Here is a 70442-nt window from a genome sequence, read left to right as displayed (position 1 = left end):
TGAAAGCTTTGACACAAACTCTGTCCGCCACCACAATAATTAGTCCTGAAACAGTTCTCTTGCGGGTCTCTGAGCCTATGTAGGGATCCCATTGCTCTCGCTTAGCAGGGATATCACACGTGGACTGTGCTGACAGAGGGTGCCGGGGCTGAGAGGGGGTCTGATAACGTGGCATACCCCTGACATACGTTGTCAGCAGCTCTGCCATCGCCAGCGAGAGCGAGGGGGAGGACTGGAATTCTCCCGTTCAATTGGGCGAATTTGATACCTTCTCGTTCTTGTGTCCTCGTGGCTCGGCCACTTGACATTTCTAAACATTCTCAAGCAAGTTCACTGGAAAACTATCCCATGTCAGGAGCTGGTGATGTCAAGGCTAATAACAGTCCTGGGGTCAAATCCTGCTGATCCTTCAGGCAAGGACCTCAAGATTTGGCTCCAAGTCAACAACAAGGTCTGTCACGTCAACGATGGCTTATTATGAATCCCAGCGCAAGCCTTTCCCAAACAAAGTGCTTTCGTTTGGTTTTCCATGCAGGAAAAGGTTAGCAGTTTCCAAAGGCGGGTTCTCCCTTCCTTGTGTGGAGCAGAGAGCAAAACTGGTGAGCTTGGAACGGGCAACAGCACTTTGCCTTAGAGCAGGAGACAGGGATAGTGATAAATCTTCATCTGGGAAATTCTTTCCTTCCCCTCTGGAACGGTACAAGCTGATTGTTTTCATCTCTAGAGATTCTGTTGTTTTTTGTGGTTTTTTTTCTCTCTGTCCCTTTCCATCATGTGGATGTAACAATACCACTGGGCTGCCTTTGTTAACGTCACAATGGACCTCAGAAAGTGGGAGCGAGCCATATTGGGAAAGGCACGGCTGGATGTCAGGGAAGGAGATAGCAGGGATCCTACTGGCTTACACTCGTGCTGCACTGAAAAAAAGGAATTGTACATTGACATTCCCTTTGCTATTACTTTATAATCCTGGCACTGTGTTGAGAATGATGCCACTGGAATGGTGTCCAAAATGATAATTATAACCACTTCCTATTTTTAATTTCCTCTTAATAAGGGACACAGTGGTCATCATCCTAACAATAATGATTCTGCTCTGCCCTTCCAGATGTCAGAACATTATAAAGCATGGATTAACAAACACTGATGTCTCTCTACAGGCCATTCTTCTGAACTGAAAACTCCTGTGCAACCCAGCCCAAACACACATCAGCAGGTACAGACCTAAGCACTACAGAAAATGCTGCACCTGCTTTGCTGCTGGCCTCATTTTACAAGGGAGTGTTTGAATTATGGAGAAATAAGGTGACTCGCTCCAAGTCCCTTGGTGAGTCAGTGTCAGAGAACAGATTCAGCTGTTCACATCTCCCCATTTTTCACTGTCAAATGGACTTTTTTTTTTTTTGCTATATTTTAGAAGGCATTTGACATGAGGTTCCTAAATATGTATGCTGATGTTCCGAATTGCTGAGTCCTCACTATTGGCCCTCCAGGCAGTACCTAAACAAGATATCCATGGGGAAAGCTGTCTTTTCTTGAATATCAGGAACCACTAATAGTTATTCTTCTTTATAGACTCATCTGTGTTTTTGCAGGTGGACTCAAGCTCTGCACACCCATCCTATGCACACATAATTAGCACAAGACAATGACCACAGTAGATAGCCCTGCTCTTAACAACATGACTATTTCACACACTGTTTCCCTCTTAAAAACCTGCCTGATGATAGGAAATGCTTTGACTGGGAGGGTTTGAACTAGGATTGTCAAAAGTCTTAGCTAAGGGAAAGTTGGATCATGTGGTTGGCTGTGTGACCCTGCTTCTGAACAGCTCTTGACTCCAGAGACATTGGGTTTCTCATTTTGCAAAGCGCTCGTCTCCCGCTGGCTTCTAGGAAGTTTCTGTGGGATCTCTCTCCATTCAAGGTCAGATTTCACGTATCTCCTGAGATTCTAGAACAAGGGTTCTGCACTAGAGGAGCAGAAAGGAGAAGGCTATATGAGGTTAGGAACATCTGAGCAAAACAGCCTTTATGGCTAAGACAGCAATTCCAATTATCCAGCACTTAGGCATCAAGAAGATTCAGATAAGAGATCTCAGATTTAGCTCCTCTCTTCTCCCTGCAAGTTAATGTGCCACTTTTCTTCCTTTTTTTTTTTTTTTTTAAGGAGACAATCAAATCTGTGATAGCAAATTTCAAGTAAAAAGGAAAAGATTGTCTCTGTAGAGAATGGAAAGAACCATTTTGGCTCTCAGGTGAGTTTTGTGATCCACCTGAAGCACGAGTAGATGTCATTACACACATATTAAAGAGAAGCTGGTGAGCTTGTTGCAGGAGTAGCTGGATAAATTCCTATAGTTTTTAAATAAAATTATCTGAGTCCATCATACATACCAAAATGAGCTCCTGTATGCTTCCATCAGGCTATTTATACACTGAAAATGCAGGAACCTCCTTTCTGACTTCTGTCTTAAATCTGAGAAGAGTCAACTGGAAATCATATAGTTCCTGCAGTATTCAATCCTATGAAAACCTTCACAAAAGCTCTGCTCCAGAGTCCCATCCACTTCTTCTCCATTGCAAGGGGCCAGATTGCCAAAAGAAGAGGTGCCATCATTGAGCTGATATGAACTGTCTCCCTTCCTTCCCCGGAGTATTTGTACAGGTCAGTCCCTCTAATATGTAAGCTCTCATCTCCTGGCAGTTTTCTCACAGGAGAGCTTCCCAGTTTTCCATCTCTCCTCGCTGCACAGCCACCCACAAACAGCTTCTCAGTCATCTGAATGCTCGTAGATCAGTAGCATATAGCAAAGCTTTACAGAGCATGTGCAAACAACCTATACACTAATCCAACAGCACTGTGTTGAGGCTTGTCTTTATTTGCTGGGATAGACAATCAACTTTCAAAGACCTTCTTCCTTAACACTTTGCTCCTAGAAGGCCATCAGTCCAATCCAACCCTGATTCTACCAAGAGCTATGGGTCAGGACCCTGTTATACTTCTGAGCAATGCCTGTGTCTTTCTCACCCATTCTGGCTACTTTTGATTGCCTGGATATGTCACCAAACTCTTCTGCAGGGTCCTGACAGCTGGTGTGAGTGTTAGACAGCAGCAAATCTCTGCTTCTCTGAGCCTTTTCTATCTCCCACGGAGCTGATCAAATCTCTCCCCCCACTTGCCCTTTGCTATGGGATGGAGAGTAAGCAATCCTCTGAATCTGACACTCTTCCTACCCTTCTTTTCCCTCACAAGTTAATTCCCAGCCCTTGCTGCTTCTGCCCCAGCCCCCTTCTGAGCGTGCTCTAATTAAGACCCCAGAGGGAGGAGGTGATGCTCTGAAATTGTCTTAATTGCTCTTGTTTATGCTGGTTACGATGGCAATAAGTTGCCATGCAGAGGAGGCTTTCTTCAGATGTGCAGGTTCTCCATTGTTCTGTACTCTGAAGGATTGTCTGTAGGCAGCTCCAAGTCATTTACAACAATAGATTAATATGAAGATCAGTAATACTGGGTGACTCACAGTCACACACATGCGAGACCCGCCAATCGCTGTGATCTGCCACCGGATTTGAGGGGAAGTTAAATGTTGCTGGCATGTTCTTGCAGGATGCTGAAGAGATGATGCTGAAGAGATAATTCTTTGCTCTTGGAGAGCTTCTGCTCTCCAGGAGCTCCCCAAACATGAACGGAGGATGCTCGCTTTCTAGGGCAGGCGGTGACTGTTACACTTGCTGGAAAGCAGGGAACTGGAGCAGAGTGTGTCTTTTGTCCAGTGTAAGTTTGCACGTGCCAAAGTTTAATCAGGGGTCAGGAACCCTGACTTTTAGTCCCTGATCTATCTTCCAGGCACTCTATCATCCAGACCCTAAAGAGCATCTTTTATGTGTGTTGTGTTCTACTTGTGCTGTGTCCCATTTATCACCCTTGACAAATGACAGAGAACGGCTCTGTCACACGGGTTCCTCTCCAGACCTCTGCAGTGCAGTGTCTGGATCTTCATTTGGCAGAGACCCAGTGCAGACAATGTTGGATACCTCAGCTGTGGGTTTGTGCCTTCTGTCCCGCTGTTCAAAGTTAGGACCTCTGCTGGGACTGACTGCACTGCACTGTGGGCACTTTGCTTTCCATTTTTACTTTCCTGGACAGTCCCAGTCTGCACCAGAATCACAGAATATTCTGAGTTGAAAGGGACCCACGGGGATCATCGAGTCCAACCCTTAAGTGAATGGTCCGTAGAGGGATCAAACCCACAACCTTGATATTATTAGCACTATGCTCTAACCAATCTCAGAAACACTCAACATCACTCTGATCTGCCCCGTGACTCAAGAGGTCTGTGTGCCATCTTTTCCCCTAAATCCTTGTCTTGGGGATATATGTCCCCTCCTATGTCCCCACCAGTCCTCATTTACCCAGGACCTACCATTCTGCTTCCATGTGCCAGGCACTCCACTCATCTCCTGCCTCTCTCATCCATCATTTTCCCTGCTGTCAGGGACTCATTCTCCCATCTTTCCTTTCCCCCGTGCTGGGTGAAAGGGGAGATGCCCACTCCTGTTTTTTCCCTGTTTGGGAGATGCATTATTCAACAGCAGGGAACACAGGCAGAGCTGCGACGAAGGGCTGTGCTAGGAGGGATTAACAGCTGTCATCAACCTGCTCTTGACTCTGAAGTCCATTACAGAGCTGGGTCAAGCTGCTGAAACTCCTCACCAGTTTCCTATTTCCTACCTATTTTCAGTCCTTGGATGCTGACAACAGCCCCATAATTTCCAGTGGCAGGTTTGGTGCTCCTCGTTACCATATTGCACGTACTCCAGCAGGCAGACAAGTGCAGAAATTCTTTCCAGCTGATGTCACAAATTGCCTCGCTCAGTCCATAAGTAATGTGCCTCGCTGAGCCTGGCTAATTTTCTTCCCTGTATAAAACAGTACGGTTTCTGCATAATTTTGTGCATTACAAAATCACCAGATCTCAAGGGCTCGATGGTGGGCCAGGCCCCGAGTGTGTCACTGAGCAGTTACTGAATCTCCACCTGCCTCTGGCTGAATAAAACCTTGAGGCAGCAGCTGAGGACCTGGCCCCTGATTAGACCCATGTGCTTTTCCATACCAACAGAAGTGTGTTGTACTGGGTCAGCAAAGGGCTGATTCAGGAACGTGTCACATACATACCCCCAAAGAAGGTGCCTAGACAGGACTAGGAAGACTTTTCTTCCATAAATATGTATTTCATGTTGAAATGTAACTTATATAAATGGTTCGAAGTTCTGTGTAATTAGTAACCCTCATTGAATTTCTCTTCCACAAACTTTTCCAGGTTCCCTTTAAGTTCATATACATTTTTAGCCTCTTCAGCATCCTGTGGCAAGGAGTTCCTCAGTTTAACCACACATCTTTCGTTTGAACCTGAAATCCCCGTGCTCCCAGGAGGTTTTGAACCACCCACCTTTCGCACTGGTACACACTCACAGAGATCCTGAATTAGTCATATATTTAGCATTAATTTTTTTTTCTAATTTCTCCATCCATTTGAATCCACCATCTGCTGTAAATCTGCCCTGCAGTGTAGTCACCACTCCAGAAGGAGAAATGCAGAAGAACTTGAAGCTCTTTGAGTGAAATAATGCAAAGCACCTGCATGAGGTGCCAGTGGTCACTTATGAAAGGGTTCCCTTGGAGTCACCACGTGTTGCCATCACTGTACAGTGACATCTCCCAAGCTTTGGAGCAGACTTGGTTGCTGATCCAGAAGAGGGCAATGGTGACACATCCTCACTGATGCTTTGAGCACCAAATCCACTGAGGACATCCACTGCAGGAAGGGAGCCAAGTAGCCAAACCACCCTGGCTATCAAATCTGCATGTTCCTGGCTGGTTTGTGGCAAGCAGATTGAAGTGGGAGGCAGCTTTCAGCTACTGTCTCAGGTCAGATGGGACTGTCAGTCAATTGTTAATTATGACTCTTCTCTTACTAATTTCTGTAACTTCCATCACCATGGCAGCTAACTGCCGTGGAAAGATTCAGCCAGAAAAAGGAGAAGACAACCAAACTTTTCATAGCAAGGGAACAAGAATGAGCTACAGAGGAAGGGGGGTGAGGAAGGGATCTGTACATAGTATTCTAGGAGAGTCTAATGCCATGTTCTGAATCCTAGAATAGCTCGAATTGGAAGGGACCTTGAAGATCATCCAGTTCCAACCACTCTGCCATGGGCAGGGACACCTTCCACTAGCCCAGGTTGCTCCAAGCCCCATCCAACCTGGCCTTGGACACTTCCAGGGATGGGGCAGCCACAGCTTCTCTGGGCAACCTGTGCCAGGGCCTCCCCACCCTCACAGGGAAGAATTTCTTCCCAAAATCCCATCTAACCATGCCCTCTGTCAGTGGGAAGCCATTCCCCCTTGTCTCATTATCACATCTGCCCTGGTCTGACCTGGTCAGTCAATCACTTTTAATCTTTGGTGATGGTTTTGTGTCCACAAAGGGAGGGAGGATGAAAAACTTGACAGCACTTTGAGATCTCTTTAATTTTTAAACTTCCTTCCTTCTGCTTATTTTGTAGCTTTTGTCCTGATGCTGAATGTGTTCTTTTCCCCATATGTCACTTCCAGATGAATACCATGGGGATGAAATGCCACTTGGTCATCACAGGGCATTTTGCCTGGGGGGGCTGGATGGAAAGTCGTAGGTTGGGACCATGCAGGGCCTGAGGACAACTGGCATCTTCTGTCACTGCAGCAGCTCTCAGGAACATGGTGACACAGTGCCTGAATACATCTGTGGCATGGGTAGAGTGGGTTGTATGGGATCATTAAAACAACAGCCATTTTGTTGCTGTTTTGCAGCAACCCCCTGCAATTCTTGCTGAGATCACTGTGTCTGGTCCATTCAGCAACTTTCATTTCTGATTAAGCTTTTCAGCCTGTGGGTATCTCCTCTCACACCTGTCTTACTATTTCCTTTTACAAGGGCTTAATTTAGAAACCCATTGTACCTGGCCCTGCACAGACCAAGCCAATGTATTTTACATAATGTCTCAGCAGGTCAGGGAAGCAGACTTGTTCTAATTCCATTCTGGAGGGAAGGATGGGCTTGTGCTTCGGGTTTTGGTTTGGGTTCTGGGAGAAACAGCCCCTGTTCTAACAGTGTTCACAGATTTCCCGAGACCTTTATGAAATCACTTACCCTGCCTTGAACTTAACTTCTGTGTCTGGAAAATAATCAGCATAACACTTTCCTTAGCTCTGGTTTTAGGATAAACTTAGTATCTAGATGGCATCAAAGTCCTTGTGTTTGCAAATAGAATAAGAAGCTGATTTGTGTGCTGAGAGGACTTCAGCACGTAAGTGCAAGACGGGGACAACAGGCAGGTCCAAGTCTGACAAGCAGCAATGAAACAAGGCAGAGCTGACGGGCAAACAGACCCTGGGCACTGCTGCTGTCAGCTTTTCCATCGGCATCTCGTCAGGGATGTGAGAACGAGAGAACGAATCACTCCGTGGGCGTTCACAGGAAGCTCCCCCTCGAGCGTGAGGGAGAGCACGGGACAACCCACATGAGGGGGTTTGAGAATCCATGTGGGTGATCTTCCCAGCAAACATGGGGGACAGGAGACTCTGTGATGCGCCTGAAGGAGGCACAAACACCCCCCACCTCCTTGGCAGAGGACTCAGCTGGCAAGATCTGATCTTTGTGTTCACTTGAGGCTTTCTATTTGTTCACTAAATGCCCCCCTTTCAAGTCTCTCTTCCTTCTCTGTCATTGTCACTGCCACAGCAACAGGTGAGTCCGAGAACTTATGCACAGGGAAGATGAGTTTGCACTGAGGAAATGGCCTGAATCCTTTGCAGAGCCCACTGGAGCCAGTCCATCTGAAGACAGGTGCTTTCCATCCATGGGGCCACGAGCATGGATGAACCATCCAGTGGCTATGTGCCCTCCAGAGCTCTCATTGCTGTCAGTCAAGCTCTTCCCCACTAAATAGCAGCGGAGGAAGCTCCCCAAGTATTGCTTTTTTATTTCAGTGCTGCCACACTCGCTGACGTCCTTGCTAATCCTCTTGCGGCAGCAGGCTGCTAATCAAAAACTGCTCGCCACGTTGGCATCATTCTGGGAAGCCAACAGAGCGCAGAGATGCTCAATTCCTCCCCCTCCACACACCTTCCATTGTCTTCAGGACTGACAGCTCTGATGTGGAGCAGTGATAAAAGCCAGCTGATGCTGTCAGGGCCTGGTACAATTGCACCGCGGGGAAAAAGGCGACTGGCTCTGACTCATCGTAGCCGCCTGGAGCTCAGGATGCCTTGCACACGTGCTGTCTCCTGGCAGGGCTCATCACAGAGCAGTGCACCTGGATACAGCCCTCTGAGGCAGGATTGACCAGAGGCCTTTGGAAGGGCTAGGACTGGCAGCCAGGGGTGTGGCCAAACATCCTTTGAGATGCTAGGAAAACCCACAGGGAAATAAAAAAGACTCTTTTGTAGAATCATAGAATATCCCGAGTTGAAAGGGACTCACAAGGATCATCCAGTCCAACTCCTGTCCATGCATAGGACAACACCAAAATCCCACTATGTGAGAGCGTTGTCCAAACACTCCTTGAGCTCTGTCAGCCTTGGGGCTGTGCCCACCGCCCTGGGGAGCCTGTTCAGTGCCCAACCACCCTCTGGGGGAAGAACTTCCCCTGACACAGCTCCAGCCGTTCCCTCAGGTCCTGACACTGGTCACAGAAAGAAGAGATCAGTGCCTGCCCCTCCACTACCCCTCGTGAGGAGATGGTGATGAGGTCTCCCCTCTGTTGAAGTCTTTGGTGTGTATGGAGGAATAAAGGTTGGTTGGATGTTCATCTGCTCGTCCTGTGTTCAGGGGTGTCTAGCACAGCATTTATGCAACTCCTGAATGGTAATCTCTGAAATAGCACCTCTCCTTCAGCTCCTCACATTCCCGTCCTTACGGAATGAGCTGAGTTCACAGCTGAATTTCTGGGAGGATCCAAGATGCAAGGGGTCCAAACTTGAAATGCATCAGGAGTGCCAAGCCAGGATGGGAAGGACATTCAAAGAGGGGAAGCTGGACTTCTGTGTGATGAGAATTTCTGAGTGACCTTGAGTAAACTGGCTCAGTGCTGCCCATCCTGCCCAGGTCAGCAGCTGAAATTTCCATTACTGAAAGGAGAAAGTCGGGGGTCATTTCTGTTTAATTTCTCACTTTTTCCCAAACATGACATTGAGTGAGAGGCATTAGGAGTTTCTCCTATAAATAGGATCACCCCTGTCAAAGCTAGTTAAGTCATACCCAGTGTCAAGCCCATAAACAAGGTTCCTCTCATGCACTGTCTGGATGGTGCAGAGGGGGCACAGGGAAGTTTGACAGCTCCCTGTTTGACTAGTTTGCATTGGGACACCAGCTATTTTCAAGGCAACAAACATGATCATCCCCCAGCTCCCATCTGGAGGATTTTTGGAAGTGGTGCAGGACAGAGGCAAAGTACTTGAGGACCACTGCTACACGTTGTAGCAGAAGTGAAGCCTCCCAGCTCCCAGCCTTGCAGGTGCTGGGATCTCCAGGGCTGCTGTCACAGCAGGGATCAAACATTCTAATTGTATCTATTCCTTCAAGGTCCTTCCCCAGTTATGCCCTAGAAGTCTGGGATGACCTGGAAACCCTGCACTTTCACTTGTCTCAGTTTCCCCTGGAGGGAGCTGCACTTTCCTCTTCCTTTAGAGCTTCCCAGTTCTTTATCTCCGTGAGAAGCAGCAGTTCCAGTGACAAAGCGGCTTTGCCATGCAGGAAGTGAGCTGGGGCATGGCAGTGAAGCCAGGGACACAAAGCAAAGCATCTTTGAAAGAAGAGAGTGTAAGTGTCCCCCCGTGCCAGCTGCAGGGACATCTGGATGGAGCTGGCTTGGCAGAGCTGCAGGGTCACCAGGGCTGTGCGTCACAGCGGCTCCGGAGTGGAGTATTTTGGAATAGTGGGAGCTGACAGAGGGACCTGAGGCCCCTTCGCTTTCCTTCTGACCCCTGGGAACTTCTTCCCACTTCTTCACCAAACTTTGTGCTGCTCTGAGACTGGAGGCTGCAAGGAACCTGCTCTGCCAAAGTGATGCGTGTGAACATGTCTTTTAAAAAAAAAGCAACCAAAAAACAAAGAAAGATTAAAAAACAAAGTAGAACATTTCTATGGTCTCATTTCCCCACAGATCCACAAGCAGTTGCATCAGTACAGCTGAGGGGGTGGAAAACTGAAGTGGGGGCAGAAAGGAACAAAAACTTTCTAAGTGAGCTCTGAAAATGTTCAATAACTATATGGAGACCTATAACTGCTTGTCCCTTCCAGACATGAAGAGCTGTCTGCTTCTCATGTGTGGAGACACAGACACAGCCAGCTGAGCAGGGAGCAGAGATGATTTGTTGGAAGCTGAGCTGAAAGGAGCTTAGCAGGGGAGGAATCGCTACTTGTTCTGAGATAGGCTAATTATATTCCATGTCCTCGGAAGCCAAACCTTTTCTACTCCATTTGTATAATAGAGATCCTACAGCTCTACAAAAGTACCAGGGTTCCCTCCCATCTCCACTGTGCATAGCAGCCTGTTCCACTGCCAGTCTCCACCCCAGATGGATCTGGATGTCAGTCCTGCATTCCCTGGAGAGCTGCTGAAGCACTTTGGATTCCTCAGAGATGGAAACTCTTCTAGAAACGCCGGGTAGAGTTACTCTAATTCCTTGCTGTTCGGGATCAAACTGAAGCCTGCTGCTTAATGGGGGATAAGTGGATGTAATGCAGTCAGTCAATAACTTTATGCACACATGCAGAGCCCTTTGGATTACTGATTTCCAAAAGACAGTCTCCCTCACGAACCCTGCACCACACTGACTCAGCCCTGAGCCTTTTAACTTTGTATTTCCTTCTTCACTTGCACTTTTATTCTTCCACTCCTTATTCATTTTTTCCCCTACTTATTCATTTTTCCCCCCGTAGAAGTTTTCAGCTTGTCAAACGACTCTCCCTCTCCTTGTCTCTTTTCTCTTTGCCTTTTGCAGTGGGAGGAAAGATAATAATAAAAAGAGCAGTTTTCAAATAAGAAGCCCCACGTGTTACCTGGGAACTGTCTCTCAGCATCCAAATACCTGCTGGGGCAGAGAGCGCTGAGTCTCTGCTGTTGTTTTGTACCCATCAAACACTGTTTGTGTTTTGTCACATGCTCCTGTCAGGTCTGTCACTTGTACAAGCAGGACTGACTGGGCCCTTGTAAAGTAGGATTTCCCTTTACACCTCCCTGCTAAGCGCTCCTCACTCCTTCCCTTCCTCCTCACAGGGGAAATTGCTGCTCTGACTGCTGCTGTGGTAGTTCCCAGGCTGGAGGAATGGCTTTGGGAGTGTTTGTGTTTGTGCTCTCTGCCTCGTCACTCCTGAAATTCTCCTCTTTTTGGGCAGCCCTTTAGTCCTGCCTTATGTCTCAGTGGGGAGAGAAGGGTGAGATAAGGAGTCAGTGAACTTGCCTCCCTCACTCTGTCCTCAGTCCCTGCTCAGCTTCAGGCTGAGCCCTTCAGAAGTTCAGCACTTTATGTGGCCTTACTGAATTGCTCCTAAAAGGAGAAATTTGCAGGAGAAGGAGCTCCAGACCAAGGTACTCCTGTAAGACCAAAGGACCTGAAGTGACTCCCTTGGGCCCCCCAGATGGAGAGGCACAGGAGGTGATGGTCCAGCTGCCTCACTTATCCCAGCCCTCTCTGTTCCCCTCAGGCTCTTAGCTAAAAGGCTCATTTGACTTTTATGAGGGCTGGAGACCAAGCAAACAAAGCCTCAGGGTTTAGTCAGCGCCAGTGGGTACAACATGTGCCTTTTCCTTCTCTCCCCTTCTTTCTTTCCTGCTGACAATTTTCCTGAACACATGTGGCATCTGCTCAGCTCGGGAGCCTCTCCTCAGGAATGAGCCTCAAGACTGGGGCATGAGAGCATTTCTTGCCATGTGGGAGTGAGGGCTGCCTTCTCTTTCACTTCCAGGACATCTCAATACCTTTTGGGCTCCAGGGAAGCTGAGAAAGGTAGGGAAAGAAGGGGGGAGATACTGGAAGCATCTTGGAGCATGGAAATGCTCTATTGGATGGAGAAGTCACTCAAGCATGAGCCCAAAGGCTTCCAAGTAGAAGGACATGGGATTTTCCCTCCCTGCTCTTCCATGGAGGTCTGACAGCCACAGCCTGTTCTTTCCATGTCACCAGTAGCGGGGTCAGAGGAACTCACAGACCTCGGGCTGTGGTCCCCACACCATCAGGGATCCCCGAGATGAGGGTCTGGCTTGGGTCTCCACAAAGGTAGAGCTGGAGGCCACGCTTGGAGCTGCAACGGAAAAGCTCCTTTTCCTACACACTGCTGGGTTTTGTTGTCTGTAACTAACCTCTCCTCGGCTGCTGGGACTGTGCTCTGGGGCTGGGAATGAAGCATTGCTCATCCTACTCATCTGTTCCTTACAGGAGTTTTGGGAATCTTTGTAAATAAGCCAAGAACATGAGAAATAGAAATTCCTCCCGTTCCAGGCCCTGCCTGACACTGCACAGATCCTTTGTTCTTGGCTTCTTTCTCCCTCCCAAGGCCTCAGAAAAGTTCTTCCAACAGCACACCCTCTCTCCCCCTCAGCCTCTTCCACCAATTAGCAGTTATCCATTAACTGCTCAGGAATAATTCCTTCAATTAGCCCATCTCTTGAGGATGTCCTTCCCCAGGTGCTGGCAATGCCACTTAAGCACCCACAGGAAAGGAGCACTCAAGAGCTATAAATACATATTAAAGTGCTTGTTTAGGACCTCTTTGTTCTTCCTAACTTTGTGGTGTTCCTGGTTTCAGCTGGTCCACAGAGAGCTCAGGATCAGCCCTTATCCTTATTCCTAGGAGTCCTGCATTCTGGGCTGTGCTGCCAGAGCAGACCTTTGTGGCGTCGAGTTTCTTCCTTTTTGTTGAAGAGAGTGTGTGATGACGCCAGGAAGGCTCAGAAACAGCCCATGGTATTCTGTGACCCAGTCAGGCATGATGGATGCAGGATGGTAAGAAATAATCTTTATGTGTTGCAAAGGAGACTGTTCAATAAAATAAATGTTTTTAAAGGAGAAGGAAAGAAGCAGGAACTAGTAGAATAAAGGATGTTTTCGACATTTTAAGAGGAATCTGGAGAAAGAGAGATACTTTTTAAGGTGTAAAATGGTGTCAGAAGGAACGTAATATTGTTACTTTTTTGATGAGAGCAGTTTGCTGGAAATGGGAGAACGTGCAGGTTATCCCAGGTAGGAGAGAAGGTGGTGATGGAGTAAAGGTTCCTTTGAAGTTTTCTGGTCCTACACAGAAAGGACAGATCCCTGCTCTCCTGAACACAACAGGAATCAAGCACAAAATCATAGAATGGTTTGGCTTTGAGGAGACCTTAAAGCTCATCTAGTTCCAACCCATGGGCAGGGACACCTTTCAGTTGACCAGGTAGCAGGGGATGTTGCCATGTTCGCAACTCTGCCCTGTTTCTTCTCTGGGCCATGCTCTCAGAGCCCTGCCTAGCTGAGCCTGGAATTTCCTTGCTGCTTTCTCCTTTTTCCCTCCCCTCCCACATGTACACTTTCCATTTAAGACATCACCCAGCAAATTCTCTCAGCCCCTTTCTGAGGGGAGTGCTTTTTTTCCCTTCCACATGCTTTGTTTTCACAGTGTTTGAGATGCAGAGTGCTGCTGGCTTATCTTCTATCAGTGGCTGTTCTAGGGCTAAAGATGAGCCAGGGGGGGAAGATCAAGGCACAGGAGGAAGAGAGAAGGTAAATGGATTAGTCAGGACAACTCTACATGTCTGGGAGCTCTTAACCTTGTGATGGTCTTGCAGGGGAAATGATGGAAGATTGAAATTAGAGACACCCCAACCTAGCCCAACATGGAGGACAGTGAAGAGAAAAGGATGTGATATTCCCTGGCATCTGCTTTTTGCTCCTGTACTGGAGACTGAAAGTTGGAGGGTTCAGTGTGGCACCAGGCAGTGTGGGTGGAGCTGGACCCGCTTCCATCGAACAGGAAGGGGTGTGTGATTTGACATGGAGCTTTTAGTGCCCAAATACCTTCTGAAAGCTTCTCCACCTTGTCTCTCCTCACGTGGGCAGTTATTCCCTAGTTTCCTAAGGGAATTGCTAAACAAAGACCCAAAATCTGGTGAGCGAGCTGCTGGCTCAGTGACACAGAGCTCGGTTCTGCTCAGGTAGCACTGTGGCTGCAAATTAATTACTGTTAGAGATGCCACCTTCCTGCAGAGAACAGCAATTTCTGCAGAGGGCACAAGGCCTGGTTTCGTCGAGTGCCCAGCCTCTAAGGAGGCCTTCTGGCATCCCTGCACTGCCCATGAGCCCATCTGTTCCCAGTGGGAGCCGCGGAGCCATCAGGCAGTGCCGGATGGAGGCATGTTTTGACTCATGGGTCAGAGGCGGTGCAGAGAAGTCTATCGTTCCCAGTCGCTTCTTTAATTGACACAGTGAAAGAAGCCACATCTTCCTGCTTGGTTCTGACCAGGTCTGTAATTGAATTCAGCTCAACATCTCCGCTCTAGCCCCCCAGGGACCTGTCAATTAATGATGGATTTTTTCTCGCCTTGGGAATTTCTCCTCGCTCCCATTCTTTGTAGTTAATAGGATCTAGTGCTAAAACCGGCAGTAGTGAATCTCCCACCCCCTATTTCCTACCTTTCCCAAAGGTGCCTCATGAAGAAAAGGGCTTGGGCATTAAAAGAGAGACAAGTGAACATCAGGAATTGAAAATGTGAGCAGCTTTCCTGTCTTTTGTTCATTCATCCTTCCTCTCACTCCTCTCAGGCCTTTTGTTTCTCCTTGCCAAAACTGCTTGTGCACACTTCACTCAGGATCTCATGAGACTGTTTTAGAAACTGCAAAGCTGAATTGGATCCTTATTTTTTCCCCACTCAGAGCACAATGTCTGCTTAACCTTTCTTCTTTGGCATCTGTCTCTCCCAGCAAACTATTTGCAGCTCGTGGTTGCAGAGGAATTCCAGTGCTGACTGGGTTTAAAATGGGGGTTGCTGGGGATGTAGGCAGGAGTGTGAGATATGCCGTAAGGTGCAATTTCAGACTGGCTGCAGGAGGCACTTATTCCATGGATGTGCCTTAGCCTTGTCTCTCTAAGACCAGCCAAGATGTAGAGGTTTTCTGTTGCTCCTAGAAAGGGAAATTTGATTTGCATGCCAAAGAGTGAGAAAAGACAGGGGTCAGCTGTTCTCCATCCTCTTCATCCTCTTCTAGTCCCTCTTGCCCTCCTCGCATCACCCCAGCTTTCCTTTTGGCATTCCTGACGAGTTACTGCTGCCTTAATGCATCCAGTCGCCATGGGAGAGATCTTGGGGTTTCTTAAGCTCTTGGATCCTGTTGAACACCCTTGTTAAACTTCGCCCTCACTGCTGCATGCGGGGAGCTTCCCACGCAGACCAAAGTTCGGTGCCCAGCCCACGGGTTCTCCCCCTCAGGCACTGACGTACGAGGCTCTGCTCGCAGGAGGCGGCGAGGGAGGGAGGGTGTTTGGGAGAACGTGTCTTTGAAGCAGTGACTGTTTGGTGAATGTGCAGAGACAAGGGGATTGGGTTTGGTGGGTAACCAGGGGAGTCTGGTTAACCAGGGTAATCACCGGTGTCTCCGGTCCCTGCTCACAGGGAAAGCCCCCTAGCCCTGCTCCTTGTCCTGGCCAGCTGCAGCTGGTGATGGGTGGGAGGAAAGAGTGCAGTGGGAAATCCTTCCCTGATCCTCCTCTTGGGGACCACTCTTGGTCCACTTTTCCTGTGTGGGAAAGGACTAAGTTGCCCAGGAGATAAAGGGCAGATACAGGAGATCTGGATCTGTTAGACTTGGTGCCTGCATGAAGAACTAGAAAGCAGAGAGCTTTTACCCCTCTTTTCCTTCACTCTGTGATTCTTTCCCAGTTTCCAGAAGCTTTTCTGGTTTGTTGTTGGGGAGGAAGGAGCCAGGAAATGGAGGGAAGTGCTATAAACAGAAATGCCAAGAGATGCATTGTTGGGCTCTTTTGGTTTGGTTCTTGGGTTTTTTTTTTTTACATATGTGTCAGGCCTGTGCTACACTTCTCCATGGGGATCCACATTCACTGCCTGGATCTTCTGGAGCAGAAGGATGAGGAAGATGCTCATACACAGGTGGGAAGAACCTCAGGATGTTGCTTCCAGTCACCTGCTCCTGAGACCATTGAGATGGTACCCTCACATGGTGCTGAGGTTGGTTACACCAAGAGCTCACAGGACAATACAGCTCTGCAGTGTCCCAGAGATACCAGTGCCTGCCATGACTGGTGAGAGGAGCAGAAATATGGAATGGTTTGGTTGAAAGGGACCTTAAAACTCATCTTGTTCTAACCCCCTATCATGAGTAAGGACAACTTCCATGAGACCAGGTTGCTCCAAGCCCCATCCAATATCTTTCTCTCCATGTGCTGAGACCCTCTTTTAGCTGACAGCAACAGTCCTGGAGGCAGGGACAGTCACACCAACATGTGCTTGTGTCCTGCATCCACCAGCTGTGAGGAGGAGGAGATCCCTGTTGTTAGGGTGTGCTGAGACATCACTGGGATCACTGGCTTAGGGACATTTAAGCCTTTGTTTTCTATTCACAGTGTCTCACTTTCCCAGGCCTGGCAGAGAGCAGGGAAGAGTCATCTGCAGCCTGAGTTGAGATCAGCGGGAGCAGGGCTGTCATCCTGCTCGTGCACAGGGCTGTTCTCACGCCCTGTTTCCTTTGTGGACAGAAAGAAGAGTTATCTGGAGCCTGCACCTGCTTCCAGCTGAGGAGAGGAAACACTTCTGGAGGGAGCAGAGGATGGTGGTGGTATCTCAGGAATCCAGGAAGGATCAGGGCTTTGCACAGTAGAGACTGTTATTGTGAGCTTGTGGTCAGGGTGGTTGGAAAAATCATTGCCCTCAGCAGGAGAGGACTCAGAATTAAAGTCATCACCCTGGTGCTTTGTCAAACTGAGCTGCTGGTGTAAGTGAGAGCTACCCTGGGCCACAGAGGACACATTCCCCAGCCCCTGGGCCAGTAAGGGCTGTACCTTTGCTCCTTGCACTGCCTGCACCCGGCTGCTCACAGATGAGGAGCACCTCAGCCAGTGCTTGGCTGCTCCATCACCCTCCTGGCTGCTTTTGGGCACAGCTGGGGCTCTGCTCCATCCCATGGCAGTAATTTAGTCCTGGAGACACCCAGTTCTGTCCTGGCTGTGTCCCAGAGGCCCCGGAGATCCAAGATGTCCAGACAGCTAAGCTGCATGGCCTGAGGGAAGGGAGGGCAAATACATCTGAGCTGAGGAGTGATCATGTTAATGCAGTGCATTAATGAGGAAATTGAAATAAAGGACTTTATTAGGGATGTAAAGTGAGTTGGTGGCAGGCTGGAAGTCTCCTAATGAGTGCTCTCCCCTGAGTTTTCTACCCTTTCGTGAACCAGGACATGCTGCTTTGAAACAGTACATTAACTCGACACTAAGAGGCTTCTAAGAGGTGGGTGGGGAGGAAGGAGCCAGGAGATGGAGGGGAGGACTAGAGAGAGTGATGCTGAGAGGGTTATGCTGGATCTGAATTCCCCTGTGACTTTGGGCATGATGAAGAGCCTGGATACCCCAGCACAGTGAGATGCTGACTCAGTTCTGGACACAACCCCAACCCTTCCCTAACACCGTGTCCTTGGAGGCACCTTCCCACACGAGGAGCTGGGCAACAGCACAGCCAGGTCCCCCCCGGCACAGGGCACCCAGCAGCTCTACTTACCTTTGGTTAAATCACTGCCTCATTAGAGCCTCAAATTAAGTCACCACCTTGCTGGATCAATACCATTTTCCATGATGCACTCGTGACACTGAGGCTGGGAGATGGATTGATGCTGGGAGGCTGAAGTGCTGCAGGGGAGCTCCAGTCAGACCCAGTGCCGGGCAGGGTTTGTTATCAGGGGACAAAGGGCAAATTTCCATGGAGAGCAGCAGCTGATGGCAGAGGCAGGAGGTGTGGGGGAGTGGGGGCAGGAGGACAGTGCCCATGTCTCCTGTCACCTCCTGGGGCTTGGTGCTGGACCCTGTTTTAGACCTGAGGGCTGTTCTGTGAGAAGCCTGTGGCAGAAATGGTGTCTTCCCGGTGTGTCTGCCCTGGGATTTTGGGCTAAAATGGGCTGTTCTCTCCACTCTCCCATTCCCCTTCTCTGTGAGCAAGGTCCAGGCAAGGAAAGGCCAAAGGAGCAGCTCTCATGGGGTGATTGCAGTGGCATGAGGGTGCCTGGGGTTGCCTGATGCCATAGTGGCCCCTCTGCACAGGAGGCACAGCCTTCCCACCCCAGAAGCCACCATCACAGAGGCTCTCTCTCCCCACTGTCCACAGGAACTGCCACTGTGCACTGGCTGGGATAGGACCAAAGGGACCCTTCAGCTGCCCTGAACCTGCTGGAAAGATCTTAACTGGTGTCTACCAGGTGCCAATGGCTCAGTCGGGGACTGGATCCAAGCGAGGAGTCCCTGGGGCTGAGTTTGAGGTGAGTTGGGGCAGTTTGGGATTGCAGGTGCCAGATCACTGTTCTCTGAGCTGCAGCCAGGCCAGGAAGAGTTTGTGGCCATAGTGAACCCTGGCAGTCCCAAATCCCAGCCCTGGGATGTTTGTACTTCTGCCAGCTCCCCCCACATGGAGGCTCAGAGGGGATACCTCTGCCCTTTCCAGTGGTGAGGACCAGAGACCACCCGCCTTGTCCCGGCCACCTGCCCTGCTCCAGGCGCCAGGGTTAAGGTCACTGCTTCATCTCTTGCCCCCATCTCCTTCACTCAGTGCCTTGCCCACCCCCATGCCCCAAGGAGCACTCAGCCCATGGTCCCCGGGTGCTTGTCCAGCTGGCTGGAGGAGCAGGCAGTGCTGGTGGGTGGTGCAGAGCAGGGGCTACAACCCCTTCTTCCTGCTGCTGCAGCTGAACACCACATGCTGGGTGACTGGGAGGGGAATGGGACCAGTCTGCTTCATGGACTGAGGGGGTTTGACCCTTCCATTTCCACTCTGTGCAAAATCAGAGCATTTTGTAGAGCCACCCCTTCCCAGCCACCTCCCTGGGAGCAGGGGGGGAATTCAGAGGAGCCCTAAAACCATCCCTCACCCCCAGACCCAAACACCTCCTGCCCCCAGGGTACCCACATCACTGCTGAACCAGAACTCCTGGGTGCTGGCTGTGTTTTCTTTATAAACCTGTAACAGCACAATTTATTCAATATATTTGGCATAAAAAAAGATGGGATTCTTCCCGTTAATCCCTCTGCAGACATGCCCAGGGGTGTCCTGGCAGCTGTCACTGCTGCCCACCCCAAGGTGTGAGGGGGTTGAGTGGGTGCATCTGAATAAAATACAAAAGCAACAAGAGGAGGGCAAAGCTGATAAAAATGCCCAGAGCAGCTGTGGCAATGTGGGCAATGAGGTGGCACCACAATTGGCTGTCGCCTATTTTGAGGCTTATTATCTCTGGCTTGCTAAAGAAACCTTGTTTTTCTGTCCCAGGAGCCCTCTTAGGAACTGAAGTATTTCTGCAACCCAAAAGTCTCTGACCTGCTTCCAGAAGGGATACAGGAGGAAGTCCAGGGAGCAGGACAGACCCCTTGTGAGGAGTGGGGGCTGCTGGCCAATTTGGGCTGAAGAAAAGATGAGAAGAAGGAAATAACTTTCACGTGGCTCACACAGGGAGCAGTTCATGAGCTGATCCCCACCCTGGGAAGCTCATCCCTGGCCTGGAGAACAGGAAGAGTGGAGGGCACACAGCTCACGTGGGTGCTGCCAGGGCAGCAGGGCTGTCTCTGTGCAGGCAGAGAGCTGAGCTCTTTGTTCATCCCTGCTACGAAGCAAGAGAAAAACACTCCTGCCGAGTGCATCCAGAAATAACCCAGGCCTCCAGAAGCCAAAAAAGCTTCCAAGGGGGAATTTTAAAGTGCTGGGAATTTGGCCTCTCAGCCTGTGCTTTGGGCTGCTCTGCTGTTGTAATGTCCCAGGCAGGGAAAGGCAGACTGTGAACACTGCCCTGCTCCTGATGTCCAGGAACTTGCATCTCAACAGGCAACAGTTCACTCATGGATCACCCCAAAACCCTCAGCTCCCATTTCCACCCTAACCACCATCACAGCTCCTGCCTTGAAAGGACACTGGTGATGGGCAGCACTTTCCCTGTGGGATGTACTTTAGGGGTTGTGGTGCCCCAACATCCCTCAGGAGCCCCTCACTGTGCTGCATCCCTGGCTCACCACTCCCCTGAGATGAGGCCTCCTGGCAGGCACAGCCTCGCTGCTGGTGGGGCCAGGATTTGGGAATCTGGAAGGGGAATGTACTAATAATGAGAGGTCCCATTGCCTCTGGAAGGGAGGAGCTAGGGGCATTTATAAACAGGCCTTTCTTGTCTCTGGGAAGGACAGCAGATTCCTGCACTATCCAGATGGAATTTGAGTCACATCGTGAAGAGAATGGTCTCTCAGTGGCACATGTCAGAGGCTGCAGGGAAGATAAGTGTTGCTTCATTGCTCTGGCCCCACTGTTTGTTCCCCCACAGGGATCTCCTGGACAGCTTTTCCATGTGTCAGCATCTCCTCACCACCCCAGAGCAAGGGCATCGCGTGGCAGATGCTCCACAGAGGGAGAGACACCTTGTCACGCAGCAACAGCTCTGCTCTGGCTCCTGGGGCAGCTCAAGGCTGCTCTATCCCTTCATTTGGGGATGTAACCCAGCACATTGCTTGGCTTCCAGCATCCACAGGCAGGCTGCAACCTTTGGAAACTTCCTGTGTCCCCGGTGTGTCCCTGCACAGCCCAAACTGCCCCTCTGAGGCAGGACACAAAGATGAAATGAACCAAGTGGTCTGGGCACATGCAGGAGGTCATTGAAGATGTGTTGGCTTTGCAAAGCAGATCCTGTGATGGATACAGGACCAACTATTTATTTTAAGTTTTACAGGGGGCATTTTCCCTTGCCAGGAGCTGGAGAATAGAGGACCCGGGTACCATCTGCCCAGGGGACTGGTGAATCATCCTATTTTCCAGTTAACAGCACTTGCTTGCTTTGGGAGATCTCCAAGTTAAGGGGGAAGAAAAAGAAAACCCAACCCATGGATCTTTTCCCACACAATGAGAAAAATGCCTTGTTTTCTTTTTTTTTTCTTTTCTTTTTTTTTTTTTTTCTCCTAACAGCCAGTGTCAACTCTGCTTTTACTTAGCAGTGGGCTGGATAAAAATAGGCTGTGAAGTCATGACGCCTTCGGAAGAAGAACCAGGTATGGCCTGGAGGGAGGGGGTGAGAGGAGTCAGGCTTGGGCGACTGGGACAAAATCCAACGTGATGGAGGCAGGGTCTGTCCCAGGAGAGCTGCTGCTTATCCTGGAGCCTTGTGGGTTCCCCAGTACATTTCTGGGAGAGGCAGGAAGCTCTTTAGTGGATGCTCCAGAGTTCAAGCTGTCCCTCACGTGGTGTGGATGGGGCTGTGGCCCAGGGAACTCCAGGAGATGGGCTCTGTGCAAAGCATTCGGAGCTGGAGGCACCCTGGGAAACAAGGTTAGCGGCAGGGAATGGAAGCCAAGGGGTTGTGCTCCTGCTTTCTCCAGGACCATATTGCTGCTACCTCCTCCCTTAGTTTTCTGCTCAGCTCCAGCTTTTCCTCCCGTTTGATCACTGTGCCAGGCTCTGATCACGCTGGGCTCTTTGGAAAGAGCAGGCTTGGGAGGGGCTTTGATGTCTCCTGCTCAGGGCAGGGGCCCTGGAAAACACTTGGACACCTGGAGCATGAGGAAGTGCAGCTGATGCCCATATTTTGGTTCTGCTGGTGGGGGGTTCCTGTGGCAAAGCCTTCCTAGGGCTGTTCATGCAGGGCTGGGGCACATCTTGAGCTTGGGCGGGCTCAGGGCTGGGGTGGCTGCAGGTGAAGATCCTCTGGGCAGAATCTCTCCAATATTTCTGCATCACGGGACAAATCAGGGGTGTGAGGGTAACTTTAGAGCCCCACAAGGGGACGTGAAAGCCCAGGACGTAGCAGGGAGGTGATGAATCCCCCCTGCAGGGCTGGCTTGTCTCAGATGTGTCTTGGCTGAGTGCTGAAGAAGACCCCAAATTGCTGGTCCTCCCCAGCCCTTGTTGCAGTGGGATCCTGTGGTGTCCCCTCTGTCACCACACAACTCCAGCTCTGTCCTGCCAAAGCCACGCCTACTGCCTTGGCTTTGTACCCTTGCAACCAAGCACCAGCTCAGGCCACAACTGAAACAAGTTTGGCAGGCCTCAGCACAGCCTTCCATGGGTATTTGTGCACATGCTTGGAAGCACCATGGAAGCTGCAAGGAGATGCCAATTTTATGTAGCAAAAGGAGGCTGCACAGCAGGGATGATGGGCCCTGCCAGGACCAGAGAAGCCAGAGCTTCAGGCTTTACATTTTCAGGATACAAGGTGGGAGGTTTTTTGCCCTTCTACTTCAACAAATTAAAATTTCCAATGAAAAAAAATAATCCCTGTGGAAACCAGCCTCGCCCACAAGGAAGGAACCTTCTATCAACAAGAAAATTCACATGGTGGGGAGAAAAACATGTCCTTTGCTCTTCCACCCTCTCCTGAGCCACAGTTTCTCCACAGTGGGAGGCTGGAGAGGCGCGAGGGGAATATCTGCATTTCTCTGGGATCAGTCACTGGAACCAGCATTATCACTGGAACAATGGGCTCAGCCTGGGCCTGCCTTGCCAGAGCGGCTCCGCTGCAGCGATCCCGGGTTTATTTTTGTCCAGGCTTGGAGCAGGTTGTGGAGATCAGGTGACGGTGCCCGAGGAGCGCTTGGCACCGCCCGTCCTGCAGCCGCGTGTGTGCCGTGTCCGTGGGAGCAGCGAGCAGGCAGGGCTGATGGAGCAGGGCTGGGCAGGCAGGGGGGCTGCCTCTCCTTATGGGATTCTTTCTCTTGGATGAGCCTGCCCCGGAAACCCCTCATAGGAGAAGGGATGTCTCTCAGTGTGGGGACCACTGGGGATCCCTCTTGACCTGGCTTAGAGCTTTGCAATGCGGTCTGGGGAATCAAAACCAGGGGCTGTGCTTTGGCTCTGGCATTATGAGCTGGAAACCAGTTTCTGACAGAATTGAGTCATGGACGTTAAGGGAGGCAACCAAGGAGACACAGAAAGCACCGTGGTGGAGCCAGGAAAGCCCAGCTTCACAAGAACCTCTGCAATGTCTCCATCTCTGAGCTTGCCTTTTTCCACATGGTTTCCATGCTGGGTTGTGTTTGAGCAGTGACCAAGGCACCAGCTCATTCCCAATGCCACCATGCTGTCCTAGAAGAGCAGTCAGCCTGGCAGATGTGGCTGAGATAACCTTGGAGTTGGCTAATTTGGCAAGGTAGTCCAATCTGCCAACATCCTTGGCCACACAGGGACACCTTCCTTCCATCCCTGCTCCATCCCCAGCCTCAGCAGAGCCCTCTCGCCTGCAGGTTCACCTTCTGCTTTCTCCATCAGCTGGAAACAAGCTGCAGCACTGGAGGGTTTTATTTCCCATGGGGGTGTAAAGAGAGAGGAGCCTGGAGTTGATCAAAGTCTGGGAAATGCACAGGAGCAGCCGTGGCTGGAGGAAGCTCACAGGCTTCTGTACTGGAGAGGGGGCAGAGCTGCACTGGGGTCTGGGGAGACAGGGATACAGGGGGCTGGGGTCTGTTCAGTGGGTGGCACTTTGAGAACAGAGGAACATGACATTAATTTTTTATGTGTGGGATGAGGAGAAGGATGAGGGTGCTGTGCCCCAGCTGGGGGACCAGGCATGTGTGGCATCACACACATGTGATGTGTCTGGAGAATGTGTCTGGAGAATGTGCAGCATCACTGTCCTGTGACTCTACACATGAGTCCAGCCTGACCTCAAAGGGAGACAAGTGTTCTGTGACAGAGGCTGGGGCTCACCCTGATCCTGGGGAGTATTCCAGGGGGTATTCCAGCTGCCACCTGTGAGCAAACCTCACCCTCTGCGGGTCAGGCCATCCTGCAAAGAATCCTCTTTTATATAAATCTCAGCACACGATTTGAGAGTGGAAGGAGCCTACCCTGGCCCAGCAGGTCATTTCAGGCTTGGCTGAGCTCCTTTCCTCTTGAGGGGATGCTTGCCAGCATCTCGGAAATGGCACCGGTGGGATCTGCAGCCCGGGCACAGCACTGTCCATCAGGACCTGCTCTCTGCAGCTCAGAGCAGCAAATCCCTCTTGCAGCAGGAGGATGAGGATGAACGATGTGGGAGCATATGGAAATCTATGGACCCCTCTGGCAACAGTTGCATTGAGCCTAACACAGCTCCAAGGGTCTGACCCTGCCGGTGCCTCCCAGCTGCGTCTCCCTGGATCAGTGTGTCTGGATGTGCCTGATGTTGAGATCAAAGAGCCTGTGTTCATCCACAGGACTGGAAACACTCGATGGAAGGGATGCAGGCGCAAAGCACCATCCTCTTCTGCACTCCCAGCACAACCTTTGCATTGTTGTGTGAAGAAAGGACACACACACACACACATACACACACACACAAAGAGAGAGAAATAAAACTGTGGATATCACCCATCAGATCAGTTTTCCTGTGGGGAAGACTTCCAGACTGCTCTGCTGGGTGATATTCTGCAGGCATTTAGCCCACAGGAGCTAAATCCAGCTGGGATTTGTAGCGAGGTCTGATGCACCCTCCACTCCCTGGACTGTCACGGTCAAGGCAACGTGTCTTTCTGGGCTGATTAGGGAAAGTGTCAGGGACCTTGCAGCCAAGACTGACAGGCCAGGGCTTCTCCTCTCACTCTGCTGTGTTCCACTAATTGCAGCTCTCCCTAATTAAAAATCAGTGATGTGGCTTTGGCAGCTGCAAGGCAGATCCCCCTGGTGAGCCCTGGGCAGAGACCGGGCAGCAGGGAAGGTTGGAGCCATCCCTGGAACCTGGTACATTCCCTGCTGAGCCCTGGTCAGATGCTGCAGAGGAGCCAAACATGCAGGAGAGTCCTCAAAAGGAGCAACAAAATCAGAACCAACCTTGTCAGAGACGTGGGGCAGGTGGGAGGGTTGTCCTGGCCCCTGAGTTTTTGTGCTGAGCTGGAGTGAAATGTCCTGTGCCAGCTGCGAAGTCCCTTCACAGGTGACACCAGTGGCTCCAGTGACCACACGGCACTGGGAGCTGGGGCTCTGCAGTGGACCTAGCAGATCCCAGGACACTCCTGTGAGCTGGCAACACTCTGCCTCTCCCAGGGGACAGGAAGGTCAGCTCACTGCCAGGCACTTAAAATCAGACAAAGTAAAAGCTGGATGATCTATAGAAGTGCAGTTTCCTGTTGGCTTGCTGGTTGCTGATCTATCAGCTCTTTCTGCTTTGTTATTTCCATGTGAGGATAACTCAGATTGTTTGGGGAGTGTCTTCCCATGGGATAATAATCTCTCTGAGCAAACTTGTCCTGAGTGAAGCCAGGAGGAGCATCCAGTTACCAGCATGAATGGATAATGTCAGAGACTCTGGGGTGATTTCATTAACGAGTGCTGCATCAGTGCAGACTCACACACTCACAGACACCAGTGAATTTTCGCTCCAGACACGACTTCAGCCCAAGCACGTGTCCTGCCCTCTCAGATGGGCAAATAACATGGCCCAGAGTTTTTCATGGAATCACAGAATCCTGGAATGCTTTGGGTTGGAAGGGTCCTTAAAACTCATCTTGTTCCAGCCCCCTGCCATGGGCAGGGACACCTTCCACTAGACCAGGCTGCTCCAAGCCCCCTCCAGCCTGGCCTTCTCATACTCATACATGTCCTATTTGAAAATCCGTGGGTGAAGGGGATGTTTATGTGCCAGGATGTCAGTTAAGGGCAGGATAGATGATGCTTTTGTCACCTGGAGAAGCTCTAGATGGGAATAGAGACATCAGCTCATATCACCTTAGAGGTTGCTGGAGTGAGGTCTTGAGAGAGGGATAATGGTTTGGGAGAAGGTGAACTGCACAGCAGCTGCTTCAAGGGCGTGGTACAGAAGGGTCCAGAAGAGGAAGGGCAGGCTGTTCTCTCTGCTGGGCACAGACATCATCCAGGTATTGGTGAGCAGATCTTGGAGAGCGGCTCAAAACCTTCAGTGTGGAGAGCTGGGGAGGGACTTTGGACAGCAGCATGGAGTGAGAGGACAAGGGGAAATGGTTTCAAAATGACAGAGGGCAGAGTTATACTGGACATTGGGAAGAAATTCTTCCCTGTGAGGGTGTTGAGGCACTGGCACAGGTTGCTCAGAGAAGTTGTGGCTGCCCTATCCCTGGAAATATTCCAGCCAGGTTGGATGTGGCTTGGAGCAACCTGGTCCAGTGGAAGGTGTCCCTGCCTGTGACAGGGGGGTTGGAACTAGAAAAGTTTTAAAGGTTTCTTCCAATCCAAATCATTCTGGGATTTGGTGATCTCCCCGAGGAAATGGGGAGGATCGTGCCCTGCTCCTCTCCCTGGCCCACAGCCAGGGAGGACTTGCAGATGGAAAGCTTGTGGCTGGGGCTGGCTGCTCTCAGCAGGCTAATAATACCCCTGGGAGAAGGTCAGGTGGGCAGCAGCAAGAGCAGCTCCTGTTACAGGCTCTCCCTCAGCTGCTGGAGCCTCCAGAAAGTTTTGGGATGTCTTGGAGGAGAGCTGGGACTGCAACTGCTCCTCCATCAATGGGTTTCCTGGGGAGGTGATGGCAGCCGGCTGCGAATGGTTATCCCCACCGTGTGTGGAGAATTGCTTTAGCCCCCAGGACAAGTCCCTGCTCTTCCATCCCAGCACTGCATCCTTCATGTCAACACGTCCTGCCCTGCTTCCCCATCCCAGCAGGACGTGGCCACCACGGGGCAGGCCACCGTGCCATCCCACCGCCACAAATGTCCCAGCAGAGAGGGTTTTTCTTGCTGAAAAGCTGCTTAGCAGCTTAAGGAAACAATAAAAGTAGTATTATCTTCAGTGGTGAGGCAGATGGTTTGGATGATTGGTTTGACTTTTAAGCTGGATTTGAGCTACGGATATTCTGATTTTTAACAATTTTTGGCTGGTCAGACTCCGGTAGAGTAATCTCCAGATTCTTGCTCCCCTTAAATCCAGTCCTCTCTGTGCCAGGGGCTGTGGGATGGAGACCTGTGCTGGCTGGGGGGTGGCATGCATGTGAGGGGGCACCCAGACCACCACCACCCAGGCTGGTAGCCACCTGACCCCTCTGCCACCGCCACGGCCACCACTATCCCTCTGCACGTCAGTTGTCACCGCTGCCACCGCAGCCTTGTCACCCTGACCTTGCGGGGACAAAGCCCCTCTCTGGTCCCGTCCCGCGTGGGCGGCAGCGCTCTGCAAATCCATCGCTGGCAGGAGCCCAGGCCTGAGCTTTCTTCCCCCAACATTGTCTTCTGCAGAGGGATTTATTTAGTTTTCCTCCTAATTATCGGGAGCCGTGGACTTCCCGCCACCATCTGAGCGCTGGTCCCAGCCCGCGGAATTGCTCCTGCTGACACGGAGCCTGTTCCTGCCGTCGCCCCCACACCCGGTGTCAGTGTGCTGCTGCCGTATGGAGCGCTCAGCAGATGATGTCCCGCTCACCAGGACATGGCCAGGGCCCTTCTCCATCCCTCCTGCAGCAGGGACCCCCAGCCATCCAGGAATCCCTCCAGGGATAAGGGATCTGCCTTGCTCCAGGGCTCTCAAGCAGCTTCCGAGGCTTCTTGGTGTTGCCGTGTACCCATGTGTTCGGGCTGATGGAAGGCAAAGAAGGGATTTGGGGATGAAATCCACATTCAGCACTGTTGGGGTTGGGCAAGACTCCTCTGGAAGGTGGTTCCAGCCAAATAAATGCCATCCCTGGAAATTTCATGGGCATTTTCAAGTCCAGTACTGAGGGACATGCAGCACCCACCCAGGGAGGGTCTCAGGTTATTAATGACCTGCCTCAAGCCCTGCAGCTGCCCCACCTGAGAAGAGCCATCACACCCATCCTTCATATTAGAACTGTTTTTATTTAGCAAATCTCCAGAGCTTTAAAATAAAACTCCCCTAAAACAAGGGTCATCTTTGTGTTTACATTGAAATTGTAAACTCAGCGAAAGAGGAAGACTTCTACAGAGGTCAAAGGTCACCCCAAACATCCCTTTAAGAGAAATAACATCAGTTTTCTGTTCTCATTGCAAGCTCCAGTGCTGGTCAGCAGGCACCAGAGGAGCAGAGGGGAGGGAGGGAGGAAGAGAAGGACTGATGGAAGTAGAGGATTTGGAGAGTCTCTATGCAGTTTGGTTCAGTTCTGCTACCAAAATACTTCCCTGCTGCACCCGGATCATGAAACAGCAGGGGGAGCGGGGGGGGGGGAAACCCCAGTTGTAGGGGAAAAAACCCTATTGTAAAGAAAAGTGGTTGTTTGGGGTCTGTTTGTGGGAGGCAGAGCAGAGGCTGCGGGGAGGTGAACCTGGAAAGGGTGAGGTGTGGCGGTGCCCGGCGGGTCCCAGGGAGGAGGCAGCACCTGGCAGCGGGATGCAGGGATGGGATGGGGAGCGGGACGGTGCCGCCGCCGCCGCCGCAGTAGCTGCGAGCTCGGTGCCCGATCCCCAGCAGCCTTTCCCCTGCCGGCTCCCGCGGGGCCCGGCAAAGCACTGTCAGAGCTGCCAGGCTTATCTTTAGCTCTGTTCCCTCCCTCGCCCCCGCGCCCACCTCCTCGCCGCGCACCGCGTCCCCGGCCCCCACCAAAACACGCCGTTACATAAGCGCTCGCAGCAGCCATCTGGGGCTGAGTCAGCCACGAACCCAAACGGACAGCAAGCCCCCGGGGTGGGGATGCCAGTCCCCGGGTAGCGGCCTTTTGGGGTCATCCCCCCGTTAATGCCATCCCAGAGTGTCCGGCGCCCCCAGCCAGACTCGGGTGGCAGCCCTGTGAGCAGGGAGCCTGGAAGGGGACAGCGAGAAACGCCTCAGCCTGGGGGACTGGAGTCATGCTTGGGGTCATCGGGCAAAGAGGGGAAGGCTTCATTACACACTAATGAGGTATTGCCGAAATAAATGTGCCAGCTGCAGGGGAAGAGGAGAGGGAACATTGACTGGCTGGAGTAGGGGAGTTGATTCACCACCTTGGATGTGTCTCTGCCATCTCCATCCACAGTCCTGATATCCCATTGGAAACCCCTCTGTGCTTTTTTCCTTAAATCAGCACCATCAAGCCCAGTTTGATTCCAAATTTATTAATTCGGGGTCTTACCCCAAAGCCCGGCATCAGGACAGGGGGTGTCCTTCACCTCCTCCTTAAAATCACTATTTTTCCCCGGGAGCAGCATCGTGGTGAGAGTTTGTGACCTGAACTTTGCAGCATTGTGCTGATTCACAACGGCTTGTCACCGAAAACTGCCTAAAAATGACAGAAAAAGGGACGCTGACTCATGTGTTTGCCTTCCCCGAGTGAGGAGAAATGTGAAAGGTGAACAAAGTACTTAACGAGTGATAATTACATTCAGCGCTGAAAAATCCAATCCATATTAATAAGCCGGCATGTTATTGCTAATAGAGGCATTTTACAATTAAAAGAAAATAAATCATTTAAGGTTTTTAACCTTGACAGTGACCTTTTAACAATAAGTGTAAGGAAACCCCTAATTTTGTCCCACTCACAATAATAAATCTCTGTTAAGGAGAAACTCCAGCTGCTGCCTTCCTGGATTCCCTGCAAAGCGCTGGGGGCTGGTTCCCTGACAATATCCTGTTATACAGAGGGATGAAAGCTGGCATGGGATGGGGTGAAAGAGCTGGCCCCTCAGTGGGAGAGCTCTTGGCATTGCCATTCCAGCCAGGTGGAGGGGGAGAAAGGAGCAGGAGAGGGTCCACCTTAATGCAGGATGAAAAAGCAAATTGCCAGCAGGAGAGCAGAGATGCTGCTCCGTTACTATGGTTACCCCCAGAGACAACCCAGCATCCCTGGGTATCGCCCTGAGGTACCCAGAACATCCCTGGGTCTCACCCTGCAGTACCTGAGATGCTCCCGGCCACCCCAGATGGCACTGGGGCAACTCAGGTGGGCAAGAGATCAAATTTGGAGGGCCTTCTGGGGTCTGAGGTTCTTGGAGCAGCCAGGAGAGAGGATGACTCCAGGCTGGATGGAAGAGCAGCGTGACCAGGGCAAAGTTCCTGCCTTCATCCTTCTGAGATGAGGGGATCTGATGGGAACCCAGAGCTCCCAGCCCCTCTGCCTATTCTCTACCTATTGCTAAGGGACTGGCCCCCACAGATTTCAGTGGGTTTGAGTCAAACCCATCCAAACCAATAAAAAGCCACCCTGCTTTTGGGGAGGCCAAAATCCTCTGCAAGGGCACAGAGAGATGCTCTGATCCCCTGAGGCTGAAGGGAAGGAGGCAGGAGAACAGTCAGTGAGGGCTGGTGCAATGCTGAGTTAAGTGAGGGTTTTAGCATTTACAAACATCTTGTGGAGGTTGCCAGCTAAGAAACAGCCCCAACCTCATCCCATTGGTTACAATCCCTGCCAAAAACATCCCAGCCGTGCCTGTGAGGTGTAAGAGAGGTCCTTCCCTGCTGAGCCACCCACTGCCTTCCCATCCCTGCTGCTCCCACGCCTCAGTTCAGCTCTAACCCCCAAAGGTGAGGGTGGTTGGATTGAAATAAAGCCAGGACCAAACACCCTGGTAGCACATTTCCCGAGGTTCCAGCGCCAGCTCAGCTCCCTGGGGATTTCTGCTACAAGCAGCCACTGAGGGAGGAATTCTGGAGGCAGTGGGAACCATCCCCGGGGAGCTGCCGGCTCCTGAATCATTAAATGCTTCCACAAATGAAGCGGTGGGGTTTGTAGTGCAAACTGCTGCACGAGGAGTCAGTGCCGCATGGCAAAGCGATCCCTGGGAGCGGGGGCACGGGAGCCGTGGGAAGCTGCTGCACGGGCCGGGGCGTGTCCCCAGGAGAGATGCTGGCAGGGCCCTGCCAGAGCATCCCCCACGTCCTCCCTGGCATTTTCCTTTCTGAGATCCAGCCCGTGTTTTGGAGTAGAGTTTTTCCCATTTCACCTCCTGCCTGCCTGTAACAGGCCCTTACCTTCTTCAGGAGCCCCCGCCCCTCTCCTCGGCAGGAGAAAAGCTTCCAGAAAAGCATCTGGTCCAGATTTAAAGGCATTAAGAGACAGAGATTGGTGGCTTGTTCTAATAGCTAATCATTATTAAAAGATCTCTCCGTATTTCAGAGATAGATTTGTCTGGCTTCTGCTTCCAGGAAGAGGTGGTTATTATGCCTTTCCCTAGTAGATTAAGTTACCTCTTTGTACCAGTGTATCCTACCCATGACAAATGCTGTAATCAAGTCACCTCTCAGCGTCCCCCTTTGCTAAATTAAATGGGCTTTGCTCTTAAGTCTTGCTTAGCCCCGGCCCTTCCTGTGGTGATTACAGTGAGTGGCTGGCAGGGATTTTTTTTTTTTTTATGGGTAGAAAACTTCCTTATGGGGAAAGGGATGGAGCCAATGGGACTCCAGTGACCATTGGCTGTGGGTGGAAACTATCAGCCACCAGTCACTCAACCCGGATTCAGACCCATGACCAGCCCGAGGAATGATGATTAAGAATTTCTCCAGGTTATTTCAGTGCATGAACCCCGTTCCCTGCGGCAGCCAGGTGTAAAAGCCAGGAGGAAAATCCAGGATGGCAAATACAGGGGCTCTGTGTCCACCAGGCCATTAACCTCTCTGTAAATAGCATCCCACAGACTCTCTCCACTCTCCTTCAGCCGTGACGTACCATTAAAGACATTTAAACTGTCACTTGGACACGACGTGATGTCCCCTGAGGTCCCCACAGGAGGCAATGCCCGTAGGAAACAAATCCTCCTGGAGCCCAAGGGGGACCAAGGTCGCTCCGGGAAGATTTGTTGGGTCAGTCTCAGGTGACTGGGCTCGTTCTGCCTGGTCGTTTTCCCATCTCCGGGCTCCCTGCATGGCTGAGCTGATCTTGTCCCCTGGATAAATCCCATCAGGAAGTGCAGTGGAGCAAGTGGTACTCACGGATGAGGCCATGCGGGAAGGGGGGACCCTGCAGAGCCCCCCGTGCTGCCAAGCATCCCTGCAGCCCCTTCCCATGCAGGGAGGAAAATCATCTTTCCTGCAGGACAACAAGGAAAATTCAGGTGCGTGGCTTCTGCTCTGACCTGGAGGCAGCAGAACGGATATTTGCTAAAAAGCTCTTAAAAAAAAAAAAATCTCTGTTTGTCCTGCTGGCCCCAGTCTTGCTCAAAGTCTTGCTCAAAGTTTGCTCCACATACATCCTGTATGTGTGACAACTGACAGACTTAGAACCACGTTGGAAGTTGGCTACAGGCAGACACTTCCCCAGGATCTTTAAAATATACATCACGACGCGAGATATTTTAAATAGATCAAAATACATTTATTACATATTTATATTATTTTCTCTAGTCTATTTATATCTTTTGGAGACTCTTATATATAATATATATAATATATTTAAAATAACATAAAATTAGCCAGTTTTGTCATCTGAAATACATTTTACAAATATATATATACATTGTCACATATATCTCAAATATATGTGCAATGAGACAGAGAAACACCAAAGGTGGAAAAGGTACAGATACTTCATTGCATCCCTCGGTTTCTCTACCACCATCGCCCCAGCGAACAGACTCAGTGTTTTACCCCTGGGAAACCAGTGCTCCCAGCTGCCAACCTGCCTGTGTGAACTAATTCCAGGTCCCGGCCCCCAGACCACGTGGGACCAAGCCTGGGGGAGCACTGGGGTGTGTTTGGGGGGGATGAAGGAAAGATGGGCACCCTGGGAGAGGGCAGCAGGACAGCTGTGCACAGCTGGTGGACAAGGTGATGGGCAGCATTGGGCTGGGCACCATCCCACATCCCACCCCTGCTCATAACGCATCCGGATCCTGCCCTGTGCCAACCCCCCGTGGCAGCATTCCTGAACTGGGGGGGGTGAGAGCGGGATGGGGCCGGAGTGCCACACCCAGCTGTCACACACTCATTGCAGTGTGCAAGAAATGAGAGGGGGAAACACACAGAGGGGATTCTTTTGGTTGTCAGCACGAGAGGAAAGGAAAGAGCAGGAGGGTTTAAAAATAAACGTATTTGTTCTGCCTTATTAAAGATAGAAAAGGTGGCTCTGAAATCATCTCCTACAAAAGGTTTGAAGGTCAAGCAGGCACCAAATCGCGAAAGGTTGAGCGCTAAGTGATTGTCCCAGCCCGAAAAGACTAAGTGCACTAAACTGGGTTGTGAGAAGCTAAGGCTTGTCCCGACAGCCCCCAGCCCCAGGCACCCCCTGCCCGGCCCAGTGGGGACCCTGCGCCTGGCAGGGCACAGGATGCTCTTTCCAGAGGTGGCTTTGGGGTGCAGGGCTGTGGCTCCCTGCTCTCACTGGTGCATCTCTGTGGGGTGAAGCCAAGTGGGAGCAGCAGCGGGTCCAGCCCCTGGTCCCCAACCAGGGTGGCTGCTGCTGCCGGAGCTGCCCCGAGCCCTGGCCGAGGGCAAACCCTACGGGAGGCTGGCCAAGAGGATTAGCGGCTCTCTCCTTTCTCGGACTGCTGCCATCCTCCAAGGATCAAGTGTGATGCTGGAGTTAACTCCAAGGATGGAGCCGGTTCGCTGAAGGAAATGGCCGGCGGCTGTTTTGGGGGGGACATTTCCCCTCGCTCGACTCCAAACCCCTTCCCACAGGGATGCTGCTCATCCATGCTGTGACCAACACCAAAACCCCACACCGAGAGCAGTCCTGTGGCTTCCTAGCCCCTCCAGGGAAGGGAAGTGCTTCCTTCACCTTGTTTTTCTTTTTTACCACTTTCTTTGACAATTTATGGGATTGAAACTATGGCTGGGCAGCCTTCCTGATGCTCCCTGATGGTAGGAAAAAAGACCAGTAGCTCAGAGCACTCACAGGTAGGCAAAAATAATATTAATACACTATGTACCGGCGTGGTCCATGGCCAGGACAAGGACTATACAGTATATTTACGACGTCTCACCAGAGCTAGACCCTCACTAGCAGGGTTTGGGGCAGGGAGTGAGTGAACAGGGTCTGGGGAGGGTCCAAAACCCCCTCACCCTTTCAGCCTCGGGCACTCCCCATCCCAGTTCACATCCTCCCACACAGCAGTTTAAAAATACATCTGTATATATTATTCTATTCTCCCAGGTAACACTGTACAATCATAGAAGTTTCTTTAAAAGCAATAATTTACTTAAAGACATCTCTATTTCTCTTTTGTTTTTATACAAATATTTACTGTGATATATATATATATATATAAAGAAATTAACCCTCTGAGAACTCTACAGCAGCAAGATGTGCACCTTTTTTTGTTTTTGTTTTTGTTTTTTTTTGTAATAATTATTATTTATTCAAAAGAACCTAAAACCACTTAAAAGCATTTTTTTAAAAAAATAAATAAGTAGTGCTCACACAAAATCTCTCTGCCCCCCCCCCCCCGCATCCTTCCCAACCCCCCAGATGCTATGGTGCAAAAAGTGAGGGGCAAACCCCTCCCCCCTGGGAGCAAAGGGACTGGTGATGGGATGGCATCCACCTTCGCTGCCTCAGAAACATAAATGCCATGGCTGGAGCTCAGTGGCACATCCCTACGTGTCCCCACTTTTGGGGACAACCCATCCAGGGCACTCAGTGCTGAAAAAGCTGCCTCCCAGCGCTGCCCCTGGGGATGTTTTCTCCCAGTGGCCAGTTTTTAGGGGCAGCCAAAAATGATGCAGCCCCTTGGTTGGCAGCGTGGGGTGACAGTGATGGACACTGGTGGGAAGAATCTCCGCAGGGATGAAGTCCCAGTGCCCAACAGGGTGCTCGGTGGCACGGGGCAGGGGGACACCCTGGGGTATCCCATCCCTAGAGCCCTTGGCAAGAAGGAGATGGGGATGGGGACACAGAACAAATCCTGCCTCTGCCACCCGTGTTTGGACACACCACAGCAAGTTATGGCTCCAGGACATGGCTTCACTGACGTGGGCTGGGGGGAGGAAAGCACCGGGAGCCCGTCACAGCCCAAACACGGCAGGGGACCCCGCTCTCGAGCCCTTCTCCCCAAGCATGGGTGCTGCCAGGGCTCCATGCCCAGGGTTGGATGTGGGATGCCCACGGCTACAAAGCTTTTCCCATGGCCACAGGGAGCAGGGAGCTGGATTTTGGCTCCCAGAGCACCAATGAGCAGCACGGACGGATGAAGGGACCCACAGCCTGCATCTTCCCAACTCCTTCCCTCTGTGCAACAATGGGGAGCAGGGCAGGAGCGAAGGCTTCCCATGCATGGGCTGGTTTGCCCTGTGCTGGAGCAAAAGCTAAGCCAGCTTGTCACCAAGGCCAGCCTAAAACACAGTGGATGAGGGGATGTGGGTGCTGCAGAGCAAAGGAAACGTGCCCCAGTGAGGGGGTGCAAAAGGGGTGCTGTGGAGGAGGGCGGGGGTGCGGGATGAGTTCGCATCTCTAAGGCACAATCCACCTTGAGGCTGGGACACAGGGGTGGGTTGAAGCTCAAGACTGGGTGATTTTCTCGACTGGCATCTCTTGTTTTGGGAAAAACATCTACCTCTGAAGCAGGATCTTCTGGTGAATAGGGAATTCATAAATCCCAGCCCCGGCACAGAGGTGGCTCCCGTGTTAGAAGAAGTGCAACCCTACAACATGACTTTCACATTGGTTTCCATGTTTAAAAATATTCTTCAAGGAATAAAATACCAAATTGGTTGGAAAGGTGGGAAAATACCCAATTTGGACAGCTTTCCACTCTCCTTTTTGTGCTTCTCATTATTTTGTCCCAGTCATGATGGAATTTATGAATTCCCCATCAGAGATTTTGGGGGAGTCCCAACACTCAGCAGCTGATGTTCCAGACCCCATTTCCACCCTGAAAATCAGTATTTCCAGATATTGGCTAATTACTGTGTTTACAATGCTTTTTTCTATCACAGTCCTTCTTATCCTTATTACCTCCTTTGCCAGTAATTCCTCTACTTGCTTTCACTGCCACAGACCTCCAGTCACTTACATCTGTTTTCTGCCTATGAAACCATGCCAGTGGAAAACAAACACCTCAAAATTGGGTGCAGTCTTGACTTCTAGCTCTTGCATCTGCCCAACAAGTCACCCCCTCAAAGGACCCCAGTGGCTTCTTCATTCCCTTGTTCATTTTTAAAAAATACTGAATGACTTCTTTCAGATTTAATATTATTATTATTATTATTGTTATAATTATAATAATTATTATTATTATTATTTTGGTAAACAGTCTCCCAAACGGTTCGGTGAAAAAATTAAAAACCCTCTCACCTCCCTCCCCCGTTTTTTCCCCAAATTAAAAAGAAGTACGTTAACGTTGCATGTTATTTCAAGTGTTGTTCTTGTGCAACTGAACCAGACCGCCTGCCGAAGGAGCAATTTTTTTTTGTTGTTGCTGCTCAGTTAAAAAATAAAAGGAAAAAAAAAAAAACTAGAAAGAGAAAGAGAGAGTAAGATTCGTTTCCTGATATTTCCTCTTTTTTGGATCGCGCAGTGCTCGGCTCCAAGACAAGGCTGGCGTTTTCCCCCGCGGGGGGGAGCAAAGCCCCACGGGGCCGTGTGGGGCCAGCGCCTGCTCGCGCCCCACGGAACCTCCTCTCTTCATCTGTCCATCCATCCGTCCGTCTGTCCGTCCCCCCCGCAGCCGCCGGCCCCGCCGCGGGCGCCGGGCGCGGGACACGCGCCGTGGGCTGCCACCGTCCCCTCCTGCAGACCGCTCAGTGGTTATTGCGATGAAACTGAAAACTATGAACGAGACTAATTTCTCAAGCATTCCTATGGCACTTGCATTGTTCTGCATAATTTTGAGCGGGTTTTAGGGGAAGAGATTAGAGGAAGGAAAAAAAATACCCTTGGAAAAGTCAGCGGAAGGACCAAGAGTCATATTTCCGACTCCCTCCTGTACGACCGTTGATCCAACGCTATTGTGGCTTGAAGCCTGTCGAACTCGTGCCTGTTGTCAGGGCTGATGTCCTCCAAACCCCGGCTGTCATCGTCTTCCTCTTCCTCGTCGCGGCTCATGAAGGCCAGCTCGTTCTCGTAGCAGAAGGAGTTGGTGCTGGGCAGCAGGAATTTGTTCTCTACCAAGTCCTTGGCGCTGCAGCGTGGCGTGGACGGGACCTCATAGGTTTTGTGGAAGTGGGAATAGTCTACTTTGTACTGGTTTTTCTCCTCAAATAGGACGGGCTCGAAGCGGTGGCCCCAGAGGATCTCACTGGCCAGGTAGGAGCTCCGAGCTTGCGTCGTCATGGCTGTGGCTTCTACCATGCCTTCCAGGATGACGACGATCTCAAAGTCATCTGTCTCCAAGTCCTGGCGGCTGATCCCAAACAAGGGGCTGTCTTCGTTGATCTCGTGGAGAATGGTGATGGGGGACACCAAGAAAATACGGTCCAAGCCTTTATCAAACCCCACGTCGATGTCTATTTGGTCGAGGGGTATGTATTCCCCTTCCTCTGTGATCCTGGGCTTAATTAACTGAGCTCGTACGTGGGCTTCTACTATGTGGCTTTTACGGAGGTTCCCAACTCTCCACATCAGGCAGAGTTTTCCATCTCTCATTGCCACTACTGCATTATGGCTGAAAAGTAATGTCTGGGCCCTTTTTTTGGGCCTGGCCATTTTTGCCATTATTGCACCAATCATGAAAGAGTCAATTATACACCCCACGATGGACTGAACCACCACCATGAAGACCGCGAGCGGACACTCCTCCGTCACGCAGCGGAAGCCGTAACCAATAGTCGTTTGGGTCTCAATGGAGAACAGAAAAGCAGCCACAAAGCCATTGACCTGCAGAACGCAAGGCTTGAAGGTATCGTCTCCACCCGGGTTTTCTAGGTCTCCATGAATGAGTGCAATTAACCAGAAAATCAGCCCAAACAATAACCAGGACACCAGAAACGCCAGGGAAAAGAGCAAGAGCATATACCTCCAGCGGATGTCAACGCACGTGGTGAACATGTCTGCAATGTACCTCTGTGGTTTGTCATCCATGTTGGTGAACTCCACGTTGCACTGACCGTTCTTCTTTACAAACCTGTTTCTGCATTTCCTCCTGGTGTGGATTTTCCCGTTGCCAAAGCCGTTGATACCTGGCATGGTGGTCAACCTCAGCCCGTCTTCCTCGGAGGACACGATGCTGTAAGGGTTGACTCTGCCTGTGGTCATCCCTGAGCCAAGCCCACAGTGAAGGTGAAGGGTCCTGCGATTCCCAGTGTCCCCCTGACCCACCCCTGCCCACCCCCCAGATTCTGTTGCGGTGGAAGGGAAGTCCCAAAATTCCTCGTCTTGGCTGCCACGTCACCACGATGATCCTGTGAGAGGCTCTGCAATGAGAAAACAAAGACACGGCCGTTACCTCTCATGGCAGTGGGACCCAAGGGGCTCTTTGGCCATGGGCCTGATGGGGTGCATGTTGAGTGACAACCCCTCCACTGCCCTAACTCTTCCTTCTATGGACAGGCTGCTCCCAAAAAACACAGAGGAGGAAGGAAGAATGTCTTAGATTTTGTTCTTTCGTAGTACAAACTGAGTGAGGAAACCTTGCTGGGGTGATGCAGCATTTGTGGAACCCTCAACAACTCCAGTGGATGAAAAACCTTGGGTAGCACTGGAATTTCTCCAGCTCCATTTTCTCATGAACTCTGCAGCTGGAGAGGCAAGCAGAGAGGCAGAGCTGCTCTCCTCAGGACACCGATATCAATAAAGGTACATCCGGAAGCAGCTCCTTCGGTTCACATTGCCCCTGCCAGATGGATCAATGCCCAGCCCAGCGCCTGACCTCCCAGCACCGGCTCTTCTGGGGTCAAGGGAAAGCACAGGGAGATGTGGATTTAACCTCTGTCCTCCTGCCCAAGGATGGGAGAGGACACAGCCAACGTGCAGCTGGTTGGAGAAGGCCCCGGGAAGGCACTCGCTAGGGGCAGATGTCCTGAGGAGCAACTTTCCCAACGTATCCACTGGGACATGGAGCCATCTACGGTCACGGATGGGTTTTGCTGGCCAAGCCTTATGAAGGAACAGCTGCCACTTGGAAAGGGGGAGCTGTTTTGGTCCCTTCTGGAGGGTTCAGCTGCAGGGTCAAAGACCTACACTCAACTTTGCCTGGGAGAGAGGTGACATGGACACTGGGGAGGTGGCCCAAGCTGGGTGGGTTCCTCAGTGCAGGTGAACCTGTGGTGGGGGAACCCAGTGGAACCCTGCCAGGCTGCTGGATGCCCCCAGCCCCTCATAGGGCTGCATCAGAGAGTGGGCAGGATTGTGGAGAAGCCCTGTGGCACATCCCAAGCACCCCAAAGAGATGGCACTGCAGGAACACTCCTCAAACCATCTCCTGCCACAGGTCACCTCTTATTTAGTGCCATGGGATGTGTCACTGGGGATGGAACCACCTTGCTGGCACTGAGACCTTCACAGGGCAACAACGTGGTGAGGGATCAGGTGCAGAGCCCCCCACAACACCCTGTCCTCGCAGCAGAGGCAGCAGCTCCTGCCTGGGGGCAGAGGTGAACCCGCCGGGCCGTACGTGCTGTGCCGGATCCGCTGGCCCGCTCGATGCAGTCGATTCCTGCAATCAGCTCCAGCGCCTGGGGACACACTGGGACAAGCACACCCTTTCCATTACACAGTGACCAGCACCAGGGAGCATTGCCAGGCACAGCCTGCCTGGGGCTGCATCAGCCCGGCTCACAGTGATACCCTGGACTGCCTTTTGCTGAAATGCTCCCCAAATTCAGCTTGGGAAACAGGAATCCCTCCAGAAGCTCAACACCACAAGTAAGAGCACTGCCCAAACCTCCCAGGTGCTGGGCACAAATCCATGTGTGCCACCACCTTACACCAAGCAACACATTTCTGCCTGCTCCGATCTGGGCACAACCATTTTTTATCCACAAAGTTGATTTTTCAAATGCCACAGTTGTTTGTTGGCGCCTCAGCAGACCAAAGGATTGCTTGCACATGACTGGGGCCATCAGCATGAGAGCCTTTCCCTCCTTAGAGACATGGGAAATAATAAAAAAGGCACAAACAGTTAATGTTAATGGGCAATATTTACAACCCTATAGTCACTAGAAGTCATATGGGACCAAAGTGGCCTTTCAGATCTGATCTGTCAGGCCAGCTGCAGGTTCATGCTGCCCAACTCCAACCTGGTCTCTCATCCCAAATCTTCCTCCTGATCATCCTTGCTACATCCAATAATTTCTCTCCTCTTTTTTTTAACGAGAGCTGAGCATGTGGGACCAGAAGAGGCTGCTCCTCTGTCACCCCTCCAGCTTGCCCCATGGAACGTGCTGAATGCTTTTGCCACAGGACGAATTTAGAGTTGGTTTTTTTTAATTAATTCTAGATGCATTTGAGAAGTCAACAAAATGCAGTGAGCTCCCAGTGACCTGCGAGAGGATTAGCTGGGGTCTGGATTAACTGTGCTGGAAGGGGAGATGTGCCCGGGTGACTGAGGAGGCAGCAGCCCTGCCTTTACCCTGGGTGAGGTTCCCAGGGACCCTCTTGCTCCCCAGTCACCACTACTGCTCCCCCCTGCCTGCACCCTTTTCCCCATCCCTTCTTCCTTTCCTCCATTTTTTCTTTCTCTCTCTCTTCCTTTCTTCCTTCTTTTTTCTTCCTTCCTTCCTTCCTTCCTTCCTTCCTTCCCTCCTTCCCTTTCCTCCCCCTCCTCCCATGTCACGGAGGGTTTCAGGGACCCCTCTGCTGCAGGACAATGCCAGGACAGACCTAAGGGTCTGACATTGTTTTGGGTACAGGGCAGCTCTTGTGACAAAGCCCATGTCCCCATTGTTCCCCAGGGCCATGGGACTGAGTCCTTCCCGAAGAACCAGAGCTCCTGGGAGGACCAACCACTCCCCCCATCCCGGGCCAGCAGGGGCACCATGGGGAGACGGCAGCTAAATAAAGGCAGCAAAGTGGATCTGCCGGAGCAGGAGGCCGCCTGCGGCTCGTGCTTTATTTAGCACAGTTTTGTTTGGAAATACACTTTCTCGAGTTCGCTGGAAGCTGAATTTCTGGTTTGGTTTAAATTTGAAGGCTGGAGCCCCACGCTGCCACTGCAGGAGGCTCGGGCCGGGAGAGGGCTCATGCAAACACTTGGAAACTCATGGCTGGACAGGCTCTGATGAGGGACCAGCTGGCGACCATGTCCCCACGGTCACCTTACATCTCCTTGGGTCAGGAGTGCATCCTCCAGTATCACCCTGGCACCTCCCCACAACCAGCACTGCCCCAGGGGGCTGGTGGAGGTGTTACAGGGGGTAACATCCCCCTCCCTGCCTCCTTCCCAGGAGTTTCACACCCCTGGCCATCAAAGTTTTACCTCACAGGAACAAACCCAAAACTTCCCCTCCTAATCACTGCCCATTAATCCCATTCCCAGCCCAGCTTCAGTGCGGACAAGCCCATGCTGGGTGCCGGGCAGGACCGGGACCATCCCCTGCTGCTCGTGCCACGTGTCCTGTGCAGCTCTAATAGTGTTAACACGTCGGAAACAAAACAGGCTCATAACATTAGTTTCGGGAATGAACGGCCCCTGGCTCCCCGTGGCTCCAAAGGCAGTGACGCCACGGACTGCCCCAGCTAATGAGCTGACACAAGAGGCAACAACTCCTGCCACGAAACTGCAGCAACCCAACTCCCACCGCGGAGTGGTTTCCCGCAGAGAATCCAAGTATCTCCAACAATCTGCCAACTGCACAGTTTAATTTTATTTATTTTATTTTTTTTTAAAAAGGGGATGTTAAATGTTACAACAATATTAGGAACAGCCAGCACGCTGGGAAAATGTGTCGGGTGCCAGGGAAGTCATTACTTAGAGCCGGCTGAATGTGTCAATGCGATTTATCATCACACCTTTCCCTGTACCTCTGGAGGGGATGCTTTTTGGAGCCATCAGGGCTGCCCCCCTACTCTTGCATCCTCCCAGCACTGATTTTCTCATGGAATTGTGCAGGCAAACAGGTTGTGTTCAGGTGGAATCAGCCCAGCAGGGACTTGGAGGAGATGAGTTTGGGGACGCAGGTCTGGAGAGATGACCGTGTGGGAGGGGTCGGTGTGAGGAGGTCACACTCGGAGCTGCTGCCTGCCCTGTGCTGGGAGATAACACTGCCCTGCACCAGGAGATAGTGCTGCTATCTCCTGCAGAGATGCCCTTCACGGCCCAGCGGCAGGACAGCAATGTCAGCGGCGAGGAGGGAGCTCTGCTCCCGACCTCAGACCTCTCAGCCAAGGGTGTCCAAGTCCCTCCTGCTCATCCCATCCCAACAAAGCGACCTGGCACTGAGCACCCACAAGGCAAGGGGAGAGCAGCAGAGCTGGGGGCTCCCCGAGCTGTGCTGGGGCAGCACCAGTGCCTGAATAACTCCGTCCTCTGACGCCCTGTCTTTGAGCACTTCCAATAAATTAAGGGTCAGCACAAGGCAGGGCCAGTATATCTCACAATGTGTCTGGAGAATAGACGGCTCCCTGTTTCCCCTCCACTGCCAGGGAGGACAGGCAAGAGGCTGCTACCACAGTGCATCCCTAATGAGAAAAACCTGCTCTGTTTTGGCAGGGACACAGGTAGAAAACAGCCATGGGCACACACCCTTCTGCAGGACCCCCCCCCCCACAACCCCCTAATACCAGTGAGCAGCTCAGAAATCGCTGTCTGCCAGCCTTGATGGCAAATGCAGAAGGGAAACTGAGGCACGTGGGAAAAGGAAGGCCCTCGGTGGGAAGACCGGAGGTGACGGGGTGCCTGGAGAGATGCTGGCTCATCCCTGTCCCCCGAGCCACGTGTGGATGCCACGGGCATGGGAGGAGGGAAAAGGGCCACGTGCAGCGTTCATCACTGCTGGGGCCAGGTGTCCTCTGCAGAGTGACAGGCTTGTGCTTAAGCACCCTCAAACTCCTGATAAATGTGATCAGGGAGCTCCTGGGAAAGATCCTTTTGGAGGCTGCACTGAGCACACTGTTGGTCCCCAACTCCATGACACAATGAGGGGACTGAGCATTCCGGTCTGGCTGCCTCCATGTCTGTTCCAGCTCCAGCACCCGGCCCTGCTCCAGCACCCACATCCTGTGACAGTGACAGGACCCCAGGGCTAAACATCCAGCCCCGCTGCCCCCACCACTCCCAGGTGATGCACCCCCTGCCCAGCTGCAGTGTCAAGGAATGCTGCAGCTCCCACAGCCATCCCAACCTGCAGCCAGCTCTGCAAATCCTCAGGTCCTGAAATCCCATCTTGCCTGCCTGGGAAACACTGGCTGTTTTTCCATCTGCTCGAATCCATACGGCTGGACAGCGGGACATGGCTGGGGTTAAGGATGAGGGCAAGGGGAGGTGCAGGCCTTGGCGGGGACCACCTGCACCAGGGGCTGCAGAAGGATGCCTCAAAAGCCCAGGGATGCAGCCAGATTGCCCTGTTCCTGTGACACCCACCCAAACCTCTGGGGTACCCTCATACCCCTCCCCGCAGCCCCCTCAGCTGCCCTGGCTCGGGGGACGGGTGTTAGTACCCCAGGAAATCACCCTGGGAAGGGGCAGAGCACCAGCTACTCCCCAGGCAGGGTGTTCTCTGGCCGGATCCCGGAGGAGGGGGTCAGCCCTTACCTGGTGTGTGCCCTGGGGGGTCTCCCCAGCGCTCCCCGGCCATGGCTGCAGGGCACAGGGTGCCCCGTGGCCCTGCTGCAGCCCGGGCGAGAGACAGAGAGTTTTAATTGAATTTCTAGATTATCCTGGGGGAGAAATTGTAATCTCCTTAAATCCAACCTCTGGTCAAGTCCCGTAACCTACTGTCCTGCGCCGGGGAAGGGATTTAGTGAGGGGGAGGGGAGGCTTCCCTGCCTGCTGATGCTCCAGACCCTGCACCCAGCAGGATTTGTCCTGCAGGGTGTCAGAGATCTGCTCCCGGAAGCCCCACGGTCCCGGGAATTAAGGTTCTGCAGTGGCAACCTCCTGTCCCTGCTCCCCATGTCCTGCCAGGGTGACCAGTGTCCTGGGAGCCACCCAGAGCTGCTGTGGTCGGGACTCCAGTGAAGGAGATGGTTGGTGCTGCGTCAGCAGCATCTTTGGAAGGTGAAGAGGAGTCCATCGGGTGGGATTTATGGCTGGGAGGTGTCTGGGGCTTTGAACTATCACCCAGCTCAGCTGTGCCCAGGGTGCCAGTGGGTTGTGCAAGTCCCCAGGAAAGTCCTGTTCCCTGCCCAGGCTGTGGTGGGTGCCTCCCTCCCAAAAATCTCCATCCCTGGACCATGTAGGCCAGAGGATTTCTTGGGTGGATGGGTGATCTTGGCCATCTCCACATGACCCTGGTCCCTCCTGCATGCTCCCAAATCTGGATACATGCTGGGCTCCATCCCCATCCCCAAACCCTCCCCAGCAATGGGGCTGAGGCAGATGATGGCAGAGCTGGAATCAGCCAGTCACGCTCCTGTCTACCATTACTGGGGCCTCTGCAGGGACATAGATTTCCATTGGGAATGGCAGGTTCCCATCTAGCCATGATGGGAACATGCCAAGAAGCTCAGGGGATAAGCAACCCTGCCCCAGCTCTGGCCCTGAGCAAGGCAGGAGCACCCAGCTGCTAAAAACCACCGTGGGAAGAAAGGGAACAGCGGGACAGAAAGGGCAAATGTCTCTAAGTGGATTTTATCACCAACCACATGGAGATGAGCTGAGGGACACAGAGCTGAGGGGCTCCTATCCTGAAGGCAGCGCCAGAGGAGTGCTTGGAAGCACACCTGGGATATCACAGACATTTCAAGAGCTCTCTCACACCTTGGGGTCAGAGGCAAAAGATGATGGATCTGAAGCCATTCAGCCCTTTTCAGCCCACAGCAGGACTCATCCCGCACCTCCTGCTTGCCCAGATCCCATCCAGGTCTCTTTCCCAAAACCCCCAAAGTGTTTTTTTCCTTGCTCTCACCCAACACAAACCCCCCTACTCCAGGAGCCGTGTCTCCTGCTCGAGGGAAATCCCGTGTGTGGGCAGAGCCCGCGCCCAGGAAATGTTTATCCTGAAGGTGCAACGGCAGGTTGGGAGTGATGGAGCTGCCAGCAGGAGCTGTGAGCTGTGGGGAAAGCAATGCTGAGGCATTCAACACTGCTCTCCCCATGGTGGAATTCCAGCTGGGAATCGGCATGGAAAGGAGCAGAATGATCAGGAGAACCAGGATCCCAAGGGGAGATGAGATGTAAGCAAGGCTGAGCCATCAACCTCTCATCAGCACCCTCCACTCTTTTTTGGGCTTTAAACCCACTATTATTCCTGCTCAATCCAAGCATTGCCAACTGTTCAACTCCTGGTGAGAAACACAGACCATGCTTCGCTATCAGGCGATTTTCCTGGCTCCGTGTCCGTGCCAGGGTGAAGTTGTCATTTCCACCCCTGAAGCATTTTAATTCCAGCATCACCATGGGTTAAGGTGTCAGCAGAGCTCTAAACTTCACTGTTAACCCCAGCAGCAAGGGAGGAGATGGGGAGGAAGGACATGCCCTGCTCGAGAAGAGCCGCCCTCCTGGCTCTACTTACCCCGCGACGGCAGCGAGAGCCGCGGGTGCTGAGCCCGATGCCGGCGGCCGAGCGAGCGAGCGGGGACTTTGCCGCTGTCCTGGCTAATTTCCCCCGAGCTCAGATTACAGCCTCGCTTCTTCCCTACATGTACAGGAGCTGGCACCTCGGCTCTGGCTGTGGGGAGCCACTACCAGCGAGGCGGACGTGCTCCTTCGGTGCCATTTCCAAGGGGCAGGGAGGGAAATCGCGGCGCGAGAGTGGTAGGAAGCCCAAGATGACTTAGTGGTCTCAGGGGGTTGGAATAGAAGAAGCTTGAGGGGTTTTTTGGAGATTTTTGGGATGTGAAGGACCAGCATGGGACACATTCAGACCTGGGGGATCAGATGGTGGGACCAGGTAGTCCGTGTTCCAAGGCAAGATCAGTTTGTTCTTGTCATTTAATGATGGCCATGACACAAATCCCATTTTAAGCATTTCTCAGGAGAGGAACAAAAGTCCCCCTCCTTTTCTGTTGGGGTTGACAAACACCCCTGGCACACACATGGTGCTGCCCGGCATCTTCAAGATGAAAAAGACCTTTTCACTGCTCTGCTGCTACTAGTTTTCCTTCAGCTCATGGCTCTGCCCACACCAGTTCATGCGTTTTAGTGCCTTAATTCCTGCAAGGACTCCCTTTAATGTTCCCGTTGCTCGAGATGAGACTGTTGGAAATCTCCTTTCCAGGGGGGTACCAGGTTTCTGGCTTCATGTTTCTGCCCTTTCCACCCTTCCCTGACATCACTGGAGAGATGAACACCCCCAGACTTCAGGCATTACCCCAAACCCAAGTAGCTGCAAGGGCAGCAAAGGCAGGGCAGGGTATTTTGGGGACCGTCTTCATCTGCTGCAGTGAAGATTTAGCACAGGTGTTGCGTAACGCCGGGGGGGCTCGATGCTCCCCATCCCCTCTCGCCGTCAGAGATCAGAGACTCAATTAATCCTCATCATTCCCTGCCCGTGGGTACCAGCCCTGGGTGCCCTCTCAGCCCGACCCCAAATCTCTGCCCGATGTCGGCATCTGCCGAGGCTGGTACCCCACAACCCAGGGGTGAGGTCCTGAGGGACACCCCCCTGACACCACCCAGGGCACCCCCTGTGCCTCCCAGGCCACTCCCCTCGCCTGGGAAACCCTTTTCAAGTGGAAATGAAGGGCCATGAAGGTACCCACCAGACACACATTGAGATCCCTAAAATAACTCATTATTTCTGTGCCCCAGCCTTGGGTGCTGTCGTGCTGTCGTGTATCACTTCCTTAAGAGGCCCAGCAGCCACAGACCCTGCAGGCAAAGACCTGGGCATTTAAGGCATTTTATAAGGTCATTTTTAAACCATCAAGGTTTGGTGCACATCTGCTTGTGTTCCCCCCTCCCCGCTCCTTTTCACAGCACAGATCACTGACGGATGGCTCACTCAGGCACACACTTCAGGATCACAACAGCAATGGAGGGATCCCTATTTTTTTTTTGGCCAGCCCTAAAATAACAACCCCCACATGTGTCCTTGGGCAACCCTACAATGAACAAGGCAATTGCAAAGCCTGACGTTGGTGAGCCCGGGCACTGCTGCGCGTGCACAAATGGGATGATGAGGAGAAGGGCACCAGCAAGCCAAACCAAAATGCTGTCAAGGGAAGGTTTTGGAGGGTAAAGATGGTGGCATGCTGCTGCCAGCCAAGACAGCCTGCAGAACACCTGGGGTCCCAGTCCTGCCCACCAGCATCCCTTGGAGGGGTAAAGCCACATGTCATGCAGCATCCTGGCACAGCTGGGTGCTGTGGTGGCAACGGGTGGGCACGGAGCGAAGGGACCCCATGGCTGGGGCAGGGGCCAGGTCTGGTGGCATTGAGGAGGATGGGACATGGTGACACGTCCCCCCGTGCAGAGCTGCACGGAGAGTTACACAACGCCGGCCCGGCCGCCCTCGGCTGTGTGTGCCGTGCGCGCTCCTATCGACACGGCCCCGGCCGCCCTCCGACATCCCCCCGGGGACAGAACTCTGCAAGTGGCGTAAATGCAAGTGCATGTGAGCAGGGGGACCTGCTCCAGCCCCCACCTCAAACTCTGGACCTCCTGCAGTGGTCACCAGCAACCCACCAGCATCCCACTGCCCCCGGCTCAGCTGTGCCGATGGCGGGGCGTCGGGAGGGCTGGGGTGGTGCTGTGCAGAGCAGGGGAGCAGGGTGAGCACCCATCCTGCTGGGAAAATACAGCAGCTAAGGAGCTGCGTGGCCTCCACCCAGGGATTTTTAGGACACGAAAGACCAGCCAGAAGGACGCAACAAATTCAAACCTGGGGGATGTGACCAGGTTAGGAAAAGGCAAGATGATGGCCATGTCCCAAAACCTCCTTCAAACTTTTTGCAGGGGAGAAAGAAAAATTACCTTCTTTTTGTATTGGAGGGGAAAAACACCAGTGCTGCCACTGACAGCAAGGAGCTCTCCCCTTAGCAGAGCAGTGAGACGAAGCAGAGATGCTTTTGTCCACAGAGGGGGGAAACTGAGGCACAGTGGCCAGATGGGTCCAAGCGTGGGGACAGGCTGCAGCCCCTGTCATCGCCTCCCCCCCAGCCTGGCCTGGCCCCAGTTTGAGATATTTATAAAGCCGATAAGGGAGCAGAAAGAATTTTCCAAATGCTGAAGTTATGTAACCTCTCCTCGCCCTCCACGGCCATCGTCTGTAATTATAGGCTTGGGATGGGGGGAGAGCCCTCCGTGGTGGGGTTGGCAGGGGGCACCACTGCCACTGTCACCCCAAAGGGCTTCACCCTCCTCTCCCTCACTGCAGCAGGCCCCCAGGGTCCTTGTGCCACTGTGCCGCCCTGTGGGACCTCATCCCTGAGGGACCTCGCTGGCTCTGTGGCCAGTCCCCCCACCCTGTGCAGGGGACTTCAAGGTTTTGTCTGAGTTCTGGGTGGCCAATTCCCCCCTCCGGGTGCCCACACCCCTCCAGCCCATCCCAGCATGTGCTGGGTGTCATGACAGGTGACAACTTGAGCACAACTGACATTGCCATGGTGACTATTAATCACTGCTGCTGGGAGGACTCATGCAGACTCCTGCACCAACACCTGCCCCCCACTAAGTGCTGACCCCACTCCCAGCCTCTGCAGGTACCCCCTGCCTTCCACCAGCCCCATTTCCACCACTTTTTGCCCTGTTACACACACAGGTGGCTTCCAAACCCTTCTCCATCACCTCACAGCTGTCTCCAAATCCACCAGTTGTGTCTCAGTTCCCCCAGCCCTGTGGTTTCCACCCCAGGGGAGGGTGGTATCCCTTCCCTGGGATACTTTTCTCTCTCCCTACTTCGGCCAAGGCTGTGGAGTTGGAGGGATGCTGAGCGAAGGCTCTGTCGCTGTGGCAACCTGCCGTGGCCGTCTCCAGGCGACCGCCCAGGGATGCTGCAGAGATGCTCTGGAGGCAGAGTGAGAGGGACCAGGGCGGGGGGTGATGTATCCATAGGGATGCCACCCCCTCTGCTACTTCCCTACCTAAACTGCAGCCTGGGTCTTTATAATAGAGTATTAAAACACCCAGAAAACCACCACCGATTTGACTCAGGCAGCTGGCTGAGCACCGACAAGCTCATGGCACCCCAGGCCGGCTGGTGGAAATAGCGGCAGGATGCTCCCGGGTGGGCACGGGGCCCCGCCGCTTCCAGGGCCACCTGCAGAGCTGTGGAAATCATTGCTGGAAATAAGCCCGTTAGCTTCTTAACCCTCATTAAGCAGCTTAGGGGGGACACGCGCCATCGTACGCAAACCCGGAGGCGGAGAAGGCCCTTGCTCGGGGCAGAGGGTTGACGGAATTTCCGGGGGTGCTGCAGGGGGTGCCACGGGGAGCACGGCCCCATCCCTCACCCGGACAAGCTCCCCCCCTGCATCCATCCCCCCTGTTGCTCCCTGCCAGGCGGGACCACCGGCAGCTCCCGACGGCGCTGAGCGGCGGGCAGGGACGGCGATGACGGGCTGTCACACCCGTGTGACGAGTGTGGGAGGTCTCAGCCGCAGCCCCGCCGAGGGGGGGGAACGGGGGGCGGCTGTGACAGCGCGGGGCGACGGCCCGGCCAGCGCCCGACACGGCGGCTGCGGAACGGAGCGGGACGTTTCTAATCACTCCGCTTGGAAAAGGTCCCGTTTTCGCATTTGTTAAATTAAAGGATGGCAGCGTCCGATGCCAAGCCCAGGCTTCCTCGGAAATTTAAACTAATGACAGCGAAGAAAATGAGCTGAAAACCAGAGCACAAGCGCTCCCACGTTGTCCAGCAGCACCAGCCGTCACCGTGGCAGGGTTTTTACATAGCAGCTTGCAAAGCAGCAACCATCACAAAGATCTCAACTTTTTGCCCCAAAATCCAACCTTGCCAGTTAGCAAGTGCATTCCTGGCACTTGGAAAAACCAGGCTGCTGTGCTGGGGTCCCCAGAGAGACCACCATCCTCCTCCAGCCTCTCAAAGAGCAAATATCTCCCTATTTTCTGGACACAGCTGCCGTGGGCAGCGGGGTTTATCAGCACGGAGTGGAAGTGGGAGAGCAGGGTGGTGGGTGCAATGTCCAGATTTCTCCAGCTCTGATGATTCCTACAGCCAGCTCCATCCTGCCCGGCCCCACACAGGCAGGCAGAGGGGTCCTGGCAGAGCAGGGGGTGGGGGGGTCACACAGCCCCTCACTGCCCCTCTTCCCCATGGAAATACCTGGGCTCAGGCGAGGGCTTCGCTCCCGGCGCTCTCCGGGCTCCGCTGGGGTGGTTTTGTGCTGCAGCTGAGAAAACCACTGAGTGGTGGTTGGTGGATTGTTTTTTTTTTTTTTTTCCTTTTATAATTTTCCCGGCGAGATAAAATTAAACAAACAAGCCCTTCTGGGAGCAGCACGAGGAAGGGAGCCTGCTTCCCTACAGATGTGCGTGTCCTCAGCGATTACAACCACCGAATTAAGCTTTCCCTGTGACTGGGACATTTGCACAATCCCACTCCTTCGCCTCCTGCGGTTTCACTGGCAGGAGACTGGCTGGCTCTGCAGCCTCTCTCCCCATGAGGTCATCACCCAAACACCTATTTTTCACAAAAACAAATCAAGAATGTTTGGGTTTTTTTTTCCCCTGACCATCTCACCATCAAATTAGAGTGGTCTGGAGTGCAAGGCTGGGAGTGCTCAGCAAAGCAGCACATGGTGGATGAGAATAGAATAGAATAGAATAGAATAGAATAGAATAGAATAGAATAGAATAGAATAGAAGAATCATAGAATAGGAAGTGGAATGAAGATGCAGTGAGACATTTCCCAGGGGGTGGGGCTGCAGAGGAGGGGGAACACTGTGGGTCAGGAGTGAAGAGGAGTCTCTCAGCTGCGCTCCAAGCCCCGTCTGCAGCTCCCAAACCAAAAAGGAACAATCACGGCATGAGACTTGCAAACACACCTAAACTTTCGAGCTTCATCTGCCTCAGGAGCCAGCAGAAGCCGTTGCCATAGCTTTGCAGACCACCGGTGGGTTTTGTAGCACAATCTGGACCACGGATCTATGCAAATCCCCAAGGCAGAAGTCTTTATGGAGGCATATGACAACCGAAAAAGAATAGCGCTCAGTGCTCTACTCCCACACGCCACCCCCCAACTTCACCATCATTTAAATCAGTCTTAAGTTGGAAGAATTCAAATCAACACTGTCGTCACAGAGCCAAGCAGAGAGGTGACACAACTTGGATGCTGCCAGGGAAATTGCCCCCCTGAGACTCAAAACTCATCAGCCCATCACTTTTTTGAAGCCCCATCAAGGAAAACAAATGAACTGGCAACTCGCTGCCCCCGGCCCTCCATCCCCTCCGGCCAGGGCTGCTGGAGAGGTTTCCAACCAGCCTTCCCCCTGGGATCAACAGGAGGGGGACCGCGGGGAGAAAAAATATCCGAGACATGCTGCTGAGGCTGGAGAGCCACAGTTGGAAAAGAAATCAAAGCTTCCAAAGAGAGAGATGCCAAGCAGATATGTTGTTCCCAAGAGAAACAGGACATTCCTCTCCAAGGGGGAGGAAGGGAGGAGGAAGGCTCGTGCCACCTCTCTCAGCTCCCCGGCATAGGTGCTCGGGCAGCTTGTCCCTGCTGTGCCAGGCTGCAGACACAGATGGCATTGCAACCACTGATTTTGTTGTTGTTGTGGTTTTTTGGTTTTGTTTTTTTACCCTAAAAGCATGTTTTCAATTTTGGGGTGAAGTTTGCTGGGTCCTGCAGGCAGCCAGACAGATGTGGGGCCACTAACCCATTTCCTGGAGACCTCCCTGCCTTCCTGCACCATAAAAAAATCATTAAGGTTGGAAAAGATCCCTAAGATCATCTAGTACAACTATGAACCCAGCACTGACAAGTCCACCACCATTCCATGTCCCCAAGTGCCACATCTACACATCTTTTAACAACGAGTCCAGACCCTCCACTGTCTTGGGGGGGCACAGCTTTGTGTCAGCAAACTCCATGGGGCTCTCATGGGATACACGTAGAGAAGAAACTGGATGAAAAAAATTATGCTTTACTATTTCCAGAAATGCCAAAATCAGGTCCTGGTTCAGTCCAGAGGGTGAAGGATCGTCAGGTTGGATTTTCCTTGCAAAACATATTTGAGTTACACAAGCAGTGGGATCAGGCTGGAAGCAAGCGGGTGAGATCATCTCAGTGCAGTCCTGGTTGATCCCCTGAAACCATCCAATTTGGCTGGTTCAGCATGATTTCTGCAGCAAATTGTTCCTGCAGGAAGTTTTATACCTGTGCCCTTGGGCTAAGCCCTGACAGCATCCTTCACTGGGAACAAGGTACCTGCCTCCTCAAGGCAACACCTGGGGAGGTCGGGGGGAGAGAAGGATGGGAGCAGAGTTGGCCTGACTATAAATAACCCCATGGAAAGGAAACAGGAGAAAAAGCAGCAAACAGAAACCAATAAATCCAGGGAGATGTGTTCAGCTACAGGCACTCGGTGCAAACATCTCCTTGTGTTCCGTGTGACCCCGTAGAAGAGAAAATGGGATTCATCTCAGCTCAACAGAGCTGGATCCAAGTGGCAAGACCTCATCCACTCTGTACATTAAAAAATATAAAGATGAGAAAGGGGAAAGTTAAATTAAGGAGAGTTAAATTACAGAGAGTTAAATTAAGATACCTGTTGAACCATGTTAACATAGCTCAGGCCTGGATCCTGGTGCTGAACCAGCACTGAACACTCAACAATCCCATCCCCAGAAAGCTGGGAAATAGCCCGTGTTTAAGGCAATCATTATTTGCAATCTATGATCCTGGAGAAAAGGGCAGAAAAAGCAACTTCACATTTTCATCAATAAAAGAGGAATTGCAGGAGCTCAGCAAGCACAGTGGCCAGCAGGTCACAACCAGCAGTGCTGGAGTGATTCATCCTAAACGAGCTAGATTTAGTCAAGCTAGCCTAGAATAAGGCAGGGAAACAGCCCAGAGTTTTCCCTGCTGATTCCTGCCAGGTATTAGCCCATGGAAGTGATGAGGCCAGCAGAGAGGGGACAGAGCAGGCACTGCTCTGGCACTGCTGTCCCCTCCAGCACCAGAAAGAACTTCAATCCCAGCTCTGGATACTGCACAAAAATGCACTGAGGAGGGTTTATGTCTTCTCTTTTCTCAACCCATCCTGCTGGAGCTCACTCGTTCCCATGCCCAAGGGTGCTGGAGGAGCCAAGGACCAGGCACCTCAGCACCCACTGGACCAGTTCTCCCCAGAAAATCATCTGAGCAGCTTCGGTTTTGCTCGCGTGCAACTTATTATTAAAGCTGAGCAAATAATTCAGGGCAGGAGCTCCAGGAACAGCATTTTGCCTTTTCATTTTCCTCTCTCGAGCTGTCTGCAGTTTCCCCAGAGCTCGGGGATGATTTAAAGACCTGTCTCCGGACAGGAGCGGGCTGGGAGTGTTTGATGGCCCGAATTTCACGTGCGCAGATGAGGACACGCTGGACACATAAGGATGGATGAGCCTTTCCTCGTACCCTAATTAAACGAGCAGCATTTGCAAGTGGGTTTTGGGGATTTTTTTTTTCCTGTGTTGGAGATCTGCGAACACTTCACGCAGAGTTAACGAGCGCCTGCTCGTTAGGCGAGGCTGGACGAGTGCTTTGCTTTATGAAGCACTCAGTGGTACCAGCCTGGGCACAAAACTTCCATGGAGCGTCTCATTCCCAGCTCCTCTTTGCACCCCAAAACACCACTAAAGACACAGGAAAGGAAGATGGGGCCGTGGGCAGAGCCGTGGGGCCGTCAGGCTGCGATGGCTCCAACTTTCCAGCACTGCAGCCATCCCAGGCATTTGCTTCCTCATTAGTGGAAAGGTTAGGGAGGACGGATCAGCTCTGTGCAAACTCCCCGTGGTGCTGGTGTGACGCAGGCTGGCGAAGGCAAGTGCCAGCCAAAAGAAAATCAGGGAGGGAAGAACCACAAAATCAGAGGTCCCCATACTTGAAGTAGAGCCTGTCCACCCCCACCACCATCGTCCTGTCCCTGGGAAACCCATCTGTCCTGAGTCCATATGGAATGACATATTTAACTGCCTCCCCCCCTTTTCCTGGAGGACAAGGGCTGGTGTCACCCACGGCTGTGAAGGGGTGCAGAAGGGGCCAAGAAAGGGACACCCCATTCTCCCAGAGCCAGAGTAGGAGAGCTGACATTGAAGAGAACCGTGTCTCCTTCAGGGACTTGGCCCTGGAGAAAGGTTTGGGCTCCCAGGATTGGGCCAGGCAGCCGCTGCCTCCCGGTTTGTTGCTTTCAGGAAGGAGCAAACCGATGCCATCAACCTCCCGCTGTAAGACCTCCAAGAGCAGCTCATGTGCAAGACAGAAGGAGCCATTCAGTGCCCCACAGCACCCAACAGGGGCCAGGGACACTTTGGGGCCATCCCAGGTGACCAGGCCTGGAGCTCCATTAGTTCTGGTTGGAAACCCCTCTCTGGCCTAACAGCTTTCTCTTCCCATTGTGTAATTGCACTTTGTTGAGAAGACCCAGCCTCTGGCAATACATTTTCTCCAGCCTCGTTGCTCTCCTGCAATGTTTTCCTTATTCCTTTCACTCTCTCCGGACAGCCGCTGAAACTCGCAGAGAGGGAAATGAGAGAAAAAGCCAGTGCTTGTCCCACCAGTAAAATAAAACCCTGGATGGAAACAGGGGGGGAAAGGAAAGTGTGGTGTCAGGTGCCTCTCCCCAATCCATCCCCTCCCTGTTTGCCTGTGGGGGTTTGACAAAAGTGCTTTTCGGCTGACAAAATGATTACAGGGTGCCGAGACAGTAAGTTGCACATGGATTTCTTTCCTGCATTTCAAGCAGGGTGAGGACACGGCTGCAAAGGCAGCTGCACTTCTGAAAGGGTCACAGTGCTGGGGGTGAAGGGAGGTGACAGGAGGGGGGATTTGGGGAGAGGAGGAAGGAGGGATTTTTTCTGCTCGGAACAAAAAAGCAAAGAGAGAGTGGATGGGAGTGTGCACGAGTGTGCAAAGCGAAAGGCAGGCGAAGCTACTGGTCCAGAGTGGAGATGGATTTGGGAGGATGCTGGGGCTGGTGTCTGGTACCAGCCTGAAGTGAGGAAGGGAGAAGCTAGAGCAGCTGCCCCCTGAGCAGATCCTGTGGCCTTGCTACGAGGTGGGGGTTTGGGCAGCGTCACCACTGGGACAGTGCGGGCATCTCCCAGTGGGACTGTGGACTGCACGGGGCAGAGCCAGGTGCCCTGGGCACACTCGGACTCTCTGTGCCTGCAGGCAGTGGGTGCTGGGCAGCGGGGAGGAGGAGAGGAGGATTTCAGCTCCAAACTCAATCTGTTGGAGAACTTGGCCTGCTCCCCGTCAAGCTGAAAATAGCACATATGTAAGGACGTGCACGCAGTGCTGGCTGTGTCCTCACCGAGCGCTTCCTTCCTGCTGCGCTCCACGGAGTGTCCCGGCCCTCCGCCTGCGCCTCCGGCCCCCCGCAGCCCCACGAACCCCCCACGGGGGACAGGTCTCGGGCAAGATGCTCCTTAGAGCATCCTTACTGCACAAATCTGGACTAGTGCACAGATGCAAGATCCTTTCACCTTCATCTGCTTTTCACATGTACCGCGAGGTCCGTCCGGCGGCGGCATCCCCGCCGTTATCATCTGGAGCGGGCGAGGATGAGCGCGGCTCACGGCGGGAGCTCAGCTTTATTAGAAACAGGCATCTGGCTTCAGCCCTCCCTGCAGCCACCGGCCCAGGCTTGGGCTCAGGATGGGGCAGTGAGCATGCACGAGTGCCCAGGCAGCAGCCAGGGAACCTCCACGAGTCCCCAACTTTTCTCCAGATTTTATCTCCAAACCCATTATTGGTGATGGGAAAATAAAGCCGTCGTCCTCCTCTGCAGGAGCACGTGCTGCCCGGCCGGGGTCAAGCCCCAGCCCTCAGAGGGATGGGGAACTAGCAGAGCGTGCTGCAAGCTGGAGGATGGAGATAACCCTGGCAGCAGCCAGAGCTGATTCCTGCAGCTGAAAAGGAAGAAAAGAGGCTGAATTCCCCATGGACATCAGGCACAGGAATAATGGGAGAGCTTTGTCGGGACGTCGCTGCAGCTCTGAGCACAGCTTGTACAAAGCACTGTTCCTCTCCCATCCCTGCTGGGAATATCCCTAAGGAAATGTTCCCCTAAAGAACAAATACCCCAGAGTGGAGGAAATACAGCAACAAGCTTTATGGGGTAGTGATTGGGGGATATAGGAAGTGCAAAAAGCAAATAACACCAGGGCTGGGGAGGGACATACAGGTGATCCACTTGGAGCTTGAGGTATGGAGATAGGGATTGTTACAAGCACACAGGTTGTCCTGTGCTCTGTGTAGTCAGGGTGTACTACACACATACTACAGGGTGATTCCCTACACAGCGGGAGCCAGCAGCCCTCCAGCCAGGATGTCTGCTGTTCCAGGGCTTTGCCTGCAGTGGCACCCAGCAGGATGGGCATGGCCTCGTGAGAACACATTTCTCACCCCAAATCTCCACTCTGCCAGGATTCTGCTTTATGACAACGGTTGCCTCGTGGTGCAGCCTTGGCTGGGGACAGTGACAGGACACCAGGGGACATCAGTGGCTGGGCAGGGACCAAGCCCAGCTCGAACACACACATCCGCCACACACCAAAACTGCACCTGGGCATTGCCAAAACCTCTCTGCTTCCCAAAACCCTCTGAGGCGCAGCGTTAGCTAGCATGTGGTATCAGTTCTCCTGAAACAAAGCCATTGTGGTTGAGGCAGGATCCTTATCAATTCATTCCTCTCTTTAATTTCCATTTTTTCTCAGTTCCCTTTCCCATTGCTCAAGCAGGGCTTGAGTAGGGCCCTGCTGCTGCCAGTCTGTGTCCCTGCAGCACAGTGTCACTGGTGTTACTGTTCCATGACATGGGGATGTGATGGGTGGCTGCAATTGGGGTCTATGGTGAGATCAGAGGCATGTGAGGGGAAGGGATCAATGGATAGAGGAGAGAGACCCGGATGGAGGGGAAAGGGAGGGTAGGGAGCATCAAAATAATGTCCCGGGACCATCAGCACCAGGCAGAGGGGTGAGTGGGACACAAAGTTGGGTCCCAGCCCAGTCCACCCTCCTAATGGGAAGGTGGAGACAGGAAACCGCCACTTATTGTAACAGCTTTGGTGAAACTTCCCGACTTCTCCCCAGACAACATTCCTAGGGATAGACCATGGGGAAAGGGGTGGGACAGGGCACCATCAGCACACACAACACACTGTGATCGCCTTCTCATCTCTGCCAGCAGCACCTGCCTCAGCCACCCATCACCAACAAACCCCTCCTCCACCCTTGGGTCCTCCCCATCACCCTCATCCCCCAGGACCCTAAAAAGCACCATTTTCCCTATTACATCCCATATCCTTCACCCCTGCAGTCCCCTCCAGCACCAGCCCTGCAGTGCCCATTGCCATCGATGCCATCAGCCTGTCCCCAGCTCCCAGGGGACCCCGTGCAGGGGACAGCGTGTGCAGGCCGGGTGACTCCAGGGGCTCCTGCAGTGCCCACTCTGCTGCTGTTACATAAATGCCTGGGCCCAGGACTGTTTTTGTTTGTGTTGCCTTCAGTGCTGTGCTCCTCAACCGTATTTGCAAAACAAATAATTAATAATAATTAATGACGGGGGGAACGGCACGGATTGCCAGTTATTGCTAATTAGCAAACAAACGCTGTTGCACAAGCGAAGGTGGGTGTCACACGGCCCCGTGTCCTCACAGAGTGTGGGGGCATGATGGGGACAATGTCCTGTGGGACTCTTGGCCCTTTTGGGGAGGGGGAGGAGGAGGAGGAGAAGGAGGAAGAGGCAGCAGCATGGGTGGCAGTGGGACGGGCCAATGGCCCTCGCAGGGTTTCGGTGGGTGCCTCGATGCGGCCCCGCACACGTGCCATCACACAGCATTCCATGCCTGGCTTTCTCCGTGCCCTTATTAGAGCCTGGGACAACACTACTTAATTGTCTGGAGATGGCACCGCTCCACATCATTAGCGAGCAAACCGGCACCAGCTCATTAGGGAAAAGCCTCTGCTCCGGCAGCTCCGCAGACAAATCGTGCCGGGGACACTGACTGAGGGGTCCATGGTAGGTGGCACCCCCTCAGCGGGGCAGGGGGGCTGAAAGCACCAAAAAGACCCCCCTGCCACACCAATGCTGGAAAGCACAGAGGAGAGAGAGAGAGTGAGTGACAGGCGGGGCTGTCTGGTGACACCTGGAGTGCAGGGTGACCTGGCAGCTCTGTCTGGACCTCATACCTACAGCTGCCTGGGGAGGCTGGGAACATGGAGCCTGAGAGTGGGGAGAAGGGGAAAAAAGAGAGAGAAAAGGAAAAGAAGAAAAAATAAAAAAAAACAAAAACAAAAACAGAGTACGAAAAGGAAAAGAAGGGGGGGGAAAGGAAGAAAAAAGGAAAAGACAGAGAGAAGAGACAGAGAAGGAAAAAGGAAAAAAGGAAAAAAGGAAAAAGGAAAAAGGAAAAAGGAAAAAGGAAAAAGGAAAAAGGAAAAAGGAAAAAGGAAAAAGGAAAAAGGAAAAAGCAAATCAGGTTCTCTTGTCTTTGATCTGCTCAAGGACTGACTGCTGGGTCACACACAGGAGCACTGGGAGCAGTGGGTGCCGGAGTGAGCGACGGTCAAAGCCCGTGGATCTGTCTGGCCAGAGCCAGCCCGGGAGCAGGGTGCCTTTCTCCCTGGGAGAACAAGGGCCCAAGCAGAGCAAAGGCCTGTCCCACTCCCCTCCACAAACCCTGCAGGTCCAACTCACTTTCCCTAACGCCTGCAGCATCCCAGACAAGCCCTGGATGCCAGCAGAGCTCCGGTGCCGCTCAGCATCGCTCCCACTGCGGCTCCAAACCAGCCCCTGCTCTGCCCCCCCATCAGAGCTGGGTGTGATTACGCTTCACTGCCTTTCCTCTATCACTGTAATTCCTTTGCTCTGCTGAATCGCTTCCCCTTCAGCACCACACATAATCCATTGCTCTGTAATTATATGGGAATTTTAATATCTGATGTATTTATAAGATGCACTTAATTCATCAGCCCCTTTAACCACGTTGTCACTCCAGCCTTCGGCACGGTGGGAAGGATGACTCGCTGTCAGATGGAGATTAGCTGGCCCGTGTGTGTAACGAGTTGGAGGGTGTTCTCAGCTGCCAGATCCCACCCTGGCTGGGGAGCAGGATCCCACCATGCCGGGTGTCCAACCCACGGGGGATTGTGCCAGGGCTCCCCTGTGCTGCGGCGGAGATGAAGGGCACCACGATCCAGAGCAGCACCCCTTTCCCAAACATTAAAATCACCCCACGGGTCCAGGTTGAGCAGAAACAAGGGGCCTATGCTGGGGTGAGTTTTATTTCTACAGCCCCAAAGGGTTTCCCAAGGTGAGGGATCCACATTCGGATCCCTCCAAACCCACGAAGAAAGTGGTCACTACGGAAGGGTTATTTTTCCTGGCATTTGTTTCAGTGGCTCCTTTCCAGACGTGTCCTAAAAGGGAACCAAAGGCCTTTGAGCCTGTTGCAGCGAGCACAATGCAATGATTTTCCCAGCCTGGGCAGGAGGGATGAGCTCACTGTTGTCCTTGGTTCCCCCTGGCTGCGGGGTCCCTGTGCCGAGCACAGCAGGCTCGAGGGCTGGTCAGGATGCTCAGGGAAGGCAGTGGACTTGGCAGGAGGGTGGGGGATGGCTGGGCTCCATCCCACCAAGCCCTGGGAGAAAAACCAGCTGAGCCTGGGAGCGAGGGGCAAAGGGGGAAGAGCGAGGGGGGTCTTGGTGATTTGGTCCCTGCAGGACTGGCTCTCACTGATGGGTGACATCACACTTTTTGCACTGGGGTCACATTGGGTTTTCCCACAGTGGCATGGCCCCCACCTCAGCACTGGCCATGAGGTACCACGGAGGCACAGCCCAGCTGTCAGTGGCACCAGGTGACCCTGCACCCTCAGGGTGGGCCAGAGACCCACTAGGTCCCCAAAACACTGGGTCACCATTGGGACACAATCCCTCCTCCTGCTTCAGTGAGTTGTGCTGGAGCAGAGCCATGCCAGAGCAGAGCTGTGCCGGATGTTTTGGCTGGAGAGGGACCTTCAGCAAGTACCACCCTGAGCCCTGAGGCTGCTGGCAGCGCCCCAAGCCCACCCACAAGCCTCGGGCTCCCGGTGGGTGCTGGCACATGGTCAGTTCCTAGGTGCATCCTGGCATTTGGTAGCTGTCAGGCACAGTGACACACAGGTCCCCTGTCAGACCACGGCCTCAGCACAACCTGGCAGTGAGGTTTCTCCCCCCAGCTCCCTGCTCCAGCATCTGCAGCTCCCTGGGAACTCAAGCTGGGGGCAGGAAGGGTCCTGCAGCCAGCCTGATGTCCCCCCATGTCCCGTGCCATGACACACTTTCCAGAGCTGCACCTTCCTGCCAGGATGCTGCCCCAAGCTCCAGCAGCTCCCTGTGCCCATGTGCCAGCCCCAAGCAGGGACATTGGCTTGGGGGAAAGAGCTTGGGTTGGACCAAAACATTTCCAACCCGGGGTTATCCAAGAGGTTGGTAATTTCCCATCCCTTCCCCGTCCAGAGGGACCCTGGTACCTGTTCCCCACGGGATGTCACAGCCTCCTGCCTCAGTTTCCCCATTCTCACAATGCTCTCCCAGAGAGCGAGACAGGAGCATGGTTGGCAGAGGATGCAACAGAGTCTCTAACCTGATCCTCACTCAGGATCACAGCAGGGCCCTCTCTACTCTCCCCCTCCCCAGCCCCTCCTTCCACACTGTGCTGCCATCCAGGGGGGAATTTGGCTTCCAAGGTCACTGTCAGATGGGTCTGGGGGCAGACATCCCCACCTTGTGCCCAGTCAGCTCTGCCAACCACCCCATCCAGGTCCTGGCCACTCCCTGAGGCTCGGCTACCCCCGCAGGTGTCCCCCTCCCTCCCCCCTCTCCCCAAAAAGCAAATATCCAGGGAGATGGGCTCCGCGCTGCAGCTCTGCCGGTGGCACTGGCGCTGAGCAGAGCAGACTGCAGCACAGCTGTTACGTAAGCCCGAGCCGGGCTCCGGGGATGTAGGACACCGGGGTTATCCCCCGGCCCCCCCGGGGGCTGCCACCCCCTCCCCGCCTCGGCCACGGGGCTCACGGAGCTCGGGGGGGGGAGACGCCACCAACTCAGCCAACACTGCAAAGGGTTCAGCGGGGCTTGGGGTGGCCCTGGGGGTTGCTGTGGCCCTGCCGTGGGGCACATGGTGGTGGCAGGGGGGCAGCAGTGGGGGGACAGGAGGGTTGTGTTGCTCTGGGGCAGGAAATGGGGCAGGCAAAGGGCTTGGATGGGGCTGGGAGGCAGAAGGTGCTGCGTCCACATCCCTCTGAGTCCTTCTGGACTCACCAGGGCTCACCCGTGCAGGTGAGCTCAGGGATGGAAGCAGGTGGCCACTCCCGGGCTGTGCCTCCCTCGGGGTGACTCACAGAGCAGGATGAACATGGCTGGGGCAAAGGATCACGGCCTCATCCCATCCTGCTATGTCTGTATTCCCATCCTCACATATCTAGCAGGTCAGCATCCCTGAGGACAGCCTTCCTGGGGTCAGCATCCCTGTGATCAATCTCCTTGGGATCAGCACTCCCAGGAACAGCATCCTTGGCATTAGCATCCCTGGGACAGCATCCCAGAGGAGAACATCCCTGGTACCTCTAGCACAGGCTGGGGAGCCAGGATCAGGGTTTCCCAGAGCTGGAGGGAAGATCCTTCTCCCACGGGACAGCCCCAGCATCACCCGCCCTTCATCCCACAGAGGTGAGGGATGGCACAGCCGGCATCACCCATCCCCAAAACACCTGTACCCCGTGCCAGGGGCACGGCAAAGGGGCAGGCAGTGCTGGTAACACCGAGGCTCTCCCAGGACCAGCCCTATCCTGGCTAACAGACCATTGGAAGCCTGGCAGCACCCCCTGCCACGGTGTGGGATGGGGACAGGGATGGGGAGCCCACGGCCCCCCAAACACGTGGCTTCTCTCTGGCTTTCTGCCAGGCATGGTCTGGATGTGGCCATTTCTGTTTGGGGCGTGTGTGGCGGGGGAAAAAGCCCAGGCTAAGGCTCTCAGCAATGGGAGATACCAGAACAGGAAATTAATGTTAATTAATTCATAATGACGCTGAGATAGTGATACCAGATGCTTCAAAAGTCCAACGGGGGAATCTGAAAGAGCTTTGTAAAAAATCCATCGCCCACCGGCAGACCTGCCTTGCTGCAAGCTGGGAACGAGGGAGTGAGCTGGGAACTGGGGTCGAGCTGGGATCCAGGATCAAGCTGGGACTAAAGGACCAAGAAAGAACCAGGGAACAAGCCAGGAATGATGAAAGAGGGGCATAACCCAGTGAGGTGACTGGCTTACAGTTACCCCCAGTCACTTGCCGCCCCACTCCCACCTTTCTCCCTCCCACCCCTGTTCAGAAGCTGGAGTGGAGCTGGAGCAGTGAAGCACTCACCGTGCTCTGCTCTCTGGGGTTCAGGGGCTTTCCCAAGCCCCTAAATGCTCATCTTTTTCTCTCCTTTCCTCCATTTCGGGCACACTGTGTGCAGGGCAGGTGGATGGGTGAGGACTGGGGAACGCAGGGGCCTGCAGTGGGGATGGAGGGACAGGCTCATGATCTGGGACAGGGACACAGGTCCTTTGCCAACCAGTGTCCCCGCATTTAGAGGACGATTTTCCCTCCTCATCCATGAGAGCTGGCCCTTGCCCTGCAGTGCTGAACCCAAATTATGCTGGACTTTAGACAAGGGGTGCAGAAGACCTTAGAAAGGGGCTTAGGCCTGGTGCCAGCTCCCGGGGACCCCAGAGCCAGATCCGGGAAGGATGGAATCGTGAACTCCTCAGAAACCACAGGCAAACCCCTGCGCTTGGAGCCGTTCGTTCACCACCCTGTCCCCTCGGATGGTGCGAGTGTTATGCTCCTTCCCACAGTGATACAACAGCCCCTGCACCCAGAGGGGACCCTGAGAGTGGGGAATAAGGGAGGTGGTGGAGGCCACGCAGGGCCCAGCAGGGGCAGAGCAGGATGGCACGGCCGGGGCACGGCGCTGCCATCGCTGCTTACATAAGGTGCCCGCTCTGTGTGCCACACACCCGAGCGGCGACAGGAGAGGGGGACGGACCTGTCCCTCCAGCAATCCCTCACAGCGACTGCGCTCCCACTCTTTCTAGACAGCACCCCCAAAAACGCCAACCCGGCCTCTTTCCACCTGCACAGAGGTTGGGTGAGGTTCCCGTGTCTCTCAGGCACATTCACACCCTACAACCTGACACAGATGGGGTGAAAACGCCAGGTCTGAGTTCAGTTCGCCGTGCAGTTCCCCCGACAGCTCCTCTGAAGTTTATCCGCAGCGGGAACGGTTTCCACCGCGCTGCCGGTGAAGCTGCCGGGCCGGCGGGGAGAGGGGAACCCCACTGGGAACATCAAGGAGCATCACGGAGCACCACAGCACGGGGGGACACCGACATCCCACCCCATCTGGTCCCGAGGGACTCGCCGTATCCCCCGGGGTCATTCCAGGGCTCAGAAAAAACCCTCCTTGACTTCACAGGCAAAGCAACTCATTTGGGTAAAGAGCAGCAGAGGCAACACAGGATTTCAAAGTGTGTTTTGGATCAGAGGCAAGAAATAAAGTGGCCTTTACGGTGCCTTCCCCAGCAAAGCCAGAGCTTTATTAAGGCTATCTGGCACAGACGGGAATGCTCACTGTTATTCCAGGCCTGAAAAGAGCAGGCAAGAGGTTTTTTATTTTATTTTTTGCTTTTTTTTTTTTTAGTCTTGTTTTCATTATTTTCTGGTGGCTTCATTGCTTTGTGCTCACACAAAGGGAATTTCACCTGCTGTTCCAAACAAAAGGCCCCAGAAAGTTTTGCAGAGAAAGGGATGAGGGGAAGGAGATTTATAGAAGCAAAACGAGTTGTTGCAGGGTTTGTTGTGGATTTTTTTTTTTTTGCAGTGAGCTCTTTGGTGCCTGCTGGAGACCCAGCACCGGCGGGTGAATCCCCTGTCCCCACCAGTGTCACCCCTGGGATGGGGAGTAGGGAGGTCTCACAGAAATTGAGGTTGATTTGGGGTGAAGAGGGAAGGCATCAGGATTGTTTCCCATCTTTTTTGCAGGCAAAGTCATCACCACGCTTTCTAAGAACAGGAAAGAAAAAATCCAGCCCTCGTTTGCCGACGCCATGGCAAAACAGGTGGTTCAAAATCACAAGAGCAGTGGGGGAGAAAAAAAAACAACCCTGTTTGGTGATTTTGTGCTCATATTCACTGCAAAACTGTCCGGGAACGAATGCTGCTAAATACACACCATTTTCCCTCTCACACTCTTCGTTCTATAATTAAGAGAGACTTCTAAAAATACGAACGGCCTCGAGCACCCGGCGAAGGCGTGCAGGTGCTGCAAACTGGAGGCACTTTAGTACAGCTCATTTTCTGGACAATTTTACTCGCCTGGCTCGTGCTCAGCCCCGATACTATTACAGTGATGCAATTATGCTGCTGCTGCCGCTGCCGTGCTCGGCTCGCTTTGCTTTTTCCCTGCGCTTTGCAGTTTGCCTTTGAAGCACCCCCAGCCCCACAGCTCCCGGGGTCCCCCCGAGCGTGTCCCTGCACTGGCGGGGTCCAGGGAGTTGGGGGTAAGAGGGTCAGGCGAGCATGTGTCACACACACATGTGGATACACACGTGTGGGCATAGAGGGGCATAACCCTGCGTGGGCATTGCCAAAAACAACCAGCGTGCAAAAGTTTTGGGCGAGGAAGCGAGCTGGCCCGGGGGAAGCAGGAGGGGAGCAGGAGCACGGCGAGGAACCAGTGTTCCCCAAAAGGCAGCAGCAAACCCTCGCTGCTGGCTGGGCAGGGAGGGGGCCCATGGCACTGGCACGGTGACGGCGGCCAGCCTGGTAAAACATCCCCCCCCAGCCTGGCATTTCGGGTACAGGGGTGAGGGGGAACTTCCTCCCCGAAGCTGCCGCTGCGAAACTTCCCCGTCTTATTTCTCCATTAGGGCTGCAATAGGTGGAAGTGATTGACTCACTATGAGACTGCTGTTTTTGCCTCTGACTTGGGATTAAGACGGAGCTGGAGGAGTGGAGGAGCCGTCGCCCCGGCTCTCTGGCGGCAGACACCGGAGCCGGCACTTACCTCTCACTGCATCCAGGCCCCCCGGCCGTGGGGCTGCGGGTCCTGGAGAGTTAGCTGGCAGGGGACCCCACATCCACTCGGGTTTCTCCCAGGACCGACGTTCGGCTGCTGCTTCTTAGGCACAGACCCAACCCCTCCATTCCAACCACAGGGGAAAAAAAAAAATATATCTTCTTCCAAAAGAAAAAAAAAATTTAAAAAAAAAAAAAAGGAGGGAGATTAAAAAAAAAAAACCACGCTTTTTTTCTTGGTTTGGTTTCTCCCTGGAGAAAATAAGAAAAACAGATAAATCCCAGCGACCAAGAGATCCAGACTCAGGTGAATTTAGCTTCAAACTCCCTCTGTGCTTTCAGAGCCTTCACCCTCAAATGGGCTCTGGAAGATACTGGGGGACCCATCGTTGCCGAAGTGTCATCAAATATCCTTCGGGCTCAACTCCGCTCCTGCCCGGGGAGGGTGGACTTCTTCCCTGCTTGCTGCGTGCTGTGGAGTTGGCAGGGACCTGCCTGTTCCAGCCTCAGCGTGGAGGGTGGGTGGGTTGGTTGGTTGATGTGGGTTGGTTTTCTTTTTTTTTTTTTTTTTTTTTTCTCGCCGCTATTGGTTTCCTTGCTATCTGATCCTGAGTGAGCGCTGCAGCCTCGCCGCTTCCCTGCTTTTTTCCCCCAGCTCCCAGGCTTTTGACAGGGAATGAAACACAGACACCCAGTGAGACAGGCTCCGGCTTCTACAAAGCTCCACTCCCTCCTGCTGCCTTTGTCCGTGAACAGCAACTCCTCCAACTCTGCCCGTAGACACGAGGGAACCTCTGCATCAGCACTTTCCTAATGGCTGCTTCGCCCCAGCCCTTCGGCCCTTCTTCTTCTTCTTCTTCCTCGCTTCCTCTCCTCCACCTTGATGGCTTCCGCTTGCTTTTTCTAGCCCGGCCTCGGCTCCGACAACCACAGCCAGAGCGAAGCAACAACCCTTTCCCGATGGATCCATCTCAGCTCCCCCGTGCTGGCTGCTGCGGTCGGGGGGTAGTGGCCCCACAGTCCATCACCGTCCTTTCTGGGCACCTTCCACGAAAAATCGATGGCGGGTACCAGGTCCCTGAAGGCTTCACTTTCGGCTGGTTTGAGGGGCAGGGGCTGTGTGTGCAGAGGGTTGGGAATTGAAGCCACTTCTTTTTATTGCAGGCGGGGATTATTTTTATTTAAAAAAAAAAAAGATTGACCGGAGTCCAAGTTTATTTCTTGGTGGTGAGTATTATTTTAAGCTGTTTGGGTGTCTCCAGGTCACCCTGTTCTTATAACAGCGAGGCCTTTGTGGAGAGGGTCAAAGTGAAACCTTGCTCTGGCAGCCTCTTTCGCCCCGTGGAGGGGAGCAGGAGGCAGAAGATGCTGCAGTGGGCTCACAACCCCGGCTGGCTCCCAGCCAGAGGGAGATGCAAACCAGCCACCGTCTGTAATTTTTGCTACACTTCCTCCACACTCGGTCACCCGCGAGATCCCAGGGCTGCTGCCTGTTCCTTTTTTGGGGATTCACAGGCTTTGTTAAAAAAAAAAATCACCGCCAGGAGACCTCCAGCCTCGACAGCGATGCTCGGCCCCGCTCAGCGTGGCTGTCATGCAGCCAGCAGGTCACAGGAAAGCCATAAATCCCCCCAGACCCCAGCACATGGAGAGGCTCCCTCCCCACCTGCCCTTTTGCATCACCTCCCACCCCTTCCCAGACTCCTCTTCACTCTTCCTTGGCTCCCACCACAAGTTTGGGACCAGTAGCTCCTCCCTCTCCCCTTCGGCAGCATCCTGGAGCAGTGACTCTCCTTATCCTCAGCTCCCATTCTCTCCCCAGCACGGCAAAAGAGCATTGTCCCCTCACTGCTCCCAAAAATCCCAAATTCAGAGCATTTCAGGGCAATGCTAACAGTGCTGCCTCCGCTCCCCTCTCCACACTGGCTTGTCCACCTCACCCCATTCCACCAGCCTCACAAACACTGAATTTTAACCAACACTTTAAAATCCTGGGATGAAAAGCACTGCATGGGCCTTGTTCTGTCCAAAAACTGATGGATATTCAGCAAGGATTTGGGATCTGCAGGTTGGACGGAACACCAGCTCACACACTGGGCGTGGTGGTCTTGAATAAGACCACCCAGGGGTGACCTGACCCCAAAACACTGCTCCTTTCTACCTGTCATGCAGCCCCTTGTACCCTGGCATTCTCCTCTCTGAGGGCTCCTCTCCTGCCACCCCACCATGCTCACCGAAAGCTTCCCAAATCCCTCCCTGCCCCGATCCCCAGCCAGCAGCGCCAGCCCAAAGCTCCCTCCACTCCCTGCAGCAAGAGATACAATTAATGCTCCCAGTAGCCAAAAAATTGGCTGAAGAGCTGGGGTGGGCAACTGGCCACGGGCCAGGGGCACCCTGAGGGGAGTGGCTGCAGGGTGCCCAGTCCCAGCCCCCTCTCACTGGCTGCTCCCCTGCTTGGTGCTCTACTGGGGCTTTTTTCCAGCAAGTGGGAGATTTGGGGGCTAATATGTAGGGAGAGACATGGGCACCCTGGGGGTCTGCAGCCCTTGGGGCCAGCTGGGAGGGTAGGATGGAGCTGGGCAGCCAGAACTGGTGAGTCTGGTGTTCCCACCACCTGGCCGTGCTGGTGGCTTATCCCTCGCTCCCCAGTTTGCTACAGGAAATGCAAATAAATAGCCTGGGATTTCCATCCCAGTAAGCCCCAGCTTCCCTCTACTCTTGAGGAGTAGAGAGGTTCCCCATGTTTTTCCATCAGGGTTGGTGCCAGAGGGAAGTGTGGGCACCGGACCACAGCCCTGGGAACCCCTGTGTCCCTGGTGGGCTCCCAGCCAGGGAAGAACTCCAGGCAGGATCCAGCCTCTCCTAGGCCAGCTGTGGCCACCCTCTCAGGAGCTGTGGAAGTGAGGGAAGGAGGACAAGGGGGTGAAATGAGGGGTGCACCCCGGTGGGGTCTCCGTCGAGCCCCTTTCCGACGCCCCCAGCGCGGCTGCGCAGGACTATGAGCAAGTCAGCACAGAGCCATTAGGGCTAATTTAATCAAGACGGATGGCCCGATTGGAGGGCTGCCGTCCATAAATCCCCCGCTCCCGCTGCATTAGTGTCAGGCCTCCCGGAGGAAGAGGCTGAGGGGGAGGCGCGGGGGGAGCAGGGATGGGGAAACGTGCTAAGTCACCCGTCCTCCCGATGGCGCAGAGCCGCTCGGACCTGGGGTACCACCACCCCGTCCCACAGCGAGCAGCCTGGCCCCAGGGGACATGCCAACCATCCTACAGCCCCTCCAAAAACTCGGCAGCTGGAGAGGGTGGGATTTCAAGCAACCTGGGTTTTCTGAACCCCAAAAGGTGCATGGGTTGTTCACAAATCCCCTAGGGTAGGGGCTTGCTCCACTGGGAATCTCCCATACTCGCTCCAAGGAGTTTTGCAGCAGGGGGAAGGTGAAGTGCTGGAAGGAATAGGCTTGAAGCCCCACGGTGGGTCATGGTGTAATAACTGGGATTCAAAAATACAGCCTGAGAAAACCCAAAGGCTGATGGATGCAGCATCCAGCCCAGAGCCCAGCAAGACACCCCAAACTCCAGCCACGCCAGCCCAGGATGGCACTGCTGGTCATCTCTCTGGGGTACCAGCTCTGCTCTCCCAGCAGCCCACTCCCTTCCCACTGCTGCTCCTAGAAAAAACCATTTCAGGCTCAGGGTTGCCATCTGATGACCCAAACCAGCCACATCCCCACACCCACCGGGCACGGGCGGCGGAAGCCACGCGTGCCGCCGCGCCGCACGAGCCAAGTCAGGAAATAAGCTCTCATCCATCCAGGTTAAAAATAGCCGTGAGCTTTGCCGCTAACACGCCTTGCCCTGACGCTCCAGCCGAGCTGGCTCCCGTGTCGCCGCCCTGCCCACCGAGCCCACCGTGCTCCCGGCCGAAAACCGGGAAGGGACTGGTCGGCTCCGCCATCTGCTCCGGGCGCTGGCACTGCCATTGGCGTGGGATGCCGGCTCTGCCAGGCCGCACTGTTGGCTGGTGCAGCGACGCAGAGGGCCAAGTCCTGGTGGGTTTTGGGAAGACAACGGGCCAGGGGATGCGGCGGACGGATGGGAGGACGGCATGGGTTTGTGGGCATCGCTCTCGCCCCCAGAGCGCTCACGGAGGTTGCGTGGTCGCCTGGCAAGGGAGAAAACAGCGGTGCTGGCCCAGTGCAGAAGGAAAGATACTGGTGCAACGGGGGTGGGAGGTTACTCGGGGATCTCAGCCTGGGAGAGCAGTCAGGGATGTCCAGGAGCAGTTGAATGATGCAGAGAGGGATGCTCAGGCCTAACCTCCATGTCCAGAGCACCTCGAGGGCTGTCCTGGCAGATAGCAAGGAGCACAACCAGAATAGCTCAGGGTGGTTGACCTCAGGGAATGAGAAGCAGTGAGCTGTGGCACTGCCATGGATTTACCTAGAAAAAAAGGTGAATGCACATCCCTGTGCACCTCTGGTTTCTGACTGTGCTTCAGTGAGGCCAGGAGGGAGGGAGGGAGGGCAGGGAAGGAGCTGGACTGCCGGCAGGAGGAGCACGGTGGCCGAGGTCAGTGCTCACAGTGCTTTTGTGAGACCACAAGTGAGGCCCCAGAGACCAGGAAGTGCTGATGGAGGCAAGAATCAGCAACTGACACTCAGGGATGCAGAGTGGATCTCCATAGGCTGGGTGTGAGGGTCATCATGTCCAGCAGGCCTGGCTCCCTGGGCTCAGCACCTATGTATCCACTCACCCAGGAAAGAAAAACAAAGGCAGGGTGGGGGCTGAGGAACCATCAGTCAGGAGCAATAATCCGTTCCATGAAAAGCCATGGAGCAGGTGAGCCATTTCTCCCCCAGAATGGCTAGCAGAGGGAGAAACAAGACATTTGTATTTCTGCCAGTTGACAAAATGAAATGCCACTTGTAGCCAGTGAAACTCTGCAGATTTTGCTTCCAGCTGGATTCCAGCCCCAGCCACGACACTGACACTGGCAGCATCAGCCGTCGCATCCCAGCACTGGTGCCACATCAAGGGCTCAGGCTCTCTGCAAACCCAAGCACTGCCCCACGACAGGGACACAGACCCCACGACCAAGTTTGCTCCCACCCTCTGCATCCCCATGTTTGCCTTGGGGACCCTGCTGCTG

General features: G+C 53.3%; 1 protein-coding gene and 1 long non-coding RNA gene across 2 annotated transcripts; one reads left to right on the top strand and one right to left on the bottom strand.

The window, feature by feature from the left end:
* Positions 1–868: 868 nt before the first annotated feature.
* LOC127467441 (uncharacterized) lies at positions 869–2057 on the top strand. The gene is made up of 3 exons (XR_007903125.1): positions 869–933; positions 1161–1216; positions 1596–2057. It is a non-coding gene; the product is annotated as an uncharacterized LOC127467441 (long non-coding RNA).
* Positions 2058–34302: 32245 nt separating this feature from the next.
* Positions 34303–66196, bottom strand: LOC127467036 (ATP-sensitive inward rectifier potassium channel 12). The gene is made up of 2 exons (XM_051778528.1): positions 65284–66196; positions 34303–38402 (listed from the first exon to the last, which is right to left on the bottom strand). Exon 2 carries the CDS (start codon positions 38242–38244, stop codon positions 36955–36957), a length of 1290 nt encoding a protein of 429 aa, XP_051634488.1. The 5' UTR covers positions 38245–38402; positions 65284–66196; the 3' UTR covers positions 34303–36954.
* Between the last annotated feature and the right edge of the window lie 4246 nt (positions 66197–70442).

Source organism: Manacus candei, unplaced genomic scaffold, assembly GCF_025592945.1.
Source record: "Manacus candei isolate 608988 ecotype Guabito, Panama unplaced genomic scaffold, ASM2559294v1 h1tg000002l, whole genome shotgun sequence".
In the NCBI taxonomy this organism is placed as follows: Eukaryota; Metazoa; Chordata; class Aves; order Passeriformes; family Pipridae; genus Manacus; species Manacus candei.
The sequence above is the reverse complement of the archived record's forward strand: the minus strand, read 5'-3'. Positions and strand labels throughout refer to the sequence as shown.

Bases quoted from the DNA above. Each gene is read 5' to 3' on its own strand.
- LOC127467036 (XM_051778528.1), bottom strand. From the start codon at position 38,244: ATGACCACAGGCAGAGTCAACCCTTACAGCATCGTGTCCTCCGAGGAA.